Genomic DNA, 72,089 nt, shown 5'->3' with positions numbered 1-72,089 from the left:
AAAACAAAAAGATTTTGTCTTTAAAGAGCAAACCTTTGCTAGAGACGGACTCTATGCATTGTTAGTGACTCTCGTGAGAGTAGTCACCACGGCTATGTAGGCGATGTATGTATTTCAGGAATCTGGTAAAGAAGGAAAAGAGATCCCTGGTCTTGTGAGCTTACAGTCTCTTAGGAGGTTCATAAACTATGGTTATGTACAAACTTGACAAGACATCTGCTTACTTTGGTTCTTTTGAGGATTAGTTCCATTTTCTTCATACTTTATTGTACTAGGATTTCTTAGCTCATAAAAAGAACCTTGATCTCACTCTTGCCCAAATAATATATCACCCAGTTACCCACACCCTCTTTTTAAACGCCAAGCAAAGAAAGAAAGTGCTGTAAGACACACTGTTCCTTTGAAGTTGTTTCAGAACAAAATACATCTTTGAAACTAAATTGTCTTCAGATCCTACATGCTTGCTTCACTGAACATATTAATGCTGTAGGTACACTTATGGTTTTTAATACTAATGATTATGGATATCACCCTTTGTACTAGTCTTGGTCGTTATATGCAAACCCCATAGCTTAATACCACTGCCTATCCCGCCGATACCTGGAACACTCAGGGTCTGAGCTCCAGGGTTCTAGGTGTGTATAGTCAGATTCTCACTCTTGCAATGCCTGCTTACCTTCTACCTTCTAGGGATTGGGACACCCCTCCTAATTATTGAGTTTAGGTGTTTCAGCCGCACACCTTTGCTAACACGTGTATGGAATCAAACGCACAGGCATATAAAGTTAATTATATGTGTATTTTTGCTATATTAATGTTCCTGGAGGGCTAAGCCAAATGCCAAATGTTTTAGGTAAACTATAAAAACACGCAGGAGCCGTGGCAACTGGTGTTTTATGTGGATAAATGCAAGATAATGCCCCTGGGGCATGAAAACCCAAGGGGAATGCATAAAATAGTTGATGTTGAGGTTGGGACTGTATGAAAGGAAAGGGGTTTGGGCGGTATGTGATTAAAAACATGTAAATACATAAAGGGAATCAGCCAGATAAAGGAGGAGAGTATATTTAAAAGAAGAGAAACTACCAAAACCAAAGGACATAGATTTAAATTAGAGGGGCAAATCAGGAAATATTACTTTACAAAGGTTGTGGATGCATGGAATAGCCTTGCAACAGAAGTGGTAGAGGTTAATAGAGTGAAGGAGTTTAAGCATGCGAGGGATAGACATTGTGCATATATATATATATATATATATATATATATATATACACGTCTGCACTGATCGTTCACAAGACACAGGAAGGTACTAAATGACAACCACAAGTGACAGTTGATGTAAGGCAGCGTGGCCTACTGGTAGACGGCACTGGAGTAGGCGGGCTCCAGTCTCAATGAGAGCGTGGGTTCGATTCCCACCGCTGCCATTCACTTTTTAAAATCCCAATAATGCCATTAAGCCCTCCAAAATATTATGTCAATTTATGTCAATTCAATTTATGCCCTCATACCATGGGGGGAAAATAATGTGCACAAAAAGGCAACAACAACAAAAAAAACATTGGGTATTTCTAAACAAAACTCAAGACAAACAGTATAATCTATTTAGCAGGTTTTTTTCATTATTTTTAGCAAAAGTGAGAAAAAGTCATTTTTTAGCTGTGGTGACTCTCGTGAGAGTAGTCACCACAGCTAAGAGTTGGCCTTTTTTAATCTTTTTCAATTTTATATGATTAAAAACGTGTTACACTATATCGTATTTCCCTTGTGCTTTCTACGGTATGAGCCAGCGCCATCTACTATATGTTGGAGGTTGGGATCTGAAAAAAGAAAAGAAAAAAAGACAAGCCGATATACTGAGCAGTATTTTAATCTGTGAGTGGAACTACAGAGGGGGAGATTGTGTATTTAAAATCGTATCACACAGTGTCTGCGATGTTTGTTTTTTTCTATTTTATAATACCCTGATATTTTGAGGAAAAAGAAGAGGAAGATAAATTGTATTCTCAAATGAAGCTCTTCAGGACCATCTAACAGTTTACTTAAGTATCATGTTTTACTTTTGTGATAATACTATTTTGTTATATTCTGTTACAATTGTATCATAGCGCTCCACCTGTAGAAATGTTGCAGGAACAGTGTGCAATCTGACCTTGAATAGACTGCATTGTGTCAAGCGATTATGCTCAGGAAGGGACTCCAACAAGGAGCAAACTAAAGGAAAGGGATGCTCTATAACTCTTGAAAAAAAGCAAAACAACTCCTTTCTGACCTTTAGGGTCCACCCTCCATTGAATGTTGTTTAGTACACTTCATAAAGTTATTCCATGGGGTTTACTAAAAAGAAACATATATGCATGGAAAGACATCTCCAAACCACCAAGCATATCTGTTTAGCTCTCCCTTCCCACATTTCACTTGGTCTCCTCTCACATCTTCAACACCAGGGGGCCTCAAATTAAAAGTAAAAAGGTAAATCCTCATAGTTTCAAATATCACATTAAAATGTCACTTAAAAGGAAATGTAAAATGTAGTCTTTTCAATAAAATTAATGGATTAGCATCTTTGTGATTTACATTTGCAAATTTTGTTTTTTTAAATAAAGCTGTAGTATTTAGTTATATGCTTCACCGTGCTTTGTGACCAATGGAACCTCTCCTGCCAGCTATCATTGTGTCATCATAGTAGAAGTCTCATATGTTACGCTGGCTCTCCACACACACACACACAGAGCGCAAACACTTTTGAAGGACCATCTCAAGACAGCTGGCTACCTGCCAAAATGATCTGCGGAGTGTCGGCTCCCCGGCAAAGAGATCCGCAGAGCGTCAGGTTTCCATCAACAGATTTGAAGACTGTCAACATGTCTATGTATTTCTTGTTGCTATGACATTTTAAGAAAAAAATTCTTTACATTTTAGTACTAGTCAGAGTTAGCCTCTTAGTGCCCAGAGGGAGGGGCAGTTCTTCGAGCCATGGCTTCCCAGAGATTTCCTTCAATAAAACAAGGTTTTTTCTTTCCTCCGTGCTGAAGAATGACTCTTCGTGAGTCCAGAGGCAGCTCCATCTTTAAACTATCCATACAATGTTTACTATTAAATAAAAAGGTTTGTTCTCATAATTGTTGCTGTCTATGAGTAATTCTTTCAAATTACTATCACCTTTAGTTAAAATGGTATTATTCCAAAAAGTCTACAATGCTGTGCTAATGAAACTTACTTTTGGACTACCAATTTGATTTTATGTCATTGAAATTTGGTGTTACTGTGAAATAGACATCAAATGTTTTAGTTATTTATTGTAAAAACACATCTAACTCATTTAACACATCTATTAAAACTAAAGCAAACACAGTCGTTAGCTGAATGTGTTCAATGACAATAGCAAAAGGAACACCTTTGTCACCAACTTTCTGTGTGACACAGATCCAGACGGGTATTTACAATGCCGGCACCCGTACTATTGTTCTTGTCTCGTCTACCGTTTGCCGGAGAACTCACCGCAAAAGTTCTTCTCCCAGCAAAACAGTACAAGTGGAAAAACCCCAAGTAACGTCCACCAGGGTACCGATGATCCTAACAGTGAGGAGGCTCCAGAATAAGTAGATAAATATGTTAAAATGATAGTTCTTGAGTAAGCCAGGTGAAGTTTCTGAAACGGCGCGAATACCACAGAGAATGGGAAAATCGTGTCTGGGGCACGATTCGCTAAATTAGTGAAACCCCCAAAAAAACAAATGTAGTCAAGCTCAGAATCACAACCAGAGCGGGACGTCAGGCGGGCCAAAGGTCATACACTAGATGGCTAGTCAGATGAACAGGGGTTAAATTCCAGAGCGCGTAGTCAGGCGGACCGGGTCATACACAGGACGGAAACAAATTCGAATCGCTGAGCAAAAGGAAGGTCAGCAGCGCCAAGGGTCGGGAACAAAAATGCAACCAACTTGATAGCAAAGCGAGGACCACGCCAGGGAATAGTCCATGCGGTAGCCGGGCAGAGTACCGCAGCCGCTGCTGGGTAGACCCCAGTCCTAGAAATTGGTAATTAAACCACGGTTCCCAAACGAGCTCCCTCTCTGTAACCATCACCAAGTATTGCCCACCACAAGCTTAATGTACCCTCAAAAGAGCATCCGTAACGACGCTGTTCCAATTGTCGGCAGGCATCGCCGCGGTCCCTAGGTGCCGCACAGTTCCATGAATTTGTGGCTAGGTCCCGGTCAGGCGCATCGAGTGTTTCCTGGCTTGCAGACCCCCCATGGCCGGCTAGTGCATGGGAGTCTGGTTCCAACAGACCAGACGGGGTTTTCCGTTCACCCTGTGCTCCCCAGACAAGGGACTGGGCAAGCAGGTAAGGAGTCTCCCCAGAAATCCTAAAGTGCCCTACTCCCACACTCAAACATAACCCCACGAGTCTTCAGCCTTAAAGGGTTAACTTGACACTTAAATTGCCCCTAAGCCTCAGACCCTCTAGGTTTAGACTATGACCTGTTGTTCTAACATTGTTCTTCCTTTTAAATAAGCTTGCCTCTTCTACTTTGTTAATTCCCTTTTAAGTATTTAAATGCTTCTATTGCATCTCCGATCATCTTCTTTACTCCAAGCTATATATATATATATATATATTAAGATACTTTAGTCTTTCCTGATAATTTCTATCTTGTAAACGACTAAATCTGCTACACAAGAGGGACATTATGCACCAAGCAGGACCCCATCGTGGCCACCACCTCACCCATTCAGCCAATATTTAAAATGATAAAGAAAAAAAAGCTTTGACTATTCTCATAATCATTGTTAATGAATAGTTCTTTCTAAATAAGAAAAAAGTTGCTCTACCTTGTCCGCTGGCCCCAACGCGTCTTCTTTCAGCCAGCTCCACTTCTTCTCTTCTTCTTATATTTCTCCTTGGTATCAGCTCCGTTGACCAGGACTCCTGGATTAGTTCTGCAAAAGCTAAGGAAACCGTCTTTGTCACCCACTTTCTGTGTTAATCCAAACAGGTATATGCACTGCCGGTGCCTGCACTGTTGGTCACCAGTTTGACCAACCACAACAGAGACAAAGGACATTACAGAAGTGGGCAGCAGAGGTAAGCTTAACATTGGAAGCTTTTAGCTAATTACTAAAAACCATATATTTTTATGTAAGTAACATTCTATAAAGCTTTGTCAACATTCCATGAGGATTTTAAAAAACAAAACAAAAAGATTTTGTCTTTAAAGAGCAAACCTTTGCTAGAGACGGACTCTATGCATTGTTAGTGACTCTCGTGAGAGTAGTCACCATGGCTATGTAGGCGATGTATGTATTTCAGGAATCTGGTAAAGAAGGAAAAGAGATCCCTGGTCTTGTGAGCTTACAGTCTCTTAGGAGGTTCATAAACTATGGTTATGTACAAACTTGACAAGCCATCTGCTTACTTTGGTTCTTTTGAGGATTAGTTCCATTTTCTTCATACTTTATTGTACTAGGATTTCTTAGCTCATAAAAAGAACCTTGATCTCACTCTTGCCCAAATAATATATCACCCAGTTACCCACACCCTCTTTTTAAACGCCAAGCAAAGAAAGAAAGTGCTGTAAGACTCACTGTTCCTTTGAAGTTGTTTCAGAACAAAATACATCTTTGAAACTAAATTGTCTTCAGATCCTACATGCTTGCTTCACTGAACATATTAATGCTGTAGGTACACTTATGGTTTTTAATACTAATGATTATGGATATCACCCTTTGTACTAGTATTGGTCGTTATATGCAAACCCCATAGCTTAATACCACTGCCTATCCCGCCGATACCTGGAACACTCAGGGTCTGAGCTCCAGGGTTCTAGGTGTGTATAGTCAGATTCTCACTCTTGCAATGCCTGCTTACCTTCTACCTTCTAGGGATTGGGACACCCCTCCTAATTATTGAGTTTAGGTGTTTCAGCCGCACACCTTTGCTAACATGTGTATGGAATCAAACACACAGGCATAGAAAGTTAATTATATGTGTATTTTTGCTATATTAATGTTCCTGGAGGGCTAAGCCAAATGCCAAATGTTTTAGGTAAACTATAAAAACACTCAGGAGCCGTGGCAACTGGTGTTTTATGTGGATAAGTGCAAGATAATGCCCCTGGGGCATAAAAACCCAAGGGGAATGCATAAAATAGTTGATGTTGAGGTTGGGTCTGTATGAAAGGAAAGGGGTTTGGGCGGTATGTGATTAAAAACATGTAAATACATAAAGGGAATCAGCCAGATAAAGGAGGAGAGTATATTTAAAAGAAGAGAAACTACCAAAACCAAAGGACATAGATTTAAATTAGAGGGACAAATCAGGAAATATTACTTTACAAAGGTTGTGGATGCATGGAATAGCCTTGCAACAGAAGTGGTAGAGGTTAATAGAGTGAAGGAGTTTAAGCATGTGAGGGATAGACATTGTGCATATATATATATATATAGATATATATCTATATATATATATATATAGATAGATAGATATATATCTATATATATATAGATATAGATATATATCTATATATATATAGATATATATATATATCTATATATATATATATATACACATGTCTGCACTGATCGTTCACAAGACACAGGAAGGTACTAAATGACAACCACAAGTGACAGTTGATGTAAGGCAGCGTGGCCTACTGGTAGACGGCACTGGAGGAGGCGGGCTCCAGTCTCAATGAGAGCGTGGGTTCGATTCCCACCGCTGCCATTCACTTTTTAAAATCCCAATAATGCCATTAAGCCCTCCAAAATATTATGTCAATTTATGTCAATTCAATTTATGCCCTCATACCATGGGGGGAAAATAATGTGCACAAAAAGGCAACAACAACAAAAAAAACATTGGGTATTTCTAAACAAAACTCAAGACAAACAGTATAATCTATTTAGCAGGTTTTTTTCATTATTTTTAGCAAAAGTGAGAAAAAGTCATTTTTTAGCTGTGGTGACTCTCGTGAGAGTAGTCACCACAGCTAAGAGTAGGCCTTTTTTAATCTTTTTCAATTTTATATGATTAAAAACGTGTTACACTATATCGTATTTCCCTTGTGCTTTCTACGGTATGAGCCAGCGCCATCTACTATATGTTGGAGGTTGGGATCTGAAAAAAGAAAAGAAAAAAAGACAAGCCGATATACTGAGCAGTATTTTAATCTGTGAGTGGAACTACAGAGGGGGAGATTGTGTATTTAAAATCGTATCACACAGTGTCTGCGATGTTTGTTTTTTTCTATTTTATAATACCCTGATATTTTGAGGAAAAAGAAGAGGAAGATAAATTGTATTCTCAAATGAAGCTCTTCAGGACCATCTAACAGTTTACTTAAGTATCATGTTTTACTTTTGTGATAATACTATTTTGTTATATTCTGTTACAATTGTATCATAGCGCTCCACCTGTAGAAATGTTGCAGGAACAGTGTGCAATCTGACCTTGAATAGACTGCATTGTGTCAAGCGATTATGCTCAGGAAGGGACAACAACAAGGAGCAAACTAAAGGAAAGGGATGCTCTATAACTCTTGAAAAAAAGCAAAACAACTCCTTTCTGACCTTTAGGGTCCACCCTCCATTGAATGCTGTTTAGTACACTTCATAAAGTTATTCCATGGGGTTTACTAAAAAGAAACATATATGCATGGAAAGACATCTCCAAACCACCAAGCATATCTGTTTAGCTCTCCCTTCCCACATTTCACTTGGTCTCCTCTCACATCTTCAACACCAGGGGGCCTCAAATTAAAAGTAAAAAGGTAAATCCTCATAGTTTCAAATATCACATTAAAATGTCACTTAAAAGGAAATGTAAAATGTAGTCTTTTCAATAAAATTAATGGATTAGCATCTTTGTGATTTACATTTGCAAATTTTGTTTTTTTAAATAAAGCTGTAGTATTTAGTTATATGCTTCACCGTGCTTTGTGACCAATGGAACCTCTCTTGCCAGCTATCATTGTGTCATCATAGTAGAAGTTTGAAGGACCATCTCAAGACAGCTGGCTACCTGGCAAAATGATCTGCGGAGTGTCGGCTCCCCGGCAAAGAGATCCGCAGAGCGTCAGGTTTCCATCAACAGATTTGAAGACTGTCAACATGTCTATGTATTTCTTGTTGCTATGACATTTTAAGAAAAAAATTCTTTACATTTTAGTACTAGTCAGAGTTAGCCTCTTAGTGCCCAGAGGGAGGGGCAGTTCTTCGAGCCATGGCTTCCCAGAGATTTCCTTCAATAAAACAAGGTTTTTTCTTTCCTCCGTGCTGAAGAATGACTCTTCGTGAGTCCAGAGGCAGCTCCATCTTTAAACTATCCATACAATGTTTACTATTAAATAAAAAGGTTTGTTCTCATAATTGTTGCTGTCTATGAGTAATTCTTTCAAATTACTATCACCTTTAGTTAAAATGGTATTATTCCAAAAAGTCTACAATGCTGTGCTAATGAAACTTATTTTTGGACTACCAATTTGATTTTATGTCATTGAAATTTGGTGTTACTGTGAAATAGACATCAAATGTTTTAGTTATTTATTGTAAAAACACATCTAACTCATTTAACACATCTATTAAAACTAAAGCAAACACAGTCGTTAGCTGAATGTGTTCAATGACAATAGCAAAAGGAACACCTTTGTCACCAACTTTCTGTGTGACACAGATCCAGACGGGTATTTACAATGCCGGCACCCATACTATTGTTCTTGTCTCGTCTACCGTTTGCCGGAGAACTCGCCGCAAAAGTTCTTCTCCCAGCAAAACAGTACAAGTGGAAAACCCCCAAGTAACGTCCACCAGGGTACCGATGATCCTAACAGTGAGGAGGCTCCAGAATAAGTAGATAAATATGTTAAAATTGATAAAGATAATGTTCTTGAGTATGCCAGGTGATGTTTCTGAAACGGAGCGAATACCACAGAGAATGAGAAAATCATGTCTGGGGTAAAGAGACTGGAACTTCCGGATTTTTAAATCCTGTGCCGGCTGAAGCCAAGCTCCTCCAGCAGGGGAAGATCTCGTGAGAGAGGATCCCTTGCCCGCCACTTTCCCCTTACCCTGACGCAAGGTATGTCTAGTAGGAACCCGGGAGCGGGTGACAGTTCTGTACCTGCCCCCACAACAGAGCCAAGACATGAAGTGAGCGGCTGAGTTTCTTTGCCTTTTTCTATAGAGAGCTTTTTTTTATAGCTAACGCAACATCCAAATATAAGCAAGCATCTGTCATACAAGACAGTTTAAACCCAAAATCTTTATGCATGTCATTTTCATGACATGATAGAAACACAGAATTTGACCACAGATGAGAACCATTCGGCCCATCTAGTCTGTCCATTTTTCCAGATCTAAGGGATCCACATCCACATCAGTCCTTGGTCTGGTTCCATAGTGACAATAGCTTTATGTCTATCCCATCCCTGTTTAAATCCACTGACTGTAATATCTCCCACCAACTCTGCTGGGGCATTATTCCATTTATCTACTACCCTCTTAGTGTAGGGGTAAAACAGAATTCTCTTTATTGAGGACAGCACACATATATATATATACATATATCAAACATGATAAGATTAAAGGTATAATCCCATCATCCACCAGGCATCCCAGAACCATCATACAGTTCTATGGCCAACAATGCCCATCCGTCAAAGAGTCCCTATTTTAGGGTGATCCCTGCAGAGCGGTGTCAATCCCGGGGTACCATTGGAGAGCTCAGGGTCCGAAGATTCTATGATCTAAAAAGTAACATGATCCAACGTCGGTACCCTGAGAGACAGTGTTGGAAACATCCCCGGGAATAGTCCATGTAGTAGCTGGGCCAGAGTACCATAGCTGCGGCTGAGTAAACCGCAGTCCTAGAAATTGGTGATTAAACCACAGTTGCCGAACGAGCTCCCGAACGAGTGTTGCCCACCACATGCTCAATATACCCTCAAAAAAGAGACTTGGTTGTGCAAAGGGCGTCCGTAGCAACACTGTTCCAATTGTCGGTGGGCATCGCCGCGGTTCCTAGCTGCCGCACAGTTCCATGAATTTGCGGCTAGGTCCTGCTCAGGTGCATCGAGTGTTTCCTGGCTTGTAGAGCCCCCATAGCCGGCTAGTCCATAGGAGTCTGGTTCCGGCAGGCCAGACAGTGTTTTCCGGTCACCGGGTGCCTCTTTAAAGAAGGGACTGGGCAAGCAGGTAAGGAGTCTGCCCAGAAATCCAACAGTGCCCCACACTCAAACATTCTGTCAGGAACTGGGTCCATTCAGGCGACTGTAACGGCCCAGAGCGCCCAAAGATGGAGTTTAGGAGTTATTGCGCAGTAGCGGAGTAGGACAGGGCGTGGTGCAGAGCGACTGCACTCTCCCGGGTGGGCATCTAGGGTTGTGCAGCCACATACCAGCACCCTGACATAGCAGCTGATGTTAACCAGAACTTGGAGATGTCCTGCAGGCACCCTGGATCAGGCATGAGACATGGCACTAGAATCATGTGCAGGATGCTGCAGGCTTGGAGAATGGAAGCTAAGCAGAGTATATAAGGGAAACATAGCAAGCAAGGGGGACAGAGCAATGAGCATAACAGACAAAGCACACATAAATAAAGGACTAGCCTAGGAGTATGTGATAATAATTGGAGATTCCTTCACATCATATGGCCATAGAATGCTTAGCCCACCACTATGCCACAGTACTAAACCCCGCCTGCAGAGTAACCAAAGCTGAAACTGAATAGAGAAGGACATACCTTTAGACTGCAGACTCAGACAAATATAATAGGTGGGGCACACCTTATAAAGGAAACCGAGCTGAAGCAAAGAGCAGAACAAGAATCCAGGAATCAGAGGTTCAGGACAGAACATACGGAAATCCAGAAATGGACCACAGCAAGACAGGGAAACAAAAGAGGTTAACATGACACTTACATTGCCCCTAAGCCTCTGACCCTCTAGGTTTAGACTATGACCTGTTCTTACTTTTAAATAAGCTTGCCTCTTCTACTTTGTTAATTCCCTTTTAAGTATTCAAATGCTTCTATTCCATCTCCGATCCTCTTCTTTACTCCAAGCTATATATATATATTAGGATACTTTAGTCTTTTCTGATAATTTCTATCTTGTAAACAACTAAATCTGCTACACAAGAGCACCAAGCAGGACCCCATCGTGGCCACCTCACCTCACTGTCCCCAGCGTCACCTGACTTTCTGGTGCTCAGACATAGAAGCTCTAGCGAAAGTGCTGGCCAGCAGCAGAGGTTCATCGGCTGCACCCACTAGACCCCAGTGAGTATGGGAGGGGGGCATAAGGCATATCAGGTGGGCATAAGGCATATCTATAAGGAATATCTAAGGGCAGTATGGCATATCAGGGGGCAGAGTGGCAAATAGTAAGGTATCAGGCATATCTGGGTGGCGGAGTGGCATATCAGGGAGGCACATTGGCATATAGGGATATAAGGCATATCGGTATAAGGCATATTAGGGGGCAGAGTGGCATATAGGGAGGCATAAAGCATATAGGGAGGTATAAGCATATCTGGGGGAGGAGTGGCATATAGGGGGATATAAGGCATATCAGGGGGAACAGTGGCATATAGGGGGTATAAGGCATATCAGGGGGCATAAGACATATCTAGGGGGTATAAGGCATATCAGGGGGGGCACAGTGACATATATAGCGGGTATAAGGCATATCAGGGGGCACATTGGCATATAGAGGGTATAAGGCATATCGGGGGCACAGTGGTATATAGGGGGTATAAGGCATATCAGGGGCTATTAGACATTTCGGGGCAGAGTGGCATATCAGAGAGGCAGAGTGGCATATAGGAGGTATAAGGCATATCTGGGGGGCAGAGTGGCAAGCCTGGGGTCAGATGTGCATAACTCGGGGTCAGGTTGGCAAATAAAAGGAAATAAAAACAAGAAATGCGATCTTGTAACTTTAAAATATAGCTTTTATTATTATGTCAGAAAAATAAGAAGGGAATCAGGGAAATGCCATTGCGATAGAGATAAAAAGGTTAATGACACGTAATGTAAATTTTAAGTTTTTTATTGTGATGTTTGTTTTTAACACCCAGTTTGTTCATTCCATTATTTTAAATAAATGAAAAATTTCCATATTGTTTTTTTATCTGATTCATCGATTAATCAAAAAAATTATCGGCCAACTAATCGATTATAAAAATAATCGTTAGTTGCAGCCCTAGTAAATACCCCCTAAATTACAGGCATAGATCACAGTCCACACTGCCCACAGCATCCAAATTACACACATAGGACTTGTCCCAGCATGAGTCAACTTTGTTCCCAAACAGCCCAGTGTGAGCCATATTTGTCCCCAAACAGACCAGCATGAGCCATCTTAGCCCCCAAACACCCCAGTGTAGGATATCTTTGTCCCTAAACAGCCCACACTGTGCCATCTTTGTCCCATAAACACCCTGCCTGTGCTATCTAGGTCCTCAAGGCTCAAACACCCTGCTTGTGGCATCTTTGCCTTTTCCCAAATCACTTATACATCTATGATACACACAAACACGTATACAGTCAATTACTCAATCATTCATATAATGATTAGTTCTCTAAATCATTCACACAAATCATTTACACATATTCATTAGTGCATTTTCAAGCTATTCATCCACACATTAATTCACTCATATTTTCATTCATACACACACAATTCATGTAGACTGGTTCCACTATGACATGGCAAACATAAGAACACTTTTCCTGAAGGCAGCGCTTGCAGTACCTTCCTCTCCCCCGATTATAGAATCGAGAGAGGATGTCACCGCAAGTGTCACCATGTTGCCCATAGTTGGTGCTTTTGGTGACGTCTTCTTCCCCGATTCTTCCACCACAGCGCTGCTATTTTGGTGGAAGTTGCCTGGTTATGTCTGCCGAGATGGGGAAGAAGAAGGAAGATGCCAGATTAGGGATTCAAGATAGAAGATGAAGAAGATGCAGAAAAACATGCAGAAGCGAAAGCGGTCAGCAGAAGCAGAAGTGGTCGGCAGAGAAGGTAGGGAAACATTTAGAGAGCATGAGAGAAAGTGAACGAGAATGAGAGTGTGAGAGAATGGGAGAGATACATGGCTGTTTAACATTTCTGCAGTGCCCGTGTTTTGTTGTCATTTTCTTTTTTCTCATTTACTGAACCCGCACAAGTAATATATTGTTTTTTAAGACAAGAAGGGCTTTCCTTTATCATGTCATTATTTTGATAATTTACTATAAAAAAGTATAAAAAATGGTGACAAATTGAGAAAAAAAGGACTTTTTCTGACTTGAAAAATCTTTTACTCACTGTGACAGGACACCCTGTATGCCGACTGGGTACTCCTGCCAAACGTTGCTTCCTCCTGCTGGGACACCAACAATTAACCCCTTCAGTGCCAGGCAAAACCAGCATTGTAGATAGAAGGGGGGATGTCGCTGTATCAGAGCTGCGTTGGCACTGTGGCCATCCGAAGCTTAGCTACACAGCGTGGCTATTGTCCTGAAAACGTCAATAAAGGATCATTGCAGCCCATCCCAAGCATCAGGCAACACTCATGTTGAGGTGAAAACAGGACTCCTTTATTTTAACCAAATACAGAGCTATATATATATATATACAAGTAAGAAAAGGGGCAAATTACCATGTCAGGAAGGAAGGAATTAGATCAAATCCTGCAACACAATATCCGGGGAAGGACAGTATGACATGAGACATAAATAATTACATTAGTTGGGGACGTAGACATGGAATGATGATAGACATATAATTGGCTTGAGACAGACAATGGCTAGTACACAGAAATAACAGGAGCTCACAGGATTGTTTAATTGATAATTAGGTATGCAGCAGTGACACCTAGTCATACCTACAAGGGGTCTTAAGACAAGGGCTAACTCACACAATAACAGTGGAAACACTTCACACCTATAAAATCAACAATGCTCCCAATGCAAAGACAATGAGCCTTCTTCCTGCAACAGGATGTCCAGCTGACATTACAGTTTTGAGACTCTGAGTAGTAAAACCCGTACCTGGGGAAAATCAGTAGAAACTGACCCCCTGTATCCACACACAGAAGTCTCTACAAGGCCTCGGCCCATAGTCGGTAGGGAGGGGGCTGGCTCTCCAGTGATGGAGGGTTCCGTCACACTCACCTATAAAAGCGAATAAAAAAACTGCTAAATAAATTCTACTATTTGTCCTAAGTGTTTTTGCTTGTTTCTGCAAGCTATAGGGCAATAATTACAAGTAGCGTTTTAATATTTCAAAACCATTTTTTTTTAAATCAGGCATCCGTCACCATACAGTATATGATGGACGCTGACGTCTGGAGGAGGGGCCACACGGGGCCGCTTCTGCTGATCTTGGTGTTGCTGAATGCCTCAACATCAAGGCATTACAGCAATACCGTTTGGGTGAAGAAAGCGATCACTTTCTACAGCCATTTAACGTGCCACATGCACATCAATTGTCATCACGGGGTTAATAAGATGAGATAATAGGAGGAATAATCATGCAGGCTTTGGAAATAAGGAGATTTCCCCAATGGTATACATGCAAGATGGATTTTGTGTAGAAGAAATTGCAAATGATATCAAGTTTGTATATGCTGACACTGTCTGTTTACATATTTGACGGAATTCTTCCCCTCAATAATGCGTTTTTTTAACAAAAAATATATATTTTTTAGTTTTTTACATTCTTGAACTCACAATAATTATTTTTTTGCAGGTTTCTATGGTTTCAAATAAAAAAGGATGTATAATTTGTGTGGGTACATCAACATAGAGGAGAATCTTAATTAAACCCAGATAGGGTAAAAAAATCCAGGGACTGAAAGGGTTAAGATCTTTACATTTTTACATTTACATTTTTAAAAATAGTTAAATGTGAATAACTTTTAGTATGCTTTACCAAAAGCCCTGACATTTTTAGTATATGTCTGGATATATGGGCTCTTGCATTGTGTAGAGTTTGGAGTAAATTGGTTAATATTTAAATTCATTTCTGCAAGTAAAGTCACATTAAGCTCCCCAAAAACATTGCAAATTGCAAAAAAACATTTGCAATGTGGGAAACCAAAATCGATGAGACTTCTAGGATAAGGAAGTTAAAAACTTATGTCATGTAAAAATATGAAGCAATTGATTGACATTTGGAAGCATTTTGACATAGCTATCTCCTTTTACGCCCGAGGTAAGAATGGAAAATTGTGCCTCTCACACTACACACTCACACACATATGCATTGCCATATACACACACCTGTCATTTACATGCATATACACTGCCCATATACATACACAATGTCTTTACACATGCCTGCCCACACACACACACACGCTGATCCAAACCTTAGCACCTCCTAAGCTTAAACGGTGTTGCTGGAATGCCTCGACAACGAGACATTCAGCGACAACGAAAACCCACCCCCGGACGCACTGGGAACGCTCCACAGAGCAGTCACAAACACCATTGCGAGAGATTTTGCCTCTCCCAAGATGGTGACGCCCATAAAAAAAACACGTTCCTAAGAGGGTCTCTCCACACCCTCCTGAGAAGGCAGGTGAATGTAAAATTGAATTGTCCAGATACAAAGATGCCCAAATAGAACATGGGGCAGAAGGACCAGATGTCAAAATCGTAAGTTGAAAAACTGAATTGCGCATGTCTCAAATGTAGCCTTTTTGCATGGGTGGTATCACTGTCCTCAGAAGATGTTGGTGAACACATATTAGGGTGTAGTTTTGAAGTGACATATGCCAGGAGCTGTAACTTTATAACTGAAATACAATTTGTGTGGAAAAAAACACAAAAAATATTACTACCACAAACTTTGACAAAGGTAGGCAGTAGAATTAGTGCAAGGAAAGTGTAAAAGTACCAGTATTCAAAATATTGGGCCGTCTAGTTTTCCAAAATATAGGGCTTGATGGGGTAAATTGAAGTGGCAGGCATTAAAGATGTCCCAAATAAACACAATAGGGTGCAAATAACTGCAGCCCAAATATAAAAGTCCAAAAGAGAAGCACACTCACCGGATAGTAGGCCATATCAAATAATCAGATTTCCAGAGCTGTCTAGTTTTTGAAAATATACAGTTTTAGGGGTTAAAATTAATTATGGGATCTTTACTGTGTCTCAGGTGAGACCTGGACCAAGCAAACTGATCTGTCAAAACTCCATGTTTGAAAACTGTGCATGTGCCAATTTTGAGCCCGCAGTGAATAAAAGACATGCCCTACCCATGTATATGGGGTATTCATGTACTCGGGGGGGGGGGGTGTTTCTGAATACAAATCACAAGTTGTTTCAGTAATTTCACGTACCCAAGGAAAATTACTGAAATACCGTTTGTTAAAAATGAAAAAACTGAAATTTTACTGCAACAGATTGGTGTTAAAAATACTTAACAATACTAGTGAATACTAGTAAAATACTTTGGGATGTCAACTTTAAAAATATATATACTTTTGTTTAGCAGTTTTTCTTTTTCTGGCTGCTATTGTGGCGCAACTCCCTGCATACCATATTTTTTAAAAATCTTGTTTAGAAACAGCAATGTGTATTATTCTTATTTAACCCTGTAAGTGCCAAAATAAATGAAAAAAACAGGCATATGAGGTGTTTCCACAAACAGGACAAATATCTAAATACATTGTTTGAGGTTTTTTCCATTTGCACTGGTTATACATAGTCTTTATAAGTGAAACCAAAAAAATTTTTTCTCCTAATTTTCCCCACATTTTTAGATATTTTTCATACTAACAGATATATAATTAATATTTCAAAAGAAAGTAATAGTTGTGCTGAAAATAAGAATATATAATGTGTGTGGGTGCACTAAATGAGTTAGTGGGGAATCACAGTTGAATAAAGAAAAACACAAATAATGCTCTGGTCATTTAGCACAAACACGGTAAGAAAAAAACCTTGGTCCTTAAGGGGTTAAAAATGCACGGTATAATTTCTATGTATTTATAAATGTATTTATATATCCAGGAAATTGATGGGGGCTGTCTCCAGACAGAGACTATTAGAATTAGAATCAACTTACCTTGAAAATGGCTACAAGAGACAAGCAAAACACAGCCACATAATAAAAATAATACTGATAATACTAATAATGATAACAAAAATGTTAATAAAAATACGTTTCATATTTTCTGTTGTATGGGAAAGTTGCCCCTGGGGCTGTGTGATGATTGCATTCTGTAACTTGGGGTAAAATATATAGAGAGAGAGAGACATGATGGGAACCTACATTGCTTCATGAGTGTTTTAAAATACAACACTAAGTTAAGGGATGATTTTGACATAATAATCTTCCCTATAATAGAGAGGTGAGCCCGCCATTTTGTCGTTTCGATTGGAGTAAACTGATTGGACGGCAAAAGTGCAATATACCGTCATAGGGTTGTCGTCACCAGAGCCGGCCTTAGGTGTTCTGGCGCCCTGTGCGGACTACTCCTCTGGGGCCCCCCCATCCCAAAAAAAGAAAGGAATAAAAACTTGTAACAAAACTTGTAACAAAACCCCAATCACTATATACTACGCCAAACATTGATGTGGTGTAGGCCTACCACTTCATTGTCTGGCTTAGTGGTAGGGATGCACCGAAACGAATTCTGGACTGTAACCGAAAGTGCAGCATTTACCTGGCAAAAACCGAATATGACCCCTCCCACTCCATAAAAAAATCTAACACTTTTATTTAAAGTAAGTAAGACACCAAAATAGGACAAAACAATTAAATAACAATATTATATATATATATATATATATATATATATATATATATATATATATATGATTAACAGCAATCACATTCCTATCATGCCCAGGCATACCCAGATTCCAGGATGTACTCGCAGACTTGGCATGATAGGAGTATGATTGCCCTATCTACCCCTTCTCACTCCCTTCTGCCCTATCTACCCCTTCTCACTCCCTTCTCCCTATCTACCCCCTTTCCCCTGTCTCGCTCCCTTCTCCCTATCTACCCCCTCCTAACTATCTACCCTTTCCCTCTTTGAAGTTCACTTACCTTTCAGGAGTCCTGCGGTGGGGGTGCAAGGCCTCTGCCTCCCAGCTCTGCCACTGTATGGAACAGTATAGAGTGATGGGAGTTATGATGTACTTTTAGAGCAAGAAAAAGACATTGGAAATGGTACAGCATAACACCCATCACTCTCACACACTTACCAATCCACACGTATACACCAATCCACACGCATACACCAATCCACACGCATACACCAATCCACACGTATACACCAATCCACACGTATACACCAATCCACACATATATATACTAATCCACACATATATATATATATACTAATCCACATTTACCAATCCACACACATACCATTCCACACACATACCAATCCACACACATACCAATCCACACACATACCAATCCACACATATATTCTAATCCACACATATATTCTAATCCACACATATATACCAATCCACACAGATATACTAATCCACACACATATATACCAATCCACTCTCACTGAATGTTTTCCTACCTTTCCTCTTTTCTCCTTACAGCTCCTCTTCCTTCTCTTCGCTCCTCTTCTTCAGTTCTTCTTCCGGGTCAGAGGGCACGGACAGCGGTGGGCGCGGCTTCAGTGTTGTGCGCCGGGATCTGATAACAAACCCCGGCGCACAGCAGCTGTTGCCGCGCGGATCACAAGGGAGCGGTATCGGAGGTCTTTAACAGACCTCCGGCTCTCTTGAGTGATTTTAATCCGGGTTCAAGGGAGATCCTTGATCCGGCTTAAAATCACTCAAGGGAGCCGGAGGTCTGTTAAAGACCTCCGACACCGCTCCCTTGCGAGCCTGCTCCTCCAGCGGCGGACATTGCTGTCCGTCTCTGGAGGGGTGCCGGGTGCCCCCCTGATGAGCGGCACCCGGTGCGGACCGCCCCCCCCGCTAGGTACGCTACTGGCGGCAGCGTACCCCGCGGCGGCGTCGGACCGCGCGGCGGCGCCCCCTGGAGCCCCACAGGTCGTCACCTCGCGCAGAGCTGAAACCGTTGGTTTACCTGAACGGCGACGGTAAGCCTGCGACCTTAGCGCTTATTGTGAGATTGCTTCGGATCTTACGTTTTTTGAGGTGAGGACCTGTTATCCGAGTTCTCCTGACGCGGAATCCCTTCGGAAGTTTCCCGGAAGGTGGCGCCTGAGACATCAGAGTGAAATCGCACCTTGAAGGGAGATCTGTAAGTGTCTGTAGGAGTTTGTCAAGGGGGACCGGCAGTTATTTCACTTAAAACAACACACCGCATTTTATATTTAATGTTTCTGGCAAGCTTGTCGTTAGTAGAATATTTAACCCTTCCATTAAATGCAATTGTCGTAAGGATTAATTTCCTTTAATGACGCTTTAATGTCATATATATTCCAGATTTTTAATACCCATCTGCATCTGTACAGGGACAGTTCCAGCTGTTATGATTTATACTTTTACTTCAGAAATCCTGTAACTCAGCACATGGTGGAAATTTTCTTGTAGACATTAAACAAGAGAAGAGAGAGAACATGGCACAGACCAGTGGAGTAGAGAAAGCTGGGAAAAAGTTGGAGGTAAAGATCATGATTTTTTATATTTACATTTTGTCCCATCCATAAGTGCAGATATGGTGTTCATGCTGCGCTTGTCAGATTAGTTTACAATGCGTTGAATGAACCCCTGGCACACTATAGGTTAATATCCCAACCAATATAGATTATGAAGAGGCAAAATAAGCATCTGTTATGTAGTGGGTATTGTTTTTACAGGTCATAAAATCTTCTTTTTTATTAGAAATGCATCTTTTGTTACAAAGATCAGTCCAATAATACCTTAAAATGTATGATATCACGATAACCAAAATGTCTTCTACTCTTGCTGACACCAAAGGGTGAAAAACTCTTAGTCGTTCATTTAAAAACGTACACATTTTAAAGTAGCCTTTCTAAAATGCAACTGGATGGCTGCAATGTTTTGTTTTTTGGAAAATAAAACCATATATAAAGCCGACTTTCCTTTTGTGCACCCTTCTTCTTACCAGGCTACAAAAAAGAAGAAGAGAAAAAGCACCGTTTCCAATGGACCCAAAGCCCCAGTCACGGGGTATGTTAGATATTCGAATGAACGCAGAGAACGGATCAGACGTCAGCACCCAGACTTGCCATTTTCAGAAATCACAAAGATGCTGGGAGCTGAGTGGAGCAGTTTGCCAGCACCAGAGAAGCAGGTTTGGTTTTCAGAAACAAACTATTATGCTAAATGTATTTGTCCTTTTTAGTTCTATTGTTTCCATTCCCATGAATATTATTTTTAGCAATTAGGTTTTTGGTTGTATGCTTATTATGGGTTTTACTATTTATCTATTTATGACACCGGTGTCATCAACAAGACATACAGACCCTTATCAGATGGGTGAGTGAGTTTATATTCCATGTCTACTTCCAGGTGGCATAACTAGAAGCCACAGGGCCCTGATGTGAAAATTGCCAAGGGGCTCCCCAACAGCTAGTCTGTGCCGTCACTGCCCCCAAACAACTTGCCCGTGCCTTCCTCGCCCCTTTCCTTTTCCAACATACACTCTGGCACACATATGTAAACACCCTTACACAAATTACACACACTCATACCAACACATATGGTTACATTCATTCTAACACACACTCCATTACATCCCACGTACGCATCCATGTTCACACACACACAATTACACATCCATGCTCACACATACGCACATTTACTCATCCATGCTCACACACAATTGCACAACCATGCTCACACACACAATTATGCAATTGTCCAGTCGGGAGGGGCCCTTTCTAAACTATTTTGAATCGGTTTGAGGACACAGAAAGAAGGTAATTCGGCCCCTGGTCTACTTAATGATTGACACCACACTTTTAATGACAGCATGCAAGTTGAGTAGACAGGCATGTAGTATCTGTTAACTATGTTATCTAGCTTGGCTAGGAGCAAGCAACCCAAATCTATTCAGTTACAAAGTCATTGGCGTCAACAAGAAGAATCCTATTCCTATTTTTTCTTCATATAAATAATAATAATGTTGCTAAGGAGAGCTGTCAAATGAAAATGCACAAGTTAAAAGAGCCAGATATATTTATGCCTGAGTACTAATGATTATACTTTTTCCATATGAACAGTTGGAGTTAACATGCTCTGTTTTATAGAAATATCTTGATGAGGCAGAGAAGGACAAGCAGCAGTACATGATGGAGCTCAGGGAGTACCAACAGTCTGAAGCATACAAGATGTGCACAGAAAAGATCCCACCTAAAAAGATCAAAAAAGGTCTGAAGACTCTGCTCCACTATATATATATATATATATATATATATATATATATATACCTACCGATATGTGTCCTGTTGTCATCTAATATGTATTTTTGGGCATCTACATCCCACTGTAAATATGTCTTAACAATTAGAAGTATTCAGTAAAATATTTATTATATCCTTGACTTTAATCAGTAGTTTTTATTGTGATTTGTTCTTTATTTAGAGGAAGGCAACGTGCCCACCATTGTTACCACCTTGTTGGACGAGCAACCATCCACAGTGAGTAAAGTAGTAACTCCATGCATGCCTCTTACTTTTTATCTTATCCAACTTTGTTTTCCACCTGTCACACAGTCCCGAAGTAAATACGGCGTGGTTTATCTGTGCCTTAAGTAGCTTGCATGCAAGTTATAGTATTTTATTGTATTAGTATTTCTGGGGTTTTTTTGGTGTTTGGGAAACAGCATTCCATGTGGCTTACTTCGGCTTTTGTGATCTTTCTTTTTTTTTTTTTTTGGTAATATATTTTTATTGGGTTTTCACAAGTATAACAGGAGGTGGGGGAGAGGGTAGAGGGGAAGTACGGTACACCATGAGAGGTAAGGGGAAGGGAAAAGGAAGTCCCGACGCAGCGGGACTGGCAGCGTGTAATACAGTCACCAAAGAGATCACAGGAAGTACAAAAAATACACATACAAAACTACAGTAGTACATGCTTTTGTGATCTTTCATCACCTGGTTACTGGTTGTTGTCCTGGATCTAGAAATACAATATTATTTTTCTGTTTTTTAGAGCAAAGATCCCGAGACTGATGGATTCCCCACATGTGATGTACCCATTTTTACCAAAGAGTTGTTCAATGAAAATAAAGGTTTGTGAACTGGAAAATTACCTTTAACATAACTTTTTTTGTAAAACTAAAAACATTTTCAACCTTGTAAGTCTATTTACCTAGCAGCCACCAATCTCTTTTAACCCCTTAACGGCCACTGACGTGCCAAGCACTTCATGTAAAAACAATCAGTTAACAACCAATGACATGCATGGCACATCATGGCATTACACATGGCATTACTGTTAATGATGTATTCTCCCTCAGATTGTAAACTTGCAATCAGGGCCTCCTTTATCTAACGTTTCAGTTTGTATTAGTCTGTATATTCTAGTTTTGTCATGCCCTTTTAATGTATATAATATAAGCAGCGCTGGCTGAAATCTTTGTGCTATATAACCATGAAATCATAATAACGGAAGCTTAACTCGAAGGATAATGGTGCAGACAGCCAGACCTCTGACAGGAGTTTTGTGAGGGCAGGAATTCTCTTATTATATATTGCCACATAAGGAAACTTTTATTTATTGCTTCCCATATTACTCTTATAATATTTGGGATTTTTAATACCCATCTGCGTCTGTACAGGGATAGTTCAGCTGTTATGATTTATACTTTTACTTCAGAAATCCTGTAACTAAGCACATGGTGGAAATTTTCTTGTAGCCATTAAACACGAGAAGAGAGAGAACATGCTGCAAACCAGTGGAGAAGAGAAAGCTGGGAAAAAGTTGCAGGTAAATATCATAATTTTTTTATATTTACATTTTGTCCCATCCATAAGTGGTGTTCATGCTGCGCATGTCAGATTAGTTTACAATGTGTTGTATGAACCCCTGGCACACTACAGGTTAATATCCCAACCAATATAGATTATGAAGAGGCAGTATGTTATGTAGTGGATATTGGTTTTTACAGATCGAAAAAATCTTTTTTTTTATTAGAAATGCGTCTTTTGTTACAAAGATCAGTCTAATAAAAATAATACCTTAAAATGTGTGATGTCATAAAAAACAAAATGCTGCTCTTGTTGACACCCAAGGGTGAAAAACTCTTAAACAGTCAAACTAACTGGACGGCTGCAATGTTTTGTTGTGGAAAATAAAACCATATATCAAACTAACTTTTTTTGTAGCCTGGTAAGAAGAAGGAGTGCACAACAGGAAAGAAGAGAAAAAAGACCGTTTCCAGTGGACCCAAACCCCCAGTCACGGGGTATGTTAGATATTCGAATGAACGCAGAAAATGGATCAGACGTCAGCACCCAGACTTGCCATTTTCAGAAATCACAAAGATGCTGGGAGCTGAGTGGAGCAGTTTGCCAGCACCAGAGAAGCAGGTTTGGTTTTCAGAAACAAACTACCGTATTGGCTCGGATATAGGCCGCCCCCGTATATAGGCCGCACCCTAAAAGTTTGGTTTCTTTTAAAGAAAAAAGTTTTTTTCTTTAAAAAAGCACCAAAAAAAAAAACATGCTGCCACTCTGTCAACCCCCCCGAGATATGCTGCCACTGTCCTCTCCCCCGAGATATGCTTCCACTGTCCTCCCCCCCGAGATATGCTGCCACTGTCCTCTCCCCCCGAGATATGCTCCCACTCTCCTCCCCCCCCGAGATATGTGCTGCCACTGTCCCCCCCCGAGATATGCTGTCACTGTCCCCCCCCCCGAGATATGCTGCCACTGTCCTCCCCCCCCCCCGAGATATGCTGCCACTCTGCCCACCCCGACTTACTGGAGCAGACTCCCGGGTGTCTTGCGAGGTCGGCGGGGGGCATCTACGCAATACGCGTATACAACCGGAAGTTGTATACGGGTATTGCGTAGATGTCCCCCGCCGGCCCCGCAAGACACCCGGGAATCATGCTCCGGTAAGTCTTGGGGGCAGAGGTAAAACGCATCGCGCGGACGGTCACCGGCTGCGGCGATGCGGGTAAACAACCCGGAGGCTGTTTTCCTGCATCGCCGCAGCCGGTGACCGTCCGGACGATGCGCTTAGACAACCTCCCGTGCCGGCCCCCCCCCCCGTGGAAAGTGCTGGCAGGGGAGGCTGTCTGAGTGTATCGGATAGTAGGATACGGGTCCCCTGCACCGCTGAGGGGGATCTGTATCCTAACCCCGCTGCCTGCCCGGCGCCCGAGACTGCATGTCCTGGGCGTCGGGCGCTAGACCCCGAATATAGGCCGCACCCCCACTTTAAAGACTTAAAGTGGGGGGAAAAAGTGCGACCTATATTCGAGCCAATACGGTATTATGCTAAATGTATTTGTCCTTTTTAGTACTTTTGTTTCCGTTTCCATTAGTATTAGTTTTAGCTATTAGGTTTTTTGGTTGTATGCTTATTTGGCATTTTACTATTTATTTATTACACCGGTGTCATTAACAAGACATACAGACCCCTATCAGATGGGTGAGTGAGTTTATATTCAATGTCTGCTTAATGATTGACACCACACTTTTAATGACAGCATGCAAATTGAGTAGACAAGCATGTAGTATCTGCTAACTATCTAGCTTGTTATCTAGCTTGGCTAGGGACAAGCAACCCAAATCTATTCAGTTACAAAGTCATTGGCGTCAACAAGAAGAATGCTATTCCTATTTTTTCTTCATATCGGTTATAATAATGTTGCTAAGGAGAGCTGTCAAATGAAAAAGAGCCGGATAAATTTATGCTTGAGTACTAATGATTATACTTTTTCCATATGAGGTCTAACAGTTGGAGTTAACATGCTCTGTTTTATAGAAATATCTTGATGAGGCAGAGAAGGACAAGCAGCAGTACATGATGGAGCTCAGGGAGTACCAACAGTCTGAAGCATACAAGATGTGCACAGAAAAGATCCCACCTAAAAAGATCAAAAAAGGTCTGCAGACTCTGCTCCACTACACACATATATATATATATATATATATATATATATATATATATATATATATATATATATATATATATATACCTACCGATATGTGTCCTGTTGTCATCTAATATGTATTTTTGGCCATCTACATCCCACTGTAAATATGTCTTAACAATTAGAAGTATTCAGTAAAATATTTATTATATCCTTGACTTTAATCAGTAGTTTAATGTGATTTGTTCTTTATTTAGAGGAAGGCAACGTGCCCACCATTGTTACCACCTTGTTGGACGAGCAACCATCCACAGTGAGTAAAGTAGTAACTCCGTGCATGACTTTGTATCTTATCCAACTTTGTTCTCCTCCTGTCACACAGTCCCGATGTAAATACGGCATGGTTTGTCTGTGTGTTAAGTGGCGTGAATGCATGTTATAGTATTTTATTGTATTAGTGTTTTTGTTTTTTGTGGGGGGGAAACAGCATTCCATGTGACTTAATTCAGCTTTTGTGGTCTTTCATCACCTGGTTACTGGTTGTTGTCTTAGATTTAGAAATACAATATTATTTTTCTGTTTTTTAGAGCAAAGATCCTGAGACTGATGGATTCCTCACATGTGGTGTACCCATTTTTACCAAAGAGTTTTTGAATGAATATAAAGGTTTGTAAACTGGAAAATTACCTTATAAGATTTTGAACAAAACTTTTTTGGTATAACCAAAAACGATTGCAACTTGGCAAGTCTATTCACCCAGCAGCCACCAACCTCTTCCAAAGTAATATTTATCTAATCTAACCTAATTTGCATTCTTTGTTGATGACAATGGTATTCAATGATTAGCAAAACATACTTAATTTCCTAGTGACATAAGCATTAATTATATGTACCGATTGTATAGAAAACAGTTGTTAAGCACACAAGATGTATAGCTGAAACAAAATATATTCCCACCCACTAAGCCGAAATCAAATCCCCCCAAAACAGGTAAAAACTTGATGCAGCAAAGATCAGTGTACAAACTATAATGTAGAACAGATCAGTTTATCTGGAAGGTTAATAAGGAAAGGATGAAATGTAATTTATATATGTATGTAGCAGAGGAGTACTTTTTGTGTGGTTTTATTTATCTTCTACTCCCCACTAACTCTACTTAAAATCCAAATGGCGCAGTGATGTATTTAATATAATATGAAAATCATGATGGTATAGAATATCAGGATAGATGCAGAGGGATGGAAGAGAAAATTGTAGCACTGGATATACCTTTTTATCATTATAGGTTATGCATAAGACATATATCTTATAAGATGTTTTTCCACTAATGTGTCCATTCCCACCTTTCATGCAGCTTGTGAAACAGAGCTGAAAGAACTGACCAGTAGGAACTTGGAGTTGGAGAAGAGTAATATTAAATTCAGACAGAACTCTTATGGTTTGATGCATTACAACTTGTGGCTAGAAGAGGATACAGAAGCCAGAGAAGAATTTGTTATGAAGCTTGAGCAGGATCTGCAGGCTATTCATCAACCCCTACTGAGCTGCTTCTCCTCCTTGCCCATCCCTGGTTAGTGAAGTCCACAGATATTCTGTCTTTGTCCTACAGCAACGTTCCCTTTTTCATTTGGGATGTCTATCCAAATAACATCTTTATGTTTCAGGGCAAATTATATATATAATTAGAAAGAAGCCAAATTCATCTACTTGTCTTGATTTTGGGATCACCTCATCTGGAATTTATTGTTTTGATATTTACAGCAAAATATTAGGAGTGCATCACTTTTAGTGGTTACCTTTAATAGTATATAAAAAAAGGATATATATATTTTTTAAATCAGATAACATAGGCTTTTTCACAAAGTTTGTTTTACAAATTCACATGTGGCTTCTATCTGCCATATTTCTGTTCTGTAACAACCCGATGCTTTTTTCACTTATTATACGTTCACATATATGTATACTGTAGTGACATTTAAATCCACCCTGGGACAGCTGGATAAATGGCTAGAAGGCGCAACATTATGGACTAGTAGATGTCTTATCAGTGTTATTATTATTATTATACTTTATTTATAAAGCAGCGCTGTACAGAGATGAAGGTGTTAGTCAATAAGTCACTAAAATGTTAGCATAAAACATGCAAATAGTTGAAATACAGTGGGGTGATATTATATCGCTTCTTTTTGTATGTATTTTTTAAATTAGTTTGCCATTATACCACTACAAGAGTAAACCAAAAACAAAAGGAACCCGACAGCTGAAATATGAATGCCGACAGTTAGGCTCTTTGGGAGTCTCGATAGCTGAATACATCTGGAAGTATCAGTTTTATTGTTGTAAAGTAGGCTGTGTTTCAGTGCAAAAATAATCACAAAGGCTTATTCACTGAACACGTGATTTGTCTGAAGCTTTTCAGCTTACAAAAAAAGCAACCCTGGTGATTGTTTACTGTTGAAATGGATGTGTTTGGCTTCATAATGCAGAGTCACCGTGGAGAGATTTTTGATAATACACAAGTCATGGTCAATGCTTTTTGCCAGAGAAACTTTCCTGGTTTGCTGGTTTTCCCCTTAATACTACATAGTGAAGTCAGCAAGTTGAAATGTTTTGACTCAACACAGCTCTGTCGTTAACAAAAATATTTCATTATTTATTCCTCTGACAGTAATATTTGTCTCATTGATACTCTTTGTCACTTAGTGCTCTTGACTTACTGGACATTGCAGACCGGCTTCAATAATACTTTTCATGTCCCAATTTATATTGTAGGCACTGGTGAGACAGCAACACAAGAAAATCTTGATGACTACCTGACTAAACTTCATGACGTGATTATGAAGAACCCATCTCAGCACGAGGATATAGTCATCCGTGTAAAAGAAGCCTTGTCTAAGATTGACATGGAAGATTTTGAGTGATATTATTGGTAACTGTCCACAGTGTGCTTACGTGTACGCCCTTAGTTATAAAAATGTCCTTCTAGTAGCAGAAAGGTTAGGGCCTTTCTTTTGAGGACAATGAGAATAATTACTTCTGCCACGAGGAGGGGTTTTTGTTTGTTTCCTTGAAACAATAATGTTTTATCAAAACACAACTGACTTAATTATTGAGTGTAATATGTAATATTTTTTTGGCAAATATATATATTTATACAGAGAAACCTGAAAAAAAAACCTTAAATAGGCCCCTTGTTCTTTCAGAGATCTAGTGCATTTATTTATATTTATATATATATTCTCCTCCCTTTAGTGATAAGCTGTAAGATTTGAAGACCACCGACTCAGTCTTCAACAGAATACATCAGAACTTTTCACAACTTCGCTGAATTAACAGTGAATGAGCAACGGAAATTTATAGGGGGTTGCTTTGGGTGTAAGGGCAAGTTATAAAGTTTAAATAATCACTAAAGATTGTGTACAGTGAACTTCTTCTGTATCTTTTTATGTACATATCTGAATGATGTTATAGTATTGCCAAAATTGACTCTTATTAGCATATAGCCGAAAGTCCTTAAGAACACAAGCTATAGGTAATAACTGCTACTACAGTAGTATTTGCACAAAAGCTCCTCTCGCTGACATTTTTCAAAGGTCTTTTTCATTGTCTCTGTACAAAGCAGCTGCATTACCATATACTTAATCAGGGGACATATTGCAGTAATAATGTGCCTTAGAAGAGTCATTTTAACAAAAATTCTTTACATAATTATTCTTTACAATGTGTAAATATATAAATATAGCAGCTTTTTTGTACTGTATTTTTCTAATATTCTAATTGACATGCTCAATTTTAAAACTGTAAGTACCAGCAGGTCAAAAAATGTATTAATACTGTTCCATTTTTTGGGAAATCTGGCCTTCCAATCACAGCCTAAAGATTGTTTAGTGAGCAAGAATATTCCTTCCTCTACATGGCAAATATATATTTCTAGGAGGGAGTTATATCTATATATACAGGGATTAAATGTGTCTTAGTATACTCATACAAATCAGACACATAATTAATTATTCATTTGAATCTGATATATAAGTATATATATAGTTATTACTGGCCCTACTGACTGGGTCTACTCTATTGGTGGCATGAAAAATAATTCATTATTTTACCGGTAAATCAATACATGATACTGTTTGGGAGCTTTTTATCGTCGATACAATTTGTTCCAGTTCAATATGTATTAATGTAATGATTCTTTGTGTATTTGTTCTCATAGCTCAATTCTAAATAAAATCTACAATTCAATTCTCTGTCCAAGTGTTTTTTTGTAGCAGAAATGCATGATTATCTATTTGTGGCTCTGTAGCCAGAAAAAGAAAATCGGGTTAAAAAACATTTATCAGCTATGCATTAAAAATAAAAATAAAGTCCAAGTAGTCAAATTAGGGTAGTTATAGTGCAAAGTAGCTATTAATCAAAAAATAAATCATGTTCATTTTAGGTAATTTCTAGGTATTAATCAAATAATGCAAATATTTGAGTTTTTTAATGTTCAATCCATCCACACCTCACCGTCTTCATTGTAACCCACAACCCCATAAGCCTTTCACTTATACTTACAATACTTTACGACACTTACGTGAACACAAAGACTACTCTCAACCACGCGAATGCAAACTCAGTAAGGACCACAATAAGACCCTCAGTCTAGCATGCACACAGTATTTTCAAACAAATGACACAAACTCAATTACACATCTCAGCCAAACACTTAATTTCCAACACAGCACTCATCACATCTCACCTTGTTCAGTTAAAATCACCTTATCCATTTGTATAACATATCTGAAGGCCATATGAGCTTGCACGGTTATATTTCTAAAGTTATATATGGAATCCCTATTTGCATAGGGCTGATGGAAAATTTGCGCTTCAAAATTGAACAAACACATAATACTTCATCTGATCATTTACAGCACTTCCTCATGGTGCTGCCACTAAAAATGTAGGAGGTCACATGACATGAAGTGACTCCAATAGCCAGCCATAAACTGTTCTTGATGTATGGCTTCCACACAGGCCTATGGGCAAATGGGCTTAGAAGAAATGTCTTGGTATCCAACCAGTCTTGTCCTGGTGTGCAGTGAGTATAGTGGAGATTGATATTCCGGCTATCTACAGCTTCAGAACATCTGAGTAAACTAATGAAACATGTAAGCTTGACATGATGTACCAGAAAATCATGTTAAGCGCATAATATGTTGGACGTGATAGGAATATATGTTAAATATCCTCAATTAGCAAACCTATTCAGTATATTAAACGTTTCTAAACCCGTTTGATGCAAATGTACATTTCTACATTGTTTAAAAGGTGCTGTTCCAGCCACTCTGCTTAATTTAATGTATTGGGAACTAAATGCATTAGAAGCATCATTCCTTGTACCGTTATATGTCCCGGGTACTCATAGGTAGTTGCCATAAAAACGATAAGTTTCATTTGTTTAGCATACTAGAAAAATTAATGTTTTGTCTTAGTGAAACAGCACGCTCAAGACAAAACGTTCGAGACATGGCTGCTGGAGTATATGAATAAAAATATACACATGTATGTACACATATATGTGTGTTTATGCATATACATTATGTGTGCGCATGTGTATATGTATGTGTGTGTGTGGGGGGGGTGCAGAATAGACATTAGAAAGAAGATAAAAAAAGTAAAAGGCAAGCAATCAAGATAAAAAAGAAGAAAGAGGATAGACAAGAATGAGGAAAAAGATATCAGCAAGTGTGCTGCAAATAAAGGACAAATAAAAGCATAGAACAGAAGTGAAGAGACCCAGCAGAGCGATTGCTAAGGCAGGAAATCCAGAGAATGTTCCAGGTACCAAAGCTCCTTAATTTGGCCATGGCAGAGGTTGATTTAATGAAGGTCCACAAATGATAAGAATTTCCATACAGCATGTTGTAAAAATGGATATAAAATAATTTTATTTTATTTCATTGTCCTGTATGTGATTCACTGGCATAGTTTCAGCTATGGATTTGAAATGGTTCTTTTGCAAGTCTGATTTTGGAATGAGCTGCATCCTCCTTAACACTCCTTAAAATGTAAAATCTGCCCTAAAAGTGCTGCAACCAAAAAACAAAAAGAGCAGGTCCTTTTAACACAATTCAAATCAATTGAAAGTAGTCTTGTGTGTGCATTGCCTAAATAAAACATTAACAATTGAACAGAAAAGGGAATGTGAAAGGTTTTTTGTAGTGGTCATGTGTTCACTATGCCATTTTCCTGTGAGCCAAGAACACGTTCTGATGTACGGGAAGAATCCTGTATTGAAGACACTGTGATTCTACCTGAAAGTTAGAAGAAGAAAAAAAAACATATTACAACTGGATGCTTTAACTCTGGAAGTTGAGGCCACCTGTGCATACCTGAAGACCCATGAATAACAGTCATGCAACTGACAATCACCTTATATTTATATAAACCTGAGAACTTCAGGGGTGGGGTACCTGGAGCAGTCCCTCTTCCGAGGGAGTGACTTTGTGGTGGGTCGGGGTCACACAGCCTTCAGTAAGCGGGGAATGGGAGGGAAGTGAGTTGTCAAACACCACTTCCCTGTCCGCAGAAAGAAACCGACCAAGACAAAGATTTTTACCAGAACAAATTGAAGGTATGCTAAGGCCTATTGAAACCGCCGCAAATTACTACACTGGTCTTTTCGTTTTGTGTATATTTTTAAAAAGGCAAGATATTATGTGCTTCCTTGGTACTGGTAACATTCAAACTAAAATCAGCAACAATAAAAACATATAAAAAATAAAAACAAAAACAAAGTCTTAGTTCCAAAGGAATATTGATGAAACACAACATTTCCTTGAACAGTCCAAGAATAGAGTGGACACCAGTGTTGCGCATATTTTACTACATACTAAGTCAGTATGCTGGTGAAACCGGTATTTCAGTGAAGATATATAATAAAAGGTGGATAAAAGAAGATGATCATCACAAGAACCGCAACACTTTTCAGAGAAAAGGGAGAGGAGTGAAGAGCTCACTTTTACTGCTTGAAATCAGTTTTGGATGTGAGAGGCAGGGTGGTAAAGGCAGGATTCTTGCTATTGATGGCAAGTGTTTTTTTCAAGGTAGGTATGGAACAACTAAAGCTATTCACAAGTGAATGGTGGTCAAGAAAAGATGAGAACTCCTAAAAGTTGTTTTCACATCTAGGTCATAACCAGGGCATCAAGTAGACTTGGCATCTACCACATCAGGTCAGGAGCGATAACTGAAGTACTTAAAATGTTCAGTACCTCACTCAGCTGGATTACCTCTCACCAAAGTTCTCACTGCATGCCCTAAAACATAGAAAACTCATCAGCATGCGATCTGTATGGAAAGGGAAATTTTATGTCCTGAACATATTTTGTCCTCTGGAAAAAAAGATCTTAAACATATGAACAAACTACATCTTCCTAGATACATGCTTGCACCCAAAGCAGGCGATTAAAATCACTTAGTAAGTCACTGATTTTGGTCTAAGTCAATATGTCACCTTAACTAATTGCCATCCTCTTGTATAGGTGGCCTATATAATAAAATAGGCAATTGCTTTAAACCCTCTTGGTACAGGACATTTAAAAACATGGACATCTTTTAACCAAATAAAGTGTACAGAGCCTTAAAGATAAATTAGTTAAACCAATTAATTACGCTAGCCTCCAGCGCTGTGCAAATGCATCTTCAGGATCGGCTATTTTGCCGGAGGTATATTTTATGTATCCATATCTATTAGATAATAGATATAAATGAAAGTTTACAGGTCTATAGATTAAAAAACGCCCGCAGGAGCCACTACCTGCAGGCTCAGACAGTGATGTTAGGAGTGTGTGTGTAAAAGGGTTAACTCACTGTGGAAACTAGGATCCTGAGCATAAGCAAAGCAAGTGCACTGGACATTTAATTTAAGCTTGAACACAGTACACCAAACATTGCTCAAAGAAACATGGTATTGAAGGACAGCCATCTCAGGACATTGCAACCAAAGCATGGAAAGCATGGAGTTGTCAACACACAAAGCAGCGACTGGGTCTCCAACATCCAGTTCTACCAGTATTAAGAGTCATGATGCAACTTGCGGGTCATCTTGCACAATACAAAGGCCAACAGAGAGGTAAAGAAAATTGTTTTGTTTTTTTTACTGCTTATACTACTTCCATTGGAAGACTGCTCCAAGATCTAGCCAAGTAGCCAAAAATACCTGTTCAAGCACAAGGGATTCAAGGAGTCATTGCGTATATTTCTGCCAGAAAATGATGCATAATGGAGTACGCTTTTCACTGATTGTTGAATTTCGTGTCATTCAAACTGGCTAAAAACAGACACAAGCAAAGCAATGACAACGCGCATGAATACTTCCATATAAAATAGTTTTTTTTTGTTAAAGTCAGTTTTACAGCTCCCTTTTTACCAGTTTGTGACTGGTGCATCCTATAAAACATGGTCTATAGAACATACATAATTGTATGTTCTATAGTTTTCATTAAACAGTCTGGGTTCTGTCCTGTCACCAGGCGCTAGCATGGCTAGCTTCCATGATGATCGATCCAGTGTAACAACAAAACACAATAATGGACAGCACTCAAACAGAAGATTGGGCATTCTCTTCAGGCACATTTAAACTAAAGAGATTCCCAGAGAGTCAATTCAGACCCCTCTGATGAGGTAGTGCGATCAGCAATGCAGAGCAATGGATTAACAGCAGTGGGGATCAAAGTAAAAAGAGACACAGAGTTTCTTCCTCTCCTAAAAAGATTTAAAAATTTAAATACAATTAAGAAAAATATTAAAACAGACTCTAGTAATACCAAGAGCTATCCATAAGGTCTGTGGTCTGCAGTTTATAAAAGGAAGTATTTTTAGTGGCACCTAATTTGTGGAAAAAAGACTAAGTAAAATTGCTAAAGGGGAATCATTGTTGAACAAAGATATGTTAGAAATGGTAAAGTTGCTCTGGTTTCCAGGGCAGTAAAAACCCTGGACTTCGGAGTCTCCTGGTAAAAACCTTTGTCTCCAGGTCTGTTTCTTCTTTCAGTGAACAGGGAAGTGGTGTTTGTCCCATTCCTTGCTCACGTCCCTCCCATTCCCCGCTTACTAAAGGCAGTCTGCCCCCTGCCCCCCACAAAGTCACTTTTTCGGAAGAGGGAATGCTCCAGGTACTCCACCACTAAAGCCCCCAGGTATGAATGACCAGGGTTTCAAAAAGAGATATTTTGTAGGCAACAAAAACACAATAATAAGCAACATCTAGCTCATAAACAGGGAAGCAACATACACCGATCAGCCATAACATTATGGTCACTGACATCTTTTTATCATGGCACATGTCAGCGGGTTGGGATATATTAGGCAACAAGTAAACATTTTGTCCTCAAAGTTGAAGTGTTTGAAGGAGGAAGTGTTACGGCTGATCGGTGTACATCAGCCTGCAGACATGACATTCAGCGTCACAGCAAGAACAGGACAGCAAGAAAGATTTTTCTTATCACCTCTATACAATAAAACACAGTGATTATTATATGATCTGCTTTCTTAAAATATTGCTTAGCTTATAAAAATGAATGAGTAAATGGTTCAAAATAAATTTTGCATATGAAAAACATTCAAAAAGGTAAGGAATACAAAATAAGATGCTGCACACCAAACGTCGGGCTGGATGTTACAAATATTGTGGACTGCTCCAGCTGCCATTACTGCCTAAAATATTATATATTTAATGTTTCAGCAGCTAAAATATAAAAAAGGCATATCAGCAGACCTGCCATGAAACATACTGTTTTTTTTTATTTTTTATTAATAATTCATAGAATGACCCGGTGTAATACAGGTTTATGGGAAATTCTTTTCCATAACAAAAAATTATCCCTTAAATTGATGTGTCCCAAACCATTAAAAGTCAAAAGCTATTTATGTCTTAACATTCACAGCTTAATTTTTCCAGCTAACATGTGCACTATGCACTATGCAACATGAAGACTGTAGTTCATCATAAGTGGTCTAGAATTATGTGCACGGGTTGCCACAAATACTTCCTAAAAGAAATAAAATAAATTTTGTTTACTTACAGAACCGCACTTGGATCGGCCAGATCATAATAGAGCTTAGGGATATGGCAGCCACAACGGCCACAGCTCCAGTAACTATCACCATCACCCAATGGTAGAACGGGGTACAGGCTGGACAACACACCTGAGTGCTACAGAAGTAGTATAATGAAAGACATTAAAATTTCAAATACATTCCAGAAATTAGACACATGCTGTCCTATTCCATCACAAATCCAAATGAACTCTACATGCACACAATACTAAATTTATATAACAGTTGTTGCCAAAATAGCCAAGCGGATACTTACTGACAAGGATGGAAGGACTGGATGATCATTACTGCCAACCCATTGGCTACTTTATCAGTAAAGCTCATCGCCCCATATACAAAGGCTCCACTGTGCTGTAATTTTAAAAGGTGAAACACAGTGTGAGCTTCTCAGCATTTGTCTTCTGTTATCCAGTGATAAGAAATTATTATTCTAATACAAATTATTATTCTAAAGCCAACATACGATACATGGGTTTATTCAGTAAGGTAGGGTGCGAGGACAGTTCACATCACTATACTTGCTCCATGACTTTATTGAGCTCTCCCTGAAGGAACAGCTTGGCTGTCACTGTATAATGCATTGTTAAAACACTGTGATATTGTCAAAGTCTCCTCACCTATTGAATTATGCATGATGCAAGGCAGTTCAACCCTTTACACGGGAGAAACCTGTCAGCAGGACCCTTCATAATAAATAGTGAAGTGAGGGAGTTAAAAACACAACTCTCAGTCAAACTTTCCTACTATCTCGCTCTTCAATGAATAAACTAAAATTTGTTATCAAGTTACCCAGAATTCCTACACTCAAGAATGACCTTCCTGTATTCACATTTGACCAAGGTTCATTTTTAAAAAGGAAAAAAGCTCCAAACACAGGTTAATAGTTCTTTATAAAGTATCTTACAGGTCCCGTGTTTATTAAATGTAACCCTGCTGGGATGTTGTAGAGATTCATGGGTTCTGTAGAGGACCCAATCAACACAAATAGAAACCAAATAGAAAGCCAAGGCAAGTTAATGAATATATTTTGGATATTTTTTCCCCATTGAATTTAGCTGTGGTAATTTATGTTCATATAAAACTACGGGAAAAAATAAAAAAAATAAAAATAATAACTTCTTACATTTATGAATGTGTTTTTTAAAGTATGCCCTACTTTTGATGTAGAAGAGAACAATATGTAAGGTGTGTGGGTGCACTGAGAAAAAGGGAGAGAGATATAATAAGAACACGTAACTAGAGAGTATCCCAATCGCATCACCGTGGTCAGCTTTTTTTTTTTTATGTTTCACTTTATTTGTTAAGGAAGGGGTAGACATTAGCTCTAGCCACAGATGAATTATACCTCACAGAAGAGAACACAAAACGCAATTACTAGGGCATTTTACTTGCTATACATGCGTACCGAGTGAGGGCCAATGAGGTCCGCCGTCATGGAGAGGGAGGTGACCAAGATTGTAGCAGACCCGGAACCCAGGACAACAGCAGCTCCATACACAGCAACTCCAAGTTCAGGATCTAGTGCGACCCATGCTGCAAAAGCAGCAATGGCTAGAAGACCTACAAAGTAGGTAAGCTTTAAAAAAAAAAAAAAAAAAAAAAAGCACTGAACCAGAGAAACAGCCAAAACATATCCAACCTTTAGAAGTATAACCCCTTTCCCAAAAGGAAAGCATTTTTCAACACTTACATTGCGTCCGATCAATTTGTTGACAGGCTTCATGAGGAACGAAGATACAAAACCGCTGACGTACATGACCAGGGGAATGGTGGCAATATAGTTCTAGATACAAAAAGTAATTAATCATGTGGCAACAGGATACACTTCAGTTACAAAAACATAAAAAGGTATTTCCTGAGGAAAAGAGGACTAAAAAAGGTTGAGTAGGAAACCTGTTTGAATACACACAGTGAAAAGCAAAAAGGCAGAAAAATTTAAGGCGCAAAATACGATTTTATGTGGTCAACAATTCAAAATAACTACATTTTGACTGGACACCTTTGAAGAGAATAATACCTTGGGCAGATGCAGAGAATTTGTCAGATACACAGCAATGTATGTCTGGGACAGATTGACTATGAGCCGTGTGCACATGTAGAGAAGAGCCACCTGAGGGGAAAATGCATTGTTCAGACACATTCTTACGAATCATTGATGTCTCGTTGTACCCCACCGGATTTTACCTGATAAAATGAAGGCTCCACAAGCCAATGGTGCCAGCGCAGCAGTGGTTTTGGTGGGTTAGTGAGCTTGGGTTGTTCAGTTAGAGCATCAGCTTCTGCGTCTTCAGTTTCTACAAGGTGTTGAAAGCTGTGCTTTTTTTCTTTTGTGCCAACATGGAAAACAAGGGAAAACAAAGCCCCTAAGGCCACCATGATTAGGGCCAGTGTCTGCAGGAAAAACACGAATACAGAACGGTCAATCACAAAAGTACCTCACATTATTTGTACGATAATTGCTATCTCAACAAAACGATAATAACCATAATTTAATTGTGTGCTCTTGATGGCATTTCACCCTTGTTACATCTAGTGTAAGTATGTGACAAGTCACAAGGTTCTCCTATCTAGAAAAGAAAAAAAAAACAAAACACAAAAAAACCTGGATGGCAAAGTTGGTGTTTGGTCCCATATGACCACTTTTAGAAAAGTGAGAAAGTCCATATGCAACCTGTCCTGACTTTCAAATATTAGAGAGCTAATAAGCCTCCCTCGGATGATCATTTGTTGATGGTTGAAAGCCACACTTCTCTTGCCCCAAGGTTTCCACGCCATGTTGTCTTAACATGCTTTTGTACCATTGTTTACCTTGTCCTTATCGCTATTCTTTGTCTTTTTGGATATCTCATTTCGTGCCTATCCCACTTAACTCTTTTCTGGTGTACACTATGGCAAGTTATGGAGTGCAGTGGAGAGACTTTTTTTTTATTTATATTTGTTGACTTCCAGAAATTTTTCAACCTCACACACCCTGAAAATAGGAATGTCCTGCCAGCTTAGGTGTTCCGTGTTGGTCTCTCCTTCCTGAAAATGCAGCAGCAACCAAGCTACTGCATATACAGCAATATTTGCCATGACTGTGAAGGCGTATCTGAAGAAAGGAAAAAAAAAATAGGTATGTCAAAGTCAACAGAGTGAGAAACGTCCATGTAAACAAAGAATACAAGATGGGAACGGCTCATTTTTAAACCTTTTCAACTAAAACGATTGTGTAAGTTTGTCATATGGTCTTTACCTATTATGTTCTGAATGGAAAAAAGAGAGGACATTTATAACTACTAAATCAGAATTAATAACATTTGATACATATTTACATATGTGCAAATGTACAGACACAAATCCACACATTATAGCTAAATCGGTTAGCCTTCCCTACATGACAGAAATCACAGAAAGGAAACCCACCTGTGCTACTGGGGTTCAATTTGAAAAACGAAAACAAACCCAAATAAGACAGGATAAGACATTGTGCCATACCAGGTGCCCACCATCACCTTTAAAATCTCCTTCCCCATCAAGACAACAGCATTTTCAACATTGATGCCTCGTTTATGTCCTTGCTCACCCATTTCTTCCCTCTCTTTCTCATTTAGCGTACCTACACAAAGCATATGTTATTTTTTTTAAAGACATATAGGGCTTTCTTTTTAAACCACTCTTCTATATAATCCACTGTTTAGTAAGAAACGTTTTACTTCAAAATACAGCTATTGCAAATGAGAAATACAAAATTATATTCATATGCCTGACCAGAGTTGGGAAACACTTAATATACCAAGGATTTTTGTTTATTGTTCCAAATCGTTAAAATTTGGTATTCTGAGTCTGCAATTTCAATACTGCTTACAGATTTTAAAAGGCCAAATCATTTATCTATGTAGGGGACAAGTTCCGTGTGGTGTGGATGGTTATTTTAGTGTTTTACTTTCTTTTTTTAACCCTTTATCTTTTTAGAGAATTACCTACACATGCTTTGCATGCAATCTACGTGTATTTACAGCTACAGACATACATATAGCTGTGAAAATTTACTTGGGGATGCTTGGAAAATCATTTAGCTAGTGTTTATATCCGGTTTCACATATTTGGGACATTTATTTTTAAATACAATATATTCTGTGGGATCCTGTAGGACTTCCAGATCCAGACGGACAAGCAAGTACTGGCTAATCAACCCGACATTGTGGTGGTAGACAAAGACCAGAAGACAGTCGTGGTGACAGACGTGGCGGTGCCAAGTGACAGCAATATTAGGAAGAAGGAGTATGAGAAGCTGGAGAAGTACCAGGGCCTAAAAGAAGAACTAGAGAAGCTGAGAGACCATTTTCCCGCTCCTCCAATTGGGGAAGAGGGAGTGTCATGAAACACGTAAATAAAAATACGTAAAAAAACAAGTCAATGCAAAAAAAATTATTCGGAGCTCGCTCCTTCATTTTTGTTCGTTTTGTTGGGGTTCCTCCTCCTTTACAGACATTCGTACAAAAACAAAATAGAAAAGAAAACTTCTACGAATCAGAGTGCACAAGTCTAATTATATACTTAGACTTTATAGGCCGCACCCTAAAAGTTTGGTGCTATTTTAAAGGAAAAAGGGTATTTTTAAAGAAAAAAATACACATAGTGGAATGGTAAAAGTATTTTATCTAATGAACAGTAATACATGTAGTTTAACATTTTTGGTATCTATTATGCAGGAAATTGGAAAACCAATAGCCATTTTAAGGTCCACCTTAATTTATAATGCACCTTACTTATAGTCCTTCCCCTCTGCCCCCCAGATATGCCACTCTGCCCCCCCAGATATGCTTTATGTCCCCTAGAAATACCAATCTGCCCCCTTGAAATGCCACCACCCCAGACTTACCAATGGACCCCCAGAGTCCCTGGCATTGCGCAATGCGCGCAGACAACCTCTGCTGCCGGCACTTCCGCCGGGGTTTCTATGACTGAGAAGCACCGGTGGAAGTGCCAGCAGCGGAGGTTGTCCACGTGCATTGCCGCAGCTGGTGAACGTCTACGTGATGTGCTTAGACAACCTCCGTTGCTGTGTCTACCACACGTGCCTTTTCTGATTTTGAAGACTGCATATAGTAAATATTTAAAAAATAAAATCAAGGGAAGAGTATACGATTAGTAAAGACCCAACCACTCTTCTTGATAAAATGACTGCTAAAACAAAGCTTTAACCATTCAGGATCGTTGTCTGAACACTGGTCACTACATTTTAGTAAATACAGTGGTTTGTGGTAAATGGCAAAAACATTATTCAGAAAAAAAAATCATTTCAGAATGCAGTAGCCCAAAACACACCGCTACATGAAAATGATGGCTTCAGAGAAAACAGAAAGCTCTTAAGACTGACAGCATCCTGTTCTAGGATTTCAGGAAAGAACATGGAAGTAAATGTCAAACATGAGAGTGACATGGTGTCAAGCTTCATCAACATAATACTTCCATCATATCCTTCCCTTTTTGTGTGCCTCATACCTTAACCAGAGGGGACACTGCGCTGCAGCTTCACGAAATGTATGATTTTTTTTTTTTAAACAGATTTAAAAGCCTGCATAAAAGCATAAAAACTTTTAAAAACTACCGTATGTTTCTGTTCCAATAGTAAAGACTTTGAACCTCCATATGCCCTCATTTGATATCACACGACTGCATGTTGGTTATGCTTTCCATGGATTATTATGAATTAGGCAAGGTTAAATAATGAGACCTGTCAAGGGGTTATGCACTTAACAGTACTACCAAAGTTTTTGCTTTTTTTTTTTTTTTTTTTTTTTTACTAGACAATGGTAGGCTTAATTAAGAAGGACGATTTTATGTCCTTGACCTCCCCCCAGTAAAGAAGAATGTTCTTTATTTTAGAGCTAGAGGTCACTGCCGTTTATGGAGAGCATGGCAGATAATTGGAACCACCTTCCAGCTTTAGTAGCTTTCATAAAGTGAGGGAATTTAAATATGCATGAGACGGGCATAAAACTATCCTGAACCTAGCATGTGACCAAGGCTTCAGAGAGACTAGATGGTCAGAATCAGGTATTGATACGTTGTCAAATGCTACTCAATGGATAAAAATCATTGCACCTACATTTTTTGTGTGTAATCTCTAACATTCCCTGTGTGTAACACTAAACAAAGAAACCACTAAAAAGGAAAGACACAAAATACCACAATATTATCAGTAGATGAAAACAAGCAGAGTGATTCAATATAGAGGCTGTCCCAGTCCTTTATCTCATAACAGTATGCATTCACATCTCAAAAACAGGGAGGCAAAAAGGGAAAACATGCTGAAGATTAACAGTTTGTTAAAAACAAACAGTCCACAAAGAGGCAAAAGTACTTTAGAGAGTAATTCCTAACTTTTAGGGCACTTTTGAATTTTAGCTTTCCTGAAATACCCAACTATATCTAGGTTTTCCATCATATATCATATAACCTATATGGAACCAACACTAGTGACAATGTAAAGCAGTGTCGAAGCTTGGTCATGTTAACGGCTATTGAAAAAGTATACAAATACCGGTATATATTTTTAAGGTGGATGATTAAAATGGTTTCTAAACCTGTGGGGAGCGGTTAGTCAGTACCACAAATGAACACTAAACGTGCGGTGACAATCACTGTCTAAGAGCGGGGAAGCAAATGCAGAGAAATCCGACTGAATCTTTACACTGTGGTTGTGGTCAGTTGGTTTATAATACGACTTGGTTTATAACACTCCTTAGCCTCGAACAGCTCCAAACCTCAGTCAGTTCACTGTTCGTAGATTTTTGGGGACCCTAAAAGAACAGATTTAGGAAGGACCTCATCATATTATTCATAAAAAGGACATTATGCAGATACATGTAAGATACTCATGCCACGTTGCACGCCACATGAAAATTAAGTCACATCAAAGGCACTATGCCACTTAACTCTACTGCTTTTAACACCTTAGTAACTAAACTTAGTACCGTATTTGCTCGATTATAAGACGACCCTGATTATAAGACGACCCCCCAAAATCTGAATATTAACTTAGGAAAAAAAGAAAAAGCCTGAATATAAGACGACCCTAAAGGAAAAAAGTTTTACCAGTAAATGTTAATTCATGTAAACTATTTTTTTTAATAAAAGCTATGATTGAGAAAAATATTTTTTTTTTTGTTTTTATTTCTTGTATTTTACAACCTGTCCCCCAGTTACGCACATCTGCCCCCAGGCTTGCCACACCAATATGGCACTGTGGCCCATGATATGCCTTTTAACCCTCTATATGCCACTGTGCCCCATGGTATGCCTTTTGACCCCCTATGTGCCACTCTGCCTCCAGAAATGCCTTATACCCCTATATCCCATTCTGGCATTTAGGGGGTTAAAATGCATATTATGGGGCAGAGTGGCATATAGGGAGGTATAAGGCATTCCAGGAGGCAGAGTGGCATTAAGGGAGTTAAAAGGCATTATATAGAGCACTCTGCCTCCAGAAATGCCTTATACCCCTATATGCCACTCTGGCATTTAGGGGGTTAAAAGGCATATTATGGGGCAGAGTGGCATATAGGGAGGTATAAGGCATTTCAGGAGGCAGAGTGCACAATTAAATGCCCCCTTAACGCCACTCTGCCTCCTGAAATGCCTTATACCTCCCTATATGCCACTCTGCCCCATAATATGCCTTTTAACCCCCTAAGTGCCAGAGTGGCATATAGGGGTGTAAGGCATTCCAGAAATGCCCTACACACACACACACACACTTACTTACTTACTTACCGGTGCTTCCAATTTCCTGCTGTATTGCCGGGGCAGCGGGTTGACGTCTCATTCCGCGGCAGCCGGAAGGAGGTGGAGTTGGCAGCGGGGGTTTGTATGCGTCCGTCGCAAATACCTTCCCCGGCTGTCAGAGATCAGGAACTCTGGAACGCTGATCTCTGACAGTCGGGGAAGGTATTTGCGACGGACGCATACAAACCCCCGCTGCCAACTTCACCTCCGGGAGCACCGGTAAGTGTGTGTGTGTGGGGGGGGGCGACGACAGGAGGATCCAGGTCCCCTGCAGCGGTGCGGGGGATCTGGATCTTAGTCTCCTAATCAGACCTCTATTTGAGGTCTGATTAGAAGACGACCCCGATTATAAGACGAGGGGTATTTTTCAGAGCATTTGCTCTGAAAAAAACCTCGTCTTATAATCGAGCAAATACGGTATTAGAAACATCATTACTAGTGTCAAAATCTCAAACCCTTCCCAGAGGGAACTAAGTGACACTAGATTCTCTAGACTGTAAGCTCGTTTCAGCAGGGCCCTCCTCACCTGTTGTCTGTTAGTCAATTTGTTATGTTACATACTACTTGTTATGTACTGTCTACCCATTGTACAGCGCTACAGAATTTGATGACGCTATATAAAACAATAAATAATAATAATATGCACTTTAATGCATAGGATAGTTGTGTGGTCCCTTTAAATGTTCAAGGTTTTCCCCCTTGAAAATGTATGGAGGGTGACTGAAAAATACCCCATATGTATTTGCCCCTTTGCAGCCCCCCTGCTATTTTCCAAGCGATTATGTGTTTGGCCAAAAATATTAAGAAGCATTTCATATACTTGCCACCAGTCAGCTCTAGCACACCCAATGTGGCTTTCCTGACACCGATGGGCTGCTTGAAAAACTGTTATGCCATAAACGAGGAGTGCAGCTGCATTCCTGTGATTTCCAGCGGGGTCACGCAACATGTATTACGTGATCTATAGGTGGAAGACAGACAGAGTTGCAGATGGTCTCTGGGCGGTGAAAGGGCGTAGTGTATGCATGTAAGTATGTGTCTGTATGTGTGTGTATACTGTAGTTCAGAGTCAGTGTATGTGAACGTATATGTATATATAATTTCTGGTATATACCTCCATTGTGTTTTTTGAACTTGATTTATTTCTTATGTTAAATAAGTTTATATAAACATATTGTGACAATGAGTAATTGAATCTTTTTATTCTTGTATGTTTAATAATTTTATATATTGGTTTATCAGCTTATAAACTTAAATGTTGTCACTAATATTAATTCTGAAATTTTGGTCCCTAACATAAGTAAATTGAAGTTCTTATAGACTCACTCAGTTTAACATTAACTGGAATCTTAGTCTGATTGCAGCCACTAGGTAAGAACGCGCTGGTAGAAGATCATAAACCCAGTGTTACAAGCTCACTTTCACTTTTAAGTAAAGTATTCCTCAGTTTACTAATGCAAAGAGTAACGCAAACAGCCTAATCCATCTTGAGAAAATAAAAATGGCCACTACTTCCTCCTTTAACTGTAAGTATACTGATTGAAATGATTTATGAACTCTTCAGTGAGACATGTACCATGATTTATCATAAGCATTATATAAATATTATTCTGCAATCCCTGGCCTTTTCTATAGTTATACTACAGTACAATTCTTAAAAAGTCCAACAACTTAATAAACGGTGCACTTAATAATAGTACAAAAAGCCTCTAGAGCAAAAGGGCAGCCCAGCAGGTAGAAATGTTACTGCTCATAAACCTGTATTATTTAATCCCAACATTTAATTAAAGCATACGCTAAAAGTAGCTCTCTGCAAAGTCACGTTAGCTCGTGACACGTGGTATTGACCAATTGTCAGCAGCTTCCTGGAGCTGATCGGCACAGCATTCAAGTATTTCATGTACTTGTCCAACGGACTAAAATGGTAGCCCAATCTTCTTGTCCCTTATGACAATCTATTTGTCCTGATGCAAAACATCATTTTAATCAAAGCTGTTAATATGCATATGCCTTGTGCCACCAAATCATTTGGTGGTTGATGCGATACTTTGTTTTTCATACATTATCCCCTATGCACCAGGTATTTATATTAACAGCTAAGTAACGACAGCACTCCTCATACAGAGCCCATCATCCTGGGGACTTCACCTCATGAGTTTCTCCTTACATCCACAAAAATGCAGAAGATCTGCTCCCCGGACTACTTCTTCCTCCAAGCTCTGGCGCACGCAGCCAGAAACTAACGGGGCTGCGTGGGGGCTCGGACATTGTGCCGGATATGAAATGACATTGTATCCGACGCAGCCACAACACAGCGTGTGGGGGGGGGAAAGAGGCTTCAGTAGACATTTTTCATTTATTTAAAATAATGTAATGAACAAACCAGGTGTCAAAAACAAACAGCAGAATAAAAAACTCAAGTTACATTAACGTGTCATTGTACACACAACAATTATCTCTTTATCACAATGGCATTACTATGACATAAAAATAAAAGCTATATTTTACAAGAACCCAAGCACAATATTTATAATATTATATTATAATATATACAACCTAAAAAAGTTTTACTAGTAAAAAAACAAACTATTTTTTCGTGTTATATGCATTATGCCCCCTAGATATGTCTGATGCCCTCCCCTGATATGCCGCTCTGCCCCCCCCCAGATACGACCACTCTGTTCCCCAGACTTACCAATGCAACCCCAGGCCTGCCCCCCGTGCTCCAGACTCCCTGGTGTCTAGTGGGGGCAACCGGTGGACGTTTGCGCGATGCTCGTAGACAACTGCTGCCCGCCACTTCCGACAGGGCCTTTAAGACTGAGCCCTGGAAGGTGATGTCACGCCGTTGCTCCGTCATAGAAGGGCCCCGGTGGAAGTGTCGCAAAGCAGCAGAGGTTGGCAACCAGCACTGCGCAGGTATCAACTGGCTGCCAGAGAGGAGGAGCCAGGACTCCTGCAGAGCTACGGGGGACCTGGATCCTAGCCCAGCTGCTTGCCCGCATCAGGGCTTCATTTAGCAAAAAAATAAAAAATAAAAAACACCTGCCATGAGCATCCCTGTGTGTGTCTTATAAAGTCTCTGATTTCTTAGTGAAGATACCATAGAAATGTAATTTTAAAAGAAGTTAAGTAGTGCAAGGACCGCAAATCATAAAATAGTTTTTTCTACTTAAGTTTCTCCATTCCTACCTGAAGGCTGTGAGCTCCACCTTGTCATGTTCATTCTTGGCCAGCTCCGGAATGAGAGATAAATGGGAAATCTGGGTGGCTGCCCAACCAAACTGGAAGATGACAATAAATGGGATGAAGTAGATCAAGCCTACCCACTGAGGGGTGTTCTCTGTGCAGCCCAGACAAGGATTAAATATAAAAGGGAATGACAGAATCACGCTCAATGTGCCTGAGGAGTATGGAAAGGAAAAAATAGATAAAATTGATATTAGGACTTCAATATTCACTGGATTAAGATAAAGAAAATGTCTTATCATATGCATGCCTGAAAAAAAATAAAAGACAAAACCAATATAAGGATAATTCAAAGAGTCTTCAGTCTGATGACAAAGTATATAAGTGAACAATAAACAGTTTGTTGTGCATTTACATTTTGCAAATATCTACAAATAGTGTAAAAAAAAAAGAAATATAATAAACTTAGATCTCAGAGAAAAATACTGCTTCCAAAACATTTTTAAAAGAACTCAACATACTAATGAGGGTCAAAGCTTGTATTGAAGGAAATGGTTAAAAATTTACGAAATAGATATAACAGTATGTTTTTTTTTGTTTGTTTTTTTTTTTAAAAGAGAAAATTAAACTGCTTACCCAGGAAGTGCTACTGTCTGGTGCTGACAGATAAAACCAAGGCTGTCATTACACAAACAAAAAGGTACTATCATGTAATCAAATGCTAACAAAATACTATGCAGGGATAAATTGATTGATATTAGTATTAAATATCAGTTGATGTGTGCGTGTGTATATATATATATATATATATATATATATATATATATATATATATATATATATATATATATATATATACACACACACACACACACACACACGGCATATCAACTAAAATGCCATGATTATATATATATATATATATATATATATATATATATATACACACACAATTTAACAAGGTACATAAAGAAAGTTTCAAGTTTTGTTAAATGAAACGTGTAAACATATTCAATAATTCCTTTGGCCCGCGTCTTGCATTCAATGCCTCAAGAGGAACTGCCATCACCAAACTCTGTGTTGTAACAATGTTATGAAAATACTTTCCTGCGAGTTTCATTACAACAGTGTAAACCAACACATTTTTTGTCTTACATATTCTACAGCCGTTACGTTCTTGATGTATTATGATTATTATGGCGGTAATGCGCATAGACACCTTCAATACCCAACATAACAGACAGCATGCTATGAAGTGGGGGAAATGATATTTACCATCGCAGATGAGGTAGCCAAGCGATAGCAGCTTGGTTATCACTATGCGGCATCATTGAGGACATGGAAAGTGCTTTTTAGGCAGAAAGACAGATTACAAAGATCCTAAGAATAATGTCATTTTTAAATAAAACAGAATCAAAAAGTCTATAAAACATTTCAGATATGTTTGGGTTCTTCTTATGCATCCCATTTACTGGAAATATACCTCACCTGTAAGTGAAAGCTTGAAACTTGTTTCATACTTTCAAGATATCCAAAGTTGGTTTAGCTTATTTTTAACCAGATGGAGTTACAGGAAACAAATACATATATATATATATATATATATATATATATATATATATATATATATATATAGCTTGTTTTTCAAAGAATACATAGTATATGGTCCTTATTGAAGGTCTGAAATATTTTTTGTCATACGCTTTGAATTTATGCTTTAGGTAGCGCTGCGTAAATAGTTGCCGCTATATAAATAAAAAATGCCGAAGATAAAAAACATCACAAAGTTTTACATATATAGTAAGTTACTAATAACATCTGAAACTCTGCATATATACAGATTATATACATTACTGATTCACAATCACCATTGTCTAATGTAAGACCTACCGATCAGATGCCAGGATTTGCGGCGCCCATACGAAAGACAGCCAACTCTCCGGTCCGACTCATAGCCAACCAAAGGGGTACAGATTCCATCTGCAACTTGACCCACCAACAGTAGGACTCCAGCATTGAAGGAGTTGAACCCCAATACGGAATGGAAATAAACCAAGAAATAGGTAAACCACATAGAGGCACATAAGTCATTCAGGAAATGCCCTGTGGCATAGCTGAGCCTCTGGCATATGGGCAGAGTTACTGGCTCTGTCATGATGGGGTACTGACTTGTCCTTTATGGAAGTCTTGGGTTCCAATAGGAAAAAAAGTCAAAATAGCATTCATCTGCCACTTAGTATCTCTGGGCACAGGAGTAGTGGCAACCAATACAGATAGTAAATACACAGGAGAGCAGTGTGAAGAGCCACCCTAGATAAAATAAGCCGAAACGCGGGGCTAGCCAGTCTGTGATAAGGCTGTTCCGCATTGGTCCTAAATATTGTGGGGGATCCAACTCCCCCAAATCAACGAATCAAATGTTTGAGATGTCGATCCGGATGGGTCCTGCGTTATATGCCACCAATGCCTGGCACCGACCACCAATACAGATCCTACCTGGTCTTGAGCAACCACTCGGTCAATCCAGCCCGGCCAACAGGACATGAGAATCCTAGCCAATCGGGACCTTCCACGTCATTGGAGGATAGGCTGGAAAGGGTGCTTTCTGACAATAAAACCCGCCCCCTTAAACTAACCTTGTGACTCGTTTAACCCGTTCCTTGCGGCACCGGGTGCAGCCTGGCGGTGGTTTCTCTGCCGACCTGGCTGCAGCTGGTTTACAATATTTACATAGATGATTATTGACATAGTTTGGATGACTCACTCCAAATGATGCAATATAGGAATGTTCTTAATAATATAAAAATATATCTCCCCTAAAAACCATTTGTTTGCTCACACGAATTGACTTTAACCACTCATGTCTAGCAAATCACGTGCAGTTCTTAACACCCTCCTCAGCACACACGCATCACAGCCTCCTCCCCACCTTTCCAGGGAACATGATTACAGAGGAAGCAACATCCTTTTTTCCTGCTGATCATGCTGATCATAAAAAAAATACATATTGAAAGGAGGAGCTGTGTTTTAGGTCACGGACTGCTCTCATCATTATGAAACGCCAACCTCAGTGATCTGCTGCTTGAAGAGGGTGGTCTCCTTACATATTGAAATATACATTATATAGGACCAACTTACAGGGGTGGATCAAGAGCCTGAGCTCAATATGGCCATACACATCCAGAAACACATACATCCAGACACACACACTAACATAAACGCACACAAGCACTCAGCACTCACACCAACACATCTAGACATTCAGCACTGACACCCACAGATGCTCAACACTAGCATACATGCCCCACGCACACCCAGACACAGTGGCGTAACTGCGATGGGGCCCCTGTCTCTAAGGGGCCCTGTGACCACTTGTTCCTGTCTCCTAATGCTGCTTCAGGGGTGGTCCGGGTTGAAAGGGCCTTTTTTATACAATTTTGAACAGGCATGCAGAGACAGGAACGCAGCAGGGTTACCTAAGTGTATGTGCACCCACATGTGTAAGTGTATGTGAGCAAAAATTGGCATTGTAGCAGCTGCTGGGACACTAAGGAAGGCCAGGCCAGATAACAGCTTTTTGGTCGCAATAACTTAGATGTTCAGTAGTAGGGGGTAGTAGCGGTTCTTTAAGGTAGCCACTGACCGTTCCAGGGGATCTAGGCTTTCTTTGGGGAACTTCGATAGTACCCACCAAAGGGCTACATCCCAAATGGCTGATGCTCCTGTGGATTTAGCTGCTCTGCATGGCTACAAGGGATTGGAAATTGGACGTGTGGATGGCACCGCTGCTGGGAATCTCAATTTCCAACTCCTGACCTTTGGTTTGCATGCTCCTTTTGTGTTGTGTCTCACACACCCTACAGAGAATCATGCCCTTCCAAGTTTTAACATTAGTTTTAAGGGCCAACTTGCCCTTAACCCTTGGGTCACAGAGGGTGGCCAGTATGTATTCTTAGTTACTTCCCTGAATGGCTTCAGGACCGCCACCATCTGCCCATTAATGCCTATTCCACTCCGCCCAATAAAGCTCAGAGGACATGGAGCTGCTGCCGCTGTAGCATCCATAATGTCCAGGACTTCAGGTATGAATATAGGTATTAATATGTGGAACTGCCAAACACCTGAATAGGTGTTCAGCAACATCTCCTGAGCACAGAGATATACCCCACACATAGGTTTGTTGGATTGATTGGAGGGTACAAGGCCACATATGGGACAAACGCATTTAAATTTTTCAACTTTTGGAATCTAGTCACCCTGAACCTATGACCAATTTGGGACATCTTGGAAAAGACAAATTCAGTTTATTCCAGTCAAAGCATATATGTTTGAAAACTAGACACCACAGTGTATTTAAATGGTGGTATTTTAACACGTGCAATAATTCAACCACCATCTTTACCAACATTATAACTATAACCAATTAAACAAATACACAGTAATTTGTACATAAAAAACAATAACAATATCCTGAAAAAAACAGAGAAAATGGAGTAACAGGAATATATCTGAAATAATTGCATATTAACAGGATCATGTCATGTTACAGTGCCATTAATAATGTGCATGTGCTATCTGTCCAAGTGGACCTTTAGTTCAAGCACATCAGTCGGCTCTTCACTCCATGTCTTCTGAACTTTGGCGTGTCCAAGCCATTGGGGGCAGAGGAATGGGGGTGTTCAGTGATACATAGTTCCCCACCAAAACATCAGTGAAAACATGATGAAAGGTAAAAACAACACTTCTTTATTGAGTTACACTACACACATTTACTCAGACCTATTTGAAATACAAACCTCAAACCTCCGTTCCCTCCCTCGCGCCCTGCTGTGAAATATCCCGATATACAGAAAACAGTGTACCCTAATGGAGTGACCCCAAACCCCGTAAATATATCCTCATATACCCCTGGCAATTGCTTCCCTTGTCCCCAAATAGTATACCGATCAGAGGCTTCATGGGAGAATGACAACTGCTTGAAGTTTTAGCGGACTGCACCAAATTTGCGTTCTGCCCAAGAGTTCTAGGGGAATTCCCAGGGCCGCCAGCAGATGGAGCAAGAGTTGCAGGGAACAGGAAATAAGCATAAGGACAGGGTGGTGAAAAAAACAGTGATGAGAATTAACTAACATACAGGGGCAAAGTTCTGAGGCACTTGGTAGTTCCATTGAGCTTCTTGAGAAAGGAGCATCCCCATGAATCTGCCACAGCCCCCCCCAACTCAACCCTTCTCCCATATGTCCTCAGTCTCAGGGAGTTACAGTGACAAGTCCCATGTGACTTTGCCACTCGCAAGATGGCAGCGTGTCCTTTAGAAAAATAAAATGTGAAAGTTCAACAGAGGGTCTCTCCAGGTACTGCATTCAACCATGCAATTCAATGGAGCCCAGCCTTCTAATCACAATGTGATTATTAAAATAATTTTTTTAAAAATTGCTTAAAAATGTAGTAACATTTAAAAATATTTATGCAGTGATGTCACATTCAGAGGAACCATCCAGTTCCATCAAAATGTAAAAAAGTCCAAAAAGAATAAAATAAATAAAATAAACAATAAGGTTTATTATTATGAGCAAGTGCTGTATCTTCCCAAAAATCTTGACATGGAAAGAGTTAAAAAAAACCAAAACATTTCAAATACCCAAAGGGTGTCTAATTTAAAAATGAATGGTTTGATGAGGTAAATTGGAGTGGCTGGGTTCAAAGACAGGGCATGGGAACAGACTGACCAAAATGGAAAAAAGCGCACTTCCCAAATGTGGCCTTTTAGCCCCAAACACCAGACAAACCCATGCATGGGTAATCACTGTAATCAAAAGATGTTGCTGAACACACATTGGGTGTTGTTTGCCACTGACATATACCAGGGGCTGTAAATTCACATCTAAAGTACAATTTGTGTGATTAAAGAAAATGACTACCACTAATTTTGACAAAAGGCTGGTGGTAAAATTAGTGCATGGAAAGGGTTAAACTACCACCATTCGAAATACCCTGGGGTGCCTAGTTTTTAAAGATATGTTATTTGATCGGGTAAATTGAATTAGTCGTCTTCAAAGATGGCCCATTTAGGACATGGGGGCAGTAGGACCAAATGTTAAAGTTCCAAGTTGAAAAAAGCACACTTCACAAATGTGTCATTTTACCTCCCAAACAATCCGACAAACCCATGCATGGGGTGTATCACTGAACTCGGGAGATGTTACTGAACACATATTGGGGTGTTGTGTGACAGTGACATACACCAAAAGCTGAAAATCTATACCTAAAGTGCAATTTTTTTTGTGATAAAAAACACAAAATAAATTACTAACACAAAGTTTGACAAAGGATGGTAGTAGAATTAGTGCATGGAAAGGGTTAAAATACCAGGATTTGAAATACCTTGAGGTGTCTAGTTTTCAAAAATATATGGTTTAATGGGGTAAATTCCATTGGCCAGCTTCAAAGAGACCCAAAATAGCACATGGGGCAGAATGACCAGATCTGGAAATGAATTGGTTTTGAAATAGCAAAACCCCACATGTACTTATTGCCCAATAACTTGCAGAAAAAAAGGGAAAAAAAACCCATAAAAACATTGGGTATTTCTACACTTAGGAAAAATAGTAGAATCTATTTAGCAGGTTTTTTCATAAGCTTTTTTGGATAAGTAAAAGATTTTTAAAATAAAAGTGAGAAAAAGTGGGGTTTTTTTCAATTTTTTATCATATTTTTTTTATAGGAAATTAGATGATGGTATCTGAAAAAAGTCCTTCTTGTCCTGAAAAAACCCCCCAATGTATAACCTGTGTGGGTACGCTAATTGGGTGAGGAGAAAATTACAGCTAAACACGAGCACCACAAAAGTGTTAAAGCAGCCTTGATCCCAAAGGGTACAAAAATAAAAAACAGCCTGGTCCTTAAGGGGTTAAAAAGGTCTAATGTTTGGGGAAGTTCTCTGCTTAAGATGGTGGTGCTGTAAGTCCAGAAGGTGGCAGGGACCTCTCCATTAAAAATTTTGCTCCAAATGTATTTCCTGAATGGGAAAACCGCTCTGAAATTTGTCGGAACCGAGAGGTCAGAAATTAATTTGTTGTCCTTAAAAGAATGCAGTATCAATTTTTGCTTGACATACGCAAGTCAGCAAAAACAACTTGACCAGTCAGTGAATAATTTACGCTTGTAGCAGCCGATCTAGTGTTATATTATCTATTACCAGAATTTCTGGGATTTTTAAGATAATGTTTAACTTGGACTCTGTCCAATTATCTGAGCTTTCTTAATTTCCATAATTTGCCGTTTTCTGTTTAAGAAAGTCTTGCCCTTTCTAGCACCAATCTGACACATTGTTTGCATTATAAATATGCCATTTTATAGAAATTTTGGTTTTATACACCATCATATATTGTTTGCCCTTTCCACAGCATGGAAGTATTTTATTTTGCCGAGCCAGTTTACAGTATCGTGCTGCCTTTTACTTAATGCCATCATCTATGAAGAGCTCAGATTTTACATAACAAAACTTGAAGTATGTTTAGTGGTGAACAGTACACCATGTTACATGATTTGCTACCCATATAATATATGACCCAAAATAAAATTAAAGCATACCAGATTTAAGTACGTTCATCCAAATGCATGATCCTTGCATTACTAATATATTTTTTACAGTGCTAAAGAAATTTCATGCTTCATATTTCAAGCAATACGTGGTGTATAAGCCACATGTGCCCTTTGTCTGATATGACCTCCAGTCGTGTGAAAAAGAAAGTACACCTCTTTAAATTCTATGGTTTTACATAGCATTACATAATAACACTCATCTGTTCTTTAGCAGGTCTAAAAATTAGGTAAATACTACCTGAGATAAACAAAAACGCATGACATATTACACCGTGTTATGATTTATTCAACAAAAATAAAGCCGAAATGGAGAAGCCATATGTGAAAAACTAAGTACACTTTATGATTCAAAAGCTTGCAGAATGACCTTTAGCAGCAATAGTGAAGTAACTGTTTTCTGTATGACTATATCAGTGTCTCACATTGTCGTGGAATAAATTTGGCCCACTCTTCTTTACAATGTTGCTTCAGTTCATTGAAGTTTGCAGGCATTTTTTTTATGCACAGCTCTCTTAAGGTCTATTCGGGTGCAATTGCTGCCATGCTCTTTTTAGAGAGAAAAGGCTTTCTCCTGGCAACCCTTCCTAACAAACCATACTTTTTCAGTCTTTTCCTACTTGTACTGTCTTGAACTTTAACATTTAATATGCTGAGACCTGTAGAGTCTGAGATATAACTCTTGGTTTTTTTGCGATTTCTCTGACCGTGGGGTGAATTTGCAGGGACGTCCACTCATGAAAAGATTGACAACCGTCTTGAATGTTTTCACCTTTTGAATAATATTTCTCACTGTAGAATGATGGACTTTAAATTGTTTGGAAATGGCCGTATAACCCTTCCCAGATTGATGGACAGCAACAATTGCTTCTCTAAGATCATTGCTGATTTCTTTCCTCCTTAGCATTGTGCTAACACACACCTGAATGCTCCATACCAGCAAACTGCCTAAACTTCGGCTTTTATAGAGGTGGTCCCACTTGCTGATGATCAATTAATCGAGGGCGTTTGATTAGCAGCCCCTGTCTGCTACTTATCATTTAATTCAAATGGAAATAGTAAGGGTGTACTTAGTTTTTCACACAGGCCATTTTGGCTTTATTTTTGCTGAATAAATCATGACACAGTATAAGATGCATTTTGTTGTTCATTAGTTGTTAGATTGCATTTACCTAATTTTTAGAGGTGATCGTTATTATGTCCTGATATGTTAAACCATAGAATTCAAAGAGGGTGCATTTTCTTTTTCACACGACTGAAGCTCAGCAATTAAAGTAGCATCCAATTATTATCATAATGTATCTTTTTATAAAAACTCAGCAACAAATAAACACAGATGATCTTCCGCTTAATTGAACCGCACCTGTATACAAAATAAAAGATTAATGTCACAAAATGATAATGTGGAATTTGAGTTCTCCTTCTATAACATCATGGGCATGTATCTGCTAGTGCTTCTTGTACATTAAAGAAATGATGCAGAGAGAATGTCAATATCTTTATAAAATAAGAAATAGCTTTTTAAAATGAACATGTTCCCCTAATGCTTAATAAGACAAACATACGTGGTAGCCATAATTGGTAAAACATATCAAACCTGTGATATTAAGAGTTAAACTTCCCCTGAATTAGATTTTAAGACAGGAAAGAATAGTGGGCAAAGATGTTCTGCTCATCCACCGAAGAAGACACGGAATGTCTTGTGACTCTTTATTCTGTTTTAACTTTATCTATAATCTTCCTTTGAATTAATCACATCTGTCTCCTCCACCCACTAGTCGTCACAAGATAAAAGAGGAAGTGAGAGGAAGGGGTTCTGTTACATAAAATCAATGTGACTGTAGATGTTTCACGGTGCTTTTAGAAGACCACAGCTAAAAAAAAATAACCCCATTTTGTTACCTCACATGGAACCTGTTTCATAATGTCATAGGTCACAAACATAGAGAAGTACTCAGGTTCAACTAAATTGAGAGCTTCAGTTGTTGTTGTCAACTTAGATTATACCGTTTATTTACTATATCAGGACCAAACCCTGTTCCCTAAAAAATTTAGCTGAATGGAAATGCTGAGGTTCCTTACCTTAAAGCTTCTCATAGTTGTTTCAAGCAACCGATCTTAAAATGTATCTCACAATCATTCTCAGATCAAATATTGTTACTGCTATTGTCAAGAGACAGACACTCAACAATATAAATACTCTTAAACATCCACTGATGGCTGCAAGTTGCTGAAATAATAAAGCACACAACTGTTCAGTTAAATAACAGAAAAAAACCCCAAACAAACCATCCACTCATGGTATTATACGCATACAAACAGGAATGAATAATCTTACAATCTGGTAGTCAAAAACACTCATTATAGAAATTGTAAATTTCCTTTATGGATTAATAATATTCTGTAATATATCTTATGTCCACTGTTGAACCTTGGTATTGTCTTAGGCACTTAGGAACTTTTGGTGTCTTCTTGGTGCAAAATCGCCCTGTCACTCATGTGGCTGGGTTTTTTGTGTTTTTGTGTCTGTTTAGTCCAGACACTTTCTCTGTGATCTTTGGGTGTGCTTGTTCTGAATTGCTTCCTTTATGTAACTTTGGATAGAATCTGGCTACTATTGAACTCTGCCCACTTTGACCTCAGCTTGCGTAAGACTCTGATCATATTCCACCTACCTTTTATTCAAGCTAGAATTCCTGCTCAGCAGTAAGGCTAGATTTCCACTTGTTTTTTTTTGCTAAAAACGCCCATAAAAACGCCAATAGCGCCACCTGGCGTTTTTTTTGTTAAAAACGGCTGCAGCCAGATGTTAGCTGTTCTTCAATAGGAAATCGCAAAATGCCATTTCCACTTGGCGTTTTTCTGTTTGGCGTTTTTTCAGTCCTCTTTGGCGTTTTTCTGCTTTTTTGGGCTCTGTGGCAGTTTTTCAAAATCGCAGCATGTTGACACTCTGGCGTTTTTTGCAAGAAATCTTGGCGTTTTTCTCCAATAGAAGTCTATGGGAGAGAAAAAACGCCATGAAAAAGCCATGTGGGTTTATTGCCTTGGCGTTTTTTATGGCGTTTTTTCCACAGTTACAATGCAGAGGATGGACCCAGTATCTGTGTGTCCTACGAGAAATAGGCTGAAAACAAACAGTTTCACACAAAACAAAGTCCTGGACTGGTTCATATTGAATTTTACACCATTTGGAACAAACATGCCATTACAAACAAACATACGCGACTGGATCCTGCGTGCCAAAAGCAACAGCAAACAATTTGCACCATCATTTGGGGCCAATCTTCCCAGAGGAGCAGACATTCGAAATAAAGCATGCCTTACAAACCACAGAAAAGAAACAAAAGGGTCCGCCGGGGCGTTTAAGTAGAACTCTACCAAGTAAATGACATCAGGAGAGGGCAGATACTTGCCATTTATCCTAATCCCTTTTAGCTGGGTGAAACGTCTAACTTGTAAAGGCTGGAAAAACTGCCTAAGGTCAAAAAAAGCAATTTCCATAGAAAGGCTAAAACGCCAGAAAAAACGCCAAAACGCAGGTAAATCCAGTGGCAGTTTTCTTGGCGTTTTTCCTGGCGTTTTTCATCAAGAAAAAAACGCAGGACAAAAACCCAAGTGGAAACCTAGCCTAAGGCTCATCGGACAGATCTTAATTCAAATCAATGCAATATTGCTGAAAGCCTGCTGCATAGTTTGCCTGCACTTAGAAATGTCTCCCACCATATTAATTTAACAACCACAATATTAATGAACTAAGCACCAGGCCTTCAAATCTGATCACACAAAAACACAATAGATGAGGCATAAATATTGGCGATTTCCTACCTAATATTTTATGGCTATGTTACTTACTAAAGAACTTAATCATTGGGACTGCACTGCATTTTAAACCCACAGTGACTTTCATGCAATTTAAAGCCTTCTTTGGACTAAGGGGAATCTAAATCCTGGGGACAGTGAAGATTATTAATGTATTTATTTATAAAAGTATGGTGTCAGTGATATTCTCTGAATGATTCGAATCTCTGAAGGATTCTCTGAACGACTCTCTGCCTTCAGTGACATCACTAGAGTAGGCAGGCAGGGGGGTTCATTGACTCTAATGATAAGGGGCAGGGTCAATCATCAGTGTGACTGCAGGGGGGACTGGGAAACAGTAACTCCTGTGAGTCACACTGAGTGATCTGAAGATTCGGCTCATGAATCAGATCATTTCAATGAACAACTCGAAATGATCCGATTCACTTTACTGATCCGAACTTCCCATCACTAGAGTGAACATAGTCTACTGCTTTGTGGCTGAGCTGTTTCTAAGAGGGCAGAAATGTTATGACTTGTGGCAATTTTGGCACCCTATGATAGTACTTTTATACTGTGGAAGTTATTTTTAAATAGTTATTTTATATAGTTTATATAAAAAACTAGCGAGGGACAGCCCCTCTGACCCATGTGTCACACCTGCAGGATGATCTAGCCACTGACTGGACGCTGAGTGCACAGTGACTCACGAACCAGCTGTCCTCTGGGAGAGGGAAAGTCACGTTAGTTTATTTTGCGGACTCCATACCCCAGTTTTTCTACCTTGTAAATAACAAAACTCAATCTTATGTTTTCAGTCTTTATCAATTAAAAGGTATGATTATACGTTAAGAGGGTACATAGTGGTGCATTATGGACCTTCCATGTTTTTTCATCCACCAGATTTGGGTGCGTGTGTACACATATATATATATATATACATATATACACATTCAGAACATGTATATATTCTGAATATATATATATATACATATACACAGTCAGGTCCATAAATACTCACAATAATCACAATTTTCATGATTTTGGCTATGTACACCACCATGTATGTATGTATAAATACGCTGATCAGCCATAAGAGTACGACCACTGACAGGTGGAGTGAATAACACTGATGTTAGGAGGTGGGATATACCTTATTTGCTCGATTTTAAGACAACCTTGATTATAAGACGACCCCCCCTAAATCTGAATATTAATTTAGGAAAAAAAAGAAAAAGCCTGAATATAAGAGGACCCTACAGGGAAAAAGTTTTACTAGTGAATATTAATTCATGTAAACTTTTTTTCATATTTAATAAAAGGTATGATTGAGAAAAATATTTTTTTTTGTTTTTATTTCCTTTTATTTGCCAACCTGTCACCCAGTTATGCACATCTGTCCCCCTGATATATACCACTCAGGCATATAGGGGGTTAAAAGGCATATCATGGGACAGAGAGGCATATAAGGGGGTATAAGGCATTTCTGGAGGCAGAGTGGCATATAAGGGGTTAAAGGGAATTTCTGGAGGCAGAGTGGCATACAGGGGGTTAAAAGGCAAATGTCACCCATACAACACAACCCCCCGACTTACCAGTGCTTCTGACTCCCTGGTGTCTGGTGGGGGCAGCGAGTGTTCAGCCGGAACTTCTTTGAGCACCGGAAGGTCATGTGACGGCGGTTCAGGCTGGTGGTAGTGTAATAGTGTGGGGGACATTTTCTTGGCACACTTTGGGCCCTTTAGTACCAATTAAACATCATCTAAACGTGACAGCCAACCTGGGTATTGTTGCTGACTATATCCATCCCTTTATGACCACAGTGTACCCCTCTTCTGATGGCTACTTCCATCAGGATAATGCACCATCTCACAAAGCTCACATCATCTCAAACTGGTTTCTTGAACATGACAATGAGTTCACTGAACTCTAATGGCCTTCACAGTCACCAGATCTCAATCCAATAGAGAACCTTTGGGATGTGGTGGAATGACAAATCTGCAGCAACTGCCATCATGTCCATATGGAACAAAATCTCTGAGGAATGTTTCCAGCACCTTGTAGAAAGTATGCCATGAAAAATAAAGGCAGTTCTGAACGCAAAAGGGGGCCCAACCCGGTACTAGCAAGGTGTACCTAATAAAGTGGCCAGTGAATATAGTGAGACCACTATTTTCTCATCTTGCCTGAAGTTAGCTGATTGGACAGCAAAGTGCATTATGCTGTCATCTGTGGCGACTTTGTCATCGCCTCATGTAGTTAGGATCTTAAACCGTTAATCTGAACGATTGAAGGCAACCTTATGACCTTGGCGCTTTAAATTGAACATTTTCGCCCCTTATCCGCATTCTCTTAATGCGGAATCTGTTCAGATGTTTCCGGGAAGGTGGCATCTGCGACATCTGAGCAGAATCCCACCTTGCTGGGAGATCTTCTTTGAAACTGTCTGTAAGTTTGTCAAATGGTGATTATTACAAACTAAATTCCACCTGCAGTTATCTAACATAAATCAACACTTCCTTTTTTCATTTGTGTTTCTAGCAAGCTTGGCGTCAGACTGTTCTAGCAATTATGTCATTCCTATAGGATACCATAAAAGAAAATCAATTCATACTTTTAAAAACCGCAAACCTATTCGTATCTAGGAGAAAGAAGTGTGCAGATTCTGATTTGTAATGACATGATGCACTGTTCTATTAAAGAGTGCGTGTGTGTGTGTGTTTTGTATAATGAATAGCATTAGCTATATGACAGCATATACACGCTTCATTACAAGCGCCTATTCTTTTCTCATTCGTGCTCACGCTTATAATAAGATGACCACTTCCCCCTCTCCCTCTATGATTTCCGGTAATACCTGGCCCTTTAAGTAGCCCCTACCATTAGGATGAAGCTGATTAATGATTGGCTGTTAGCGAACTCTGCGCAAAGTAACTTGCTTTCATAGTGATTGACAGCTCAGTTAGCCATTCGCACAACCCTCCCTCACTCTAGAAAAAAACGCTGTGAAAGGTATGCAACCAATCGGCGCGTTGTAATAGTCTACGCTTCATCATCTAAGGGAGTTTGATAAGCGTATCAGAAGCCTGTTAGTCTGCTATGGGGCATGTGTATTGGCCAATAGAAACATAGAGGGGGAGTGTGTTCAAGCCCGGTTGAGAGGTATCCGTGAGAAGAAGGAAAGTTTAATGAACGGTAATTAAATAATAGTAGTACGTATTATAGCGCGACGTAAAAACATATTTGTTTATGGTGGCTGCGTATTACCGGAGCGAGTGGATTTAACCATGTCAATGGCCTTTGCTAGCTGTCCATTGTGCAATGTATTTAAGCTACTTAAATTAACCCTTACACTGCGTACAGAAACTTTCAGGGGAAAAGTGGGCGAGTTAATAAAATAACTTTCCTACCTCCGCACACATATTAGTAATATATCTTACTTACTATATGGAAATATCAATGTGCATTTTTTTTTTGCACCGTCAAATTTTATAGTTTGTTTTCATCCCCTCAAAAAATCTTATTGTGTTTTCTCGTATTACCTGCATTGAATGTTAGGCCGTCGCTGCATGTGTATTTCTGTTTTTATACATATTTTTTTCATTTTTATTTTTTCTTAGTAGAATCATTTTAGTCATAATACTTAATTCTTAAAATATACCTAAAACTATATATATATATATATATATATATATATATATATATATATATATATATATATATATATATATATATATATATATGTGTGTATTTGTATACATTTCGTTTTTAAAAGGCAATAAAATGTACTAATGATTAAGGTAGTACATGGCATTCTTGTAATTTCAATGATAATGTTGATGTGAGATTACATGTTTTTTTTTTTTGTTTTTTTTTCTTTTCATTCAGAATACAAGTAGCATTCATTTTGTTCATGGGGTATGTCAGGGAAAATGGCCAACGGCTCCAGGTATTGACAGTGAATAATATCAAGAAAAGATATACAGCATGAGCAAGCCGGTTTAGTGAGTAAATACATTGGCGCAGTCAATCACCAAAAGCCAGAACAAAGTTCTGTAATGTTTATATTTGTTTAATCAGTAAACAAGCACTATTGCCATGTTAAATACATATTGGAGTCTATTTTGTGTGTATTTGAGTGAATTTTTCTGCATGTAGATCAGTAAGATGCACTCAATAGATAATAGATTGAGACGTTATCAGTCTGATCAAGAATGCTCGAACATGGTGAGATTAGAGTTCTGTGACATAGAAATCAGTGCTACCTTGTGGCGTGTATTAAACTGCTCAAGTATAATTGTTAAAGAAAGGGAGTGTAATTTTTAGTAGCCAAATATTTAGGTGTTTCATCATAGCAAGTTCTCTCACTTAGATCATACAGTTGCTGCTGCTATTGTTTTCTGGGATCTTGGGTCCCATTGACTAGAATTGGAGTTTTACAGAACGTGTGCAAGAAGTGTATTGAAGTATACCCTCTACTTTCGGTAGAGACAGCTGAGGGAGAAGTTAAATAAGACATAAGTCTCATTTGCTATATCCAATAATTTAAAAATACCTGCACTGATTTGCATGCAGTAAAAATGCACTCAAATACATGCAAAATAGACTCCAATATGTATTTAACGTGGCAATAGTGCTTGTTTACTGATTAAACAAATATAAACGTTACAGAACTTTGTTCTGGCTTTTGGTGATTGATTGTTACAACTTATTTACTCACTAAACCTGATTGCTAATGCTGTATATCTTTTCTTGATCTCGGCACCAATACCTTGTGCTACAGTTTGTTCATTCCTGTGTGTGCCAACTTATCCTTCATACCAGTACTCTTACTTTTCTTCAGTGGAGATCTTACATTTACTACGAACTACATAAGTGCTTATTTATATACATAAATAACTACATAAAGGGCCTAATTTATCTTATGTATGTTCTAGTTTTGTCAGTCCATTTGAATATATGTATTGTAAGAACTGCTGTGTGAATTGTTGGCGCTATAATAATAATGATGATGTTATTTTTCTTTATTTTCCCAACAGGAGCTTAATTTGAAAAATAATGGCACAGACAGCCAGACCTCTGACAGGAGTTTTGTGAGTGCAAGAATTATCTTACATATTGCAACATACGGCAACTTTTTATTTATTGCTTCCCTTATTATCCTAATCATATTTGGTATTTTCAATATCTGCATCTGTACAGGGATAGTTCCACCTATTATGATTTATACTTTTACTTCAGGAATCATGTAACTAAGACACATGGAGGAAATTTTCTTGTGGCCATCAAACAAGAGAAAGTGAAGATGCCACGAACTAGTGGAGACAAGAATGCTGGGAATGAGGAGGAGGTAATGCTCCTGAGTTTATCTTTTTTTATTTTATACATTTTGTATAATTTGCCTTTATTACCATTAAGTGAGCAGGCATTGTGTTTATGCTGTGCATGTGTTGTATGGACTACTTGCACACTACAAGTTAGTACCCCAACCAATAAGTATTGTATGAGGGTAATATAGGCGTCTGTTAAGTAGTGGACACTGTTGTGACACAGATACAAATATACATATATATTAGAAGTAGGGGTGCACTGAAATAAAAATTCTGGACTGAAACCAAAAAATTCAGCATTCACTTGGCCGAAACCGAAAATGACAAACAACAACAAAAAAAACAAACACTTTTTATAACAGTAAGTGTAACAACAAATTCGACAAAAAATAACAATGTTAATATATATATGGGCATGATAGGAGTGTGATTACAGCCTCCCTATGCCATGCAACCACCCCCTCACTTACACATCTATGCTGTCACGCACACTCATTCATATACTCATTCATTCACACATACTAATCATTCACAGATACTCATCCATTCCCTTAATCACGCTCACACTCTCATTCACTCTCTCGCTACCTTCTCCGCCAACCGCTTCCATGTGCCTATCTCCTTGCTTTGCAGCCCTGCTTCTTCTTTTGCATCTTCTTGTTTTTCTGTCTTCGTCTGCTGCTCCAAAAAGAGTTCTTTGTCTGCGTCTTGGATAACTGGACTCCCAGTGAACTCGGACAAAAGGGCAGCGCATCTGGGCACAACCTCTCCATTGGTTCTCCAATCGGGTGATAGGGTTTCCTGGAAGCTCTTTTGCATATTTCAGTTTTTATGCTTTTTTCTCTTGTAGCTGTGGCTAGACAAGAGTATAAAGCAATGGATTTTTTTTTATTATTATTTTTTAACCATTTAAGTGTGCCGTGTTACATGGCCAATTCTGAGTCAAGAGTAATGGAGACAGACTTCCTGAGAATGAGAGGCATTTCTGCACTTGTTTTTCCATGAATCTCTGTGCATTGTTCTGGTCTCTGAAACTTCTGCAAAAGGGTGGAGCCACGCAGACAGCTTCTCCTCTGTAACGTCAATCAGGTAAGAAGGTGTGCCTGGAGCCTGCCCCCCTTTTGCGGCAGCTCACTAGAAGGCCATGTATGGTTGTTCAGGGGCAAGAAGATGCAAGGTGGCGAAGGTAGGGGGACAGAGAGTGTGAATGAGGGTGAGTAAAAGAAGAAAATTCAGAGATCTTTCGTCTTCGTTTTTCGTTCTTTCTGCAAATTTTGTTAAAATTTTAATTTGTACGAATCTGGATGCACAAGATATATAATATTAGTGGTGTGAAAAAGCACATCCTCTTTTAATTCTATGGTTTTAGATATCGGGACATAACAATCATCTATTCCATGGAGAGGTCTAAAAATTAGGTAAATATATCCTCAGATGAACAACATGACATATAACACCGTATGATGAATTATTCAACAAAAATAAAGCCAAAATGGAGAATCTATGTTGGGAAAAACTAAGTACACCTTATGATTCAATAGCTTGTAGAGCCATCTTTAACAGCAATATCTTGAAGTAATCGTTTTCTGTATGAAGCACACCAACAAATGTACACCAGAATGGCTGAAAACGAAAAGAACCAAGGTAATGCAATGGTCCCGTCAAAGTCCATACCTCAACACGATTAAAATGGTCGTGGGACCTTAAAAGAGTTGTGCACAAACAAATGCCCGCAAACCTTAATGAACTAAAGCAACGTGTAAGGAAGAGTGGGCCAAAATTCCTCCACAATGATGTAAGTGGCTGATCAAGTCAAACAGAAAATGATTACTTCAAGTTATTGCTGCTAAAGGTGACTCTACAAGCTATTAAATCATAAGGTGTACTTAGTTTTTCACACATGGCTTCTCCATTTTAGTTTTATATTTGTTGAATAAATCATGGCACGGTGTAATATGTCATGTGTTGTTTGTGTAAGGGTTATATTTACCTAATTAGAACTGCTACAGAGCAGATTTTGTTGTTATGCCCTGATATGTAAAACCATGGAATTCAAAGAGGATGTACTCCTTGTTTCTCACATGACACAATATATAAAATATATATATATATAGCAATATATTTTTTTGTGTTTTTTATCATACCTTTATATTGGAAATGTATGGGACTGAAATATGAAAACATCTTTATACATTTTTTTTCCACATCTGCTGATGTTCAAATATTTTTCTTTTGATTTTGTAGCCAGTTAAGAAGAGGGGGTGGCCAAAAGGAAAGAAGAGAAAAAAGGTTCTTCCCAATGGACCCAAAGCCCCAGTCACGGGTTATGTTAGGTTTTTGAATGAACGCAGAGAACAGATCAGAAGTCAGCACCCAGACTTGCCATTTCCAGAAATCACAAAGATGCTGGGAGCTGAGTGGAGCACCTTGCCAGCACCAGAGAAGCAGGTTTGTTCTTCAGAAACAATCACAAACCCTTATACTAAACATATTTGCCCTTTCTTGTAATATTTATTTCTGTTCTCATTATGTTTTATAGAAATATTTTTTATATGCTTATTATGTGTATTGCCATTTATATATTTGAGTCTAAACACTCTGGCTATGACGGTGTATGACAGAATTTTTACAGAAGAAGTGTAATCGCTTGATTCTTTAAAAATGTTGGGTGGTCTTTTTTGCAAATGGATGGAGGCATTTGCCTCTTTCCCCAAGCCCCCAGCTAAATGCCCTTCAGGAGGTACATTCAGCTGACTGCATCTCCATGCACACCCTCCCCTCCAGTCAGATCCAGCCTTGACTCTGCTGAACACTGTGTGAGGGGATCTGTTTAGATCCCACTGCGCATGTATAAAGTCTCCATTTCCTTTTACGTATTGCTTAAGCAGCCAATCAGTGGCAAGAAATGTTAAAGGAGGAAAAAAGAAAGCTACATGGCTGCAAATTCTTTATTTTTTTTTACTCTAGTACTCTAATGTGCATTATTCTACAGCAGGACTGTCAGAGACATTAGGCTGTCCTTTTAATATGCTCTGTTTTATAGAAATATCTTGATGAGGCAGAGAAGGACAAGCAGCAGTACATGAAGGAGCTCAGGGAGTACCAACAGTCTGAAGCATACAAGGTGTGCACAGAAAAGGTCCAGGCAAAAAAGATTAAAAAAGGTCAGCGGACTGCTTCACTTGTTGTTCTTCTGTTGTTGTTATGTTTCCTAAGCTGATATATATTTTGGGGCATCTGAAGCTCCCCGTAAATATGATTAACTAGTAGGGGTATTCACTGCAGAGTGCAATGTGTTCTGTTACTTTACCCACTGCTCCTGATCTGCGGTATGTAATTAAAATTGAATCAAGAATAGTCTTGAATGTGACAAGCTGCATTTCAAAGCCAAACTTGATAATTAAAGAAACTATTTAATTTAGAATATGCTTGACTTTAGTTGGTAGTTTTGAATCTGATTGGTTCTGTCTTTAGAGGAAACCAACGTGTCCACCCATGTTACCACCTTGTTGAATGGGCACGCACAAAACGTGAGTAAAGTAGTAACTGCAAGCATGCCTTTTACATAGTTCTTATCTGTCAGCTTTGTTCTCTTTCTGTCATACAGATCAGATGTCAATATGGCATGGTTTACCCGTGTCTTAAGTATCTTTAAAACATGTCATAGTATTTATTGTATTAGTGTTTTGGTTTATTTGGTGTTTGGGGAGTAGGCATTCCAATATTTACAAGAGGCTAAATTGAGCCTCTGTGGTCCTTCATCGTCTGGTTACTAATTGTTGTCCTGGATCTAGAAATACAGTATTATTTTTCTGTTTTTAGAGCAAAGATCTTGAGACTGATGCATTCCCCACATGTGATGTACCCATTTTTACTGAAGAGTTTTTGAATCAAAATAAAGGTTTGTGAACTGGAAAATTATCTTATAAGATTTTGAACATTACCTTTCTTTCCTGAAACAAAAACATTTTAAACTTTGCAAGCCTATTCACCTAGCAGCCACCAACCTCTCAATTTTTCTTTTTGTAAAAAAAAAAGTGCACTGACCCTTTTTTGTTTTATCCCCCTTTAACAAGTTAAAGTAATAGCCATAGTAATCTAAAATGCATTATTAATAGACATTAAATTATCAGAGAAAAGTAAAAAAAAAGTTCTTGAAACTTAACCTGTTTTGTATATGTACCAAATATATAGAAAAATATTTTTTTCTTCTTTCATGATTTAAGCACAAGTGAAAACCAAATTTTCATCAAAATATATTCACACCCACTAACCCCCCTTCAAAATAATAAAAAAAACAAAAACATACTGACACAAAGATCGGTGTAGAAACTTTAATGTAGAACAGATTATTACAAATGATAAAATATAATAGGATAAATAAGAGAGCTTAGTCAATCAGGTTACTTTCTGCCCCCGGCTTAATTTCCAATTATGATTTTTTTTTGTGTGTGTATTGTTTTAATGTACTGTATATTCTTGGTCGGTTTATTTGATCGGACCGCATGATATGGTAGATCCAATTGGTATAACTTATCTCTTTTAGACTGACTGTATGTTATGGGGAGGGGTTTGTATGTTGTATGTCTATTCTCTGATGTTTTGTCTTTTTATAAAAGAAATAGGGATTTTTTTTTTTTTTTTTAAAAAGGCAAAATAATGAAAACATTTCTTGCATAGCCATGTGATGTTGTCAAAGTAGAACCTAATGACGAATGCAAAGGCATTAAAGAGCAAATTGTAAGGTAATGTATAAGAAGTAAAACATAGTTATTTTATGTTATTCCACTAATGTGTTCACTTTTATGCAGTCCGTGAAGCAGAGCTGAAACGACTACTCAGGATGAACGTGCAGTTTGAGAAACAGAATATTTTATTACAACAGCGTACTGAGACTATGAGCTGTACCAAAGAGTTGCTGGAACAGGAGCTGGCAGAAGAAGAAGAGTTAGCTGTTACGCTCCAGCAGCATTTGCAGACTGTTCGTCAAATCCTTCTGACCAGTTTTTCCTCCATGCCCATCCCAGGTTAGTTCAGTACATGGATGTTCTGTACTTATCAAGTGTTTTTGGCTTTTTTTTTTCCTTTTCCTATTTAAAACCACTCTGCAGATTTTTACACTTGAGGGCAGCAGTGTTTTCAGCATTTTCCTTATTTTTTTTTAGCCTACATCAAAGTTCCCTTTTTCATCTGAGGTATCTACTCAAATAGTATGTTTATTTTCTGAGCAAGACATACTTGGTATGAAAACTGAAAAAGGTGGAAAATTAAATTGTGAAGGCTAATGCACAATAAAATAGAATAAAGTATGTCATCGTCCCTATTACAAACTGTTTTAGTTAATAAAAATGCTAGTAACAGCCGTAACATTTGTCTTATTGAATGGCAGACCATTCTGTAACTGCTTTCATCCTGAGGTTTTGCTTTAATATTTGATTCATGTTGATTTTTTTTTTCCTCCACAAACCCACTACAATCGATGTTTTTCATGTTCCCAATTTATATTCTAGGTACTGGTGAGACAGCAACACAAGGAAATCTTGATGTGTACATGGCTAAACTTCACACGATGATTGAGGAAAATCCATCTCGGCATGAGAACCTGGTGACCCGCATAAAAGAAGTTTTGTCTAAGATTGACATGTAAGATTTTGAATGATGTTATTGATCACCACAGCGTGCCCTTAGTCATGAAAATGTCCTTCTAGTAGTATACGTCTGTAATGAGAAGGAGAATGTTTGATTGTTTTAAGGAAGTCTTAAAAACCAATCTTTATATGTTTTAATCAAGATTGTGCTTTTTTTATGTATAGAATGAGAGAACGGTTGACCCTCAACATCTATGTATATATAAAATATATACCGTATTTGCTCGATTATAAGACGACCCCCCAAATCTGAATATTAATTTAGGAAAAAAAGAAAAAGCCTGAATATAAGACGACCCTATAGGAAAAAAGTTTTACCAGTAAATGTTAATTCATGTAAACTATTTTTTTTTTAAATAAAAGCTATGATTGAGAAAAATATTTTGGTTTTATTTCCTTCTATTTTCCAACCTGCCCCCCAGTTATGCACATCTGCCCCAGAAATGCCTTATACCCCCTATATGCCACTGTGCCCCATGATATGCCTTTTAACCCTCTATGTGCCACTCTGCCTCCAGAAATGCCTTATACCCCTATATGCCACTCTGGCATTTAGAGGGTTAAAAGGCATATTATGGGGAAGAGTGGCATATAGGGAGGTTTAAGGCATTCAGGAGGCAGAGTGGCATATAGAGGGTTAAAAAGGCATTTCTGGAGGCAGAGTGGCATTAAGGGGGTTAAAAGGCATTTCACAGAGCACTCTTCCTCCAGAAATGCCTTATGCCCCCCATTTAACACTCCCCTGCCCCCCCCCTCCGAACTTACCGGTGCTTCTGACTTCCCTGTGATGTAGCCGGGGCAGCGTGTAGATCCCACGCACTTACGCTGCAGCCAGAAAGAGGCATGCGCACCAGTGCGGGGAACTCTGATCTCTGACAGCCGGGGAAGCTCTGCGCGATGGATGCAGACAACCCCCGCTGCTAGCCACACCTCCTTCCTGCTGCAGCGGAAGTTGTCTACGCGAATCACGTAGACATCTACACGCTGCCCCGGCTACACACCGGGGACTCAGAAGCACCGGTAAGTGTGTGTGTGTGTGTGGGGGGGGGGACAAGAAGATCCAGGTCCCCTGCAGCTGCGGGGGATCTGGATCTTAGTTGTCTCATAGTCGGACCTATTTGAGGTCTAATTATAAGACGACCCCGATTATAAGACGAGGGGTATTTTTCAGAGCATTTGCTCTGAACAAACCTTGTCTTATAATCGAGCAAATATGGTATATTTTATATTTGTGTATGTAGTTTAGGCTTTCAACGTCAGTTGCTGTCACTCCACGGTTACAGTTTCGGACAGCCTTACTTAAATGCTTAGGTTTCTTTGTGTTGGGTTATCATGATGTAACATTTGACAATTTTAGCACTGTAATATGTGACTTGTTTATTTGTCAAAGAAAACTTGATTGAGCCACTTATTTTCTATCAACCAAGCATTTGCATTACATATTTTTAATTCTTTTTTTGTTTTTGTTTTACCATTTAGTGATAAGCTGTAAGATCTTAAGACCAGCAACCCACTTCTCCATAGAAAACATCGGGACTTTTATCAACCCTTCTGACTTAATGAGCAATGAATGGACGTAGGAACTTGTTTGCATGTCTTTTTTTTAGCAATCTCAATTGTTCTAGGGTAGCGTCTTGTTGACTTACTAAAATTGACCCAGCTTCCATCACTTTTATTACCATTATGCTGGAAGTCCTTAAGAACACAATCCCTGGGTAATAAACACGATTACTGTAGTATTGCACAAAAGGTCAATTGCTGGTTTCGTGCTGACATTAACATCTCTATTTTTTTTGTTTATCCTTGTGTTTTGTGACTTTTTCTTAACAAAGAATGACATTTACATAATTATTCTTTACAGTCAGTAGTATCCTTAGCAGCCTTTTTTCCAGTGTACTATTTTTTCTAATGTTCTAATTGACATGCTCAAGTTTAGTGAGTAGCAGCAGATCAAGAACATACATTAATACTGTTCAGTTTTTTGAGGGAGATCTGAGCTGTCCTTCCACAAGTTGCCTTCCAATCACAGCCAAAAGGTTTATATTACTTTGGCTAAATAGCAATTACCACTCTTTTCTAAGAGATATATCTCAATATACAGAGATGAATTATCTGCAAATATATACATATCAACTTTAAAAATAAACTTTTTTTGTAATCATGTCTATATACAATCCCCTGATTATCTCTGGGCCTACTGACTGGTCTACTCTACTGCTGACTAGAAAATGAGAACATTGCGGTTGTGCCCAACAAGAAGAATAATAGCATGAAATATACTTCATTTTTTTTTTAGGTAAATCAAAATGCCTTATTGTTCTGGAGCTTTTTTCCTTTAAACAATGTTGCTGGCTTGTGGTATATTTTGTGTGTGTATGTTTACTTGTGTATATGTCTCTACTGTGCCCAATTTATTTAGTTCAATCTGTTTCTTATATTTTAACTTACTAACTCCTTGTAGATTTGTTCTCATAACAACTTCTGCAATTCATTCCTGTAAGTGTCTGTTGGTAACTGATATACACGATTACCCATTTGCTGCTCAGCAACCCAATTTATTAAATTTAAGTAATGATCTGATGCACACTCAGTATTCTCTCAGCACAACTCAAGTAAACCATTTATTATTATGTTTTAAAACGGTTGCACCTGAACTTCTGACAGAGCAAAAACCTTGCACTGGCACTTTTCTGTGGAGTATTCATCATTCAGAAATTAATTCATATGTGTGTTTTGGTAAACAGATTAATGACACAGAGTATAAAAAGATAAGTCTTTTGTATGATGAAAGGTGCTATATCCACTTGAAGTGGAATATAATACATTAAAAACACTAAATGTAACTGGCCTTTTAAAGCAATGGATTTTTCTGAGGTACAGAACTTTTGTGCCTTTTAACAAGGCAATTACTCAAGTTTGGCTTTGAGGTTATCATGATGATCCACAATCCATAGGAACTCAAGCTGCTTATTGCATCATTTGCAAAATCAGCATTTCATTTAAAATATGTGGTTTTATGTTGAAGCATAAGTATTCTACTGCAGCTTTTCTGATAGACTAGATTATCGTGGAAGGATTTATCTTTAAGATTGCTTAAATTAGACCACTTGTTACTTATAGCTACATATTTGCCTGAATGATCTGCACATTAAACTATATTGTTAGTAAAACAAACTCTTTAATGATTGATCTGTGTGGTTTTTGTCTATGATTTCAATTTATGTTGTATTGCACAGTCATGTTAACCACATACGAAAGTGTGATACAGTGAAGGAAAAAATTACTTGATCCCCTGCTGATTTTGTACGTTTGCCCACTGACAAAGACATGATCAGGCTATAATTTTAATGGCAGGTTTATTTGAACAGCGAGCGACAGAATAACAACAAAAGTAAACAGACTAACACATTTGAAATTATAAATTGATTTGCATTTTACTCGGTGAAATAAGTATTTGATCCCCTATCAATCAGCAAGATGTCTGGCTCCCAAGTGTCTTTTATACAGGTAACGAGCTGAGATTAGGAGCACTCTCTCAAAGGGAGTGCTCCTAATCTTAATTTGTTACCTGTATAAAAGGCCCCTGTCCATAGAAGCAATCAATCAAACAGATTCCATGGCCAAGACCAA

The 72,089-nt window shown here is 38.9% G+C and overlaps 2 protein-coding genes across 4 annotated transcripts; one reads left to right on the top strand and one right to left on the bottom strand.

Moving 5' to 3' along the window:
• Positions 1–30,922: 30,922 nt before the first annotated feature.
• Positions 30,923–48,369, bottom strand: MFSD12 (major facilitator superfamily domain containing 12). 3 transcript variants are annotated; one of them, XM_053461993.1, is made up of 11 exons: positions 47,972–48,369; positions 46,085–46,295; positions 38,090–38,210; positions 37,304–37,510; positions 37,137–37,229; positions 36,810–36,902; positions 36,525–36,695; positions 35,376–35,470; positions 35,086–35,216; positions 32,275–32,319; positions 30,923–31,314 (listed from the first exon to the last, which is right to left on the bottom strand). In XM_053461993.1, exons 1-10 carry the CDS (start codon positions 48,234–48,236, stop codon positions 32,276–32,278), a joined length of 1,431 nt encoding a protein of 476 aa, XP_053317968.1. In that variant the 5' UTR covers positions 48,237–48,369; the 3' UTR covers positions 30,923–31,314; position 32,275. The 3 variants fall into 3 exon arrangements, with proteins under 3 accessions (XP_053317968.1, XP_053317961.1, XP_053317975.1); XM_053461986.1 differs by lacking the exon at positions 32,275–32,319; XM_053462000.1 differs by lacking the exons at positions 30,923–31,314; positions 32,275–32,319 and adding an exon at positions 33,145–33,332.
• Positions 48,370–60,541: 12,172 nt separating this feature from the next.
• Positions 60,542–70,341, top strand: LOC128490217 (SWI/SNF-related matrix-associated actin-dependent regulator of chromatin subfamily E member 1-related-like). Its single transcript, XM_053462015.1, has 10 exons — positions 60,542–60,676; positions 62,521–62,574; positions 62,723–62,831; positions 65,056–65,259; positions 65,855–65,975; positions 66,286–66,341; positions 66,634–66,712; positions 67,623–67,838; positions 68,322–68,454; positions 69,939–70,341. Exons 2-10 carry the CDS (start codon positions 62,540–62,542, stop codon positions 69,949–69,951), a joined length of 966 nt encoding a protein of 321 aa, XP_053317990.1. The 5' UTR covers positions 60,542–60,676; positions 62,521–62,539; the 3' UTR covers positions 69,952–70,341.
• Positions 70,342–72,089: the final 1,748 nt, after the last annotated feature.

This window comes from Spea bombifrons, chromosome 1 (genome assembly GCF_027358695.1).
Source record: "Spea bombifrons isolate aSpeBom1 chromosome 1, aSpeBom1.2.pri, whole genome shotgun sequence".
NCBI classification, from domain to species: domain Eukaryota; kingdom Metazoa; phylum Chordata; class Amphibia; order Anura; family Pelobatidae; genus Spea; species Spea bombifrons.
Note: the sequence above shows the minus strand (reverse complement) of the source record. Positions and strands in the feature narration are given on the sequence as shown.

Bases quoted from the DNA above. Each gene is read 5' to 3' on its own strand.
- MFSD12 (XM_053461986.1), bottom strand. From the start codon at position 48,236: ATGACAGAGCCAGTAACTCTGCCCATATGCCAGAGGCTCAGCTATGCC. The intron at 46,296-47,971 runs GTAGGTCTTACA...CATACTCCTCAG, and splicing joins CAAATCCTGGCATCTGATCG to GCACATTGAGCGTGATTCTG. The intron at 38,211-46,084 runs GTAGGAATGGAG...TCCTTTCTTCAG, and splicing joins GTGGAGCTCACAGCCTTCAG to ATACGCCTTCACAGTCATGG.
- LOC128490217 (XM_053462015.1), top strand. From the start codon at position 62,540: ATGGCACAGACAGCCAGACCTCTGACAGGAGTTTT. The intron at 65,260-65,854 runs GTTTGTTCTTCA...TCTGTTTTATAG, and splicing joins TGCCAGCACCAGAGAAGCAG to AAATATCTTGATGAGGCAGA. The intron at 66,713-67,622 runs GTTTGTGAACTG...ACTTTTATGCAG, and splicing joins GTTTTTGAATCAAAATAAAG to TCCGTGAAGCAGAGCTGAAA.